We start from the raw sequence: 72,089 nt of genomic DNA on the forward strand, positions 1-72,089 counted from the left end.
TTCCCGTATGAACTCTACTGCTGGGTAACCAAAAAAATTGATCTGGTTAACTTTTTATTTATAACAGTACTCTAGTTAATAAAATAGAACAACAGAATTGAAGTTTATCATTTTAAAACTTCTAGTGCATTAATGGATCAAGTCAATACCAATCAATTTCTGCCTGTGTCACTAAAGCAGATAATATAATTTCTGTTGGAAGAACACCACAACCCCTATGAAGCAGTTTCACCAAGAAAACCACATATGATCCAACCATCACTTCACAGGAAATACCAAACAAAAGTAGCAATGACACTCATTAGCAAAATCCAGAATGGGAAATGATACAGGACAAATGACCAATTTTTTTTTTTTTCAATAAATAGGCTACTGAGGGAAAAGGTAGGGAGAAAGAAAGGGAACTTATCAACAAATCAGTTATATGGCTTATTTAAACATTGATTCAAACAAAGAAAACCTGATATTAATGAGTAACTTGGTCCTTTAGGCAATGACTGAATATTTGCTACATTAGATAATTATTTTCCCAGTTCTTTGCTAAATGATTGACATACCTCAGGTGTATCATTTTAAGGCATACAACATGATGATTTGATTTATATATATTGTAAATGATGACCACATTAGGTTCATCTAACAACCATCTACACATACAGATGCAATAAAAGGAAAAGACAGAAGAAAAAAAAAATTCTCCTTATGGAACTCTAACAATTTATTCTTACAATGACTTTTTATATATCATTCAACAGTATTAAATATGGCCATCACATTGTTCACTACATTGCTAGTATTTATAACTGGAAGTTTGAACTTTTGACCACCTTCTTCCAATTTACCCTCCCCCACACTCTGTGACCACAAATCGGATCTCTTTTTCTATGAGTGGTTTTCTCTCTTTCTCTTTTTAGATTCCACACATAAGTGAGATCACACAGTATTTGTCTTTCTCTATATGGCTTATTTCATCTAGCATAATGACTTCACATGCCATCCATGTTGTTGTAAAAGGTATGAGTTCCTCTTTTTTTATGACTGAATAAGTATTCCATTGTGTGTGTGTGTATGTGTATATCAAGACTTATTATCTTTTTCCAGTTATGATAATGGTATTATGGTTGCTTAACAAAAAAAAACTCCATATAAAATATTCATGGATGAAAAAATATGTCTGGAAACTACTTCAAAATAATACAGGAGGGGAAAGTTAGTGAGGAACAAGGTAAAACAAGCTTGCCCACGAATTAGGTAGCTTTTGAAACAGTTCAGTTTACTTTCCTATGTCTGGAATTAAAAAAAAATAAACATAAAAAAGAAGATAACATAAGGAATAGTGACTGTATGACAATGAGTGCTGTTTCATTTGGGGGGATTAAGAAAGGTTTCTTTTTTAAGAGAAAGCTTTTGATCAGGAGACTTTTGAGAAGAGGCTTGATGGAAATAAAGTTGCAAAAGGAGAATTAAAGTAAAGTGTCTGCCTACAATGCGGGAGACCTGGGTTCGATTCCTGGGTTGGGAAGATCCCCTGGAGAAGGAAATGGCAATCCACTCCAGCACTCTTGCCTGGAAAATCCCATGGACAGAGGAGCCTGATAGGCTACAGTCCACGGGGTCGCAGAGTCGGACACGACTGAGCGACTTCACTCTCACTTTCATAGGATTTTTCCATTAGAGAGCCACTGATGACATTTATGATGGGTGAAGTGTAGGGGATGAAGTTTGAGTGCAAAGAGTTGAAAATGAGCAAGAGGAGACGGCATTATTCTTTCCAGTAGCTCACTGAGAAGGGCAGAGGACAGAGAGAGACAGCGGAGGACGCATCTCTGCCTGGAATTACCTTCTATTAGATCCCTTCCTGGGGCCACTTTTTCTGATCCTGTTTTCTTTCGGCTTCAGGTACTTTTCTCCCACCTAGCTGTCAGTTCCAGCCCTGCATAATTCCTTTATGGAGCTGCCTTTAAGCCCCATATCACATACCAGTTACCATAAAGGGGTGATTGCTGGAACTCTTGTGCTGATGGAGGCTTTTATTTCTTCAGCTTTTGCACAAAGTGTTTTTTCAGTTGCTTCCTCCTTTTGTCTGCTCTCTCCTATCCTGACTTCTGCCTTCATTATTCGCTTTCTATTTTGAACCTTGTCTTGTCTTTTAGACTAGATTTTTAGCATTGTCTTCTTACCCATAATCTTTTTACCTGTTTATTAAGAATTAGGTCCTTTCTATACACTGTTTGGGGCTATGTATCTCAACCCAGCCCCTGGTGATATGGGGTTTCCTGATGATATACCAGAGGAAACCACAGATTCAGTTGTTAATCTACAGTTCTGGATCACCTCCATAGCCATTTCATGCCCAAATTAAAGTCCTCCATGGAGAGCCAAGCTGGCACTGAAGGTAGAACATTACTCAGAATCCCTGGGCTCATTAACCATTAACAGGGACGAGGGCAGAACCGCTGGCTCTGTGTTCAGAAGCCCAACCCCCTTCGCTCTGAGAGCCCTCTGGGCTCTGGGCTCTGTGCTGTGTTCTCCTCGAAGTTCAGTCCTGCTGCTCTCTAACTTCTATGTGATAACATGGAAAGTGTGCACAAAAAACTTTTGCTGAATAATGATGTATTATGATGGTTATCGTGATGAAAGAGCTTGGGCTCTGGTTTCCACTGCAATCTGAATTAGCTGCTGCTCGTGACTGGAAGACAAGCCCTGGTTATCCAGATGGAGGCACCTGATACATATTTTCTCAAAAATAAGACTATCACTTCAAGGAAATGAATTGACTGTATTTGCTGCCAACGATAACTTTCAAGTGTTCAAGCAAGGGAGAGCACCTCACACATGAGGCTTGTTTTAGTACTTTCCCTACTTAACTTTTCTCCACAATTATCCAAACTGAAGGCCAGAAAACTGCTTTCAATTAAGTGACTCATCCCATATGCTACTCAGTATTTGAGACAATTCACTTGTGTAATTTTGTGTGTGTGCATGTGATAAAGGAGCTATTTCCTATAAAATTGGATTTCAATGCCAACAATATACTTTAAAATTAAAAATAAATAAATAAATAAATTTTTTAAAAAAATAAAAATTAGAAAAAATAAAAAAAAAAATGTGATTTAGCAATTTTATTATCTTACCAGTAAGGGGCAGCAAACAACAATGTTTGTTTGAAATACTAAGCTAATTTGGAACTTATCCTCTTCTTTTTTGCTTTATGAATACATCTCTGATCCCTTTTCCACTCTTTCTAGTAATACGAAGCTGCGGAGATGGATGATTAAAAGGTCACCCAGAAAATAGTAAACTGTAACATTTAAAATATAATTCTAAGAAAAGATAAAATCTGCCAGCCCTTTGTGTTGACACATGGTGAAATCTCTTATAATTTCCAAATTACATCCTAGGAACTGCCACACACCAAGTATCCATAAAACTTACTCATAGTCTATTAATGAGAAGGAAAAGGTGAAAGTAGTATTTTGCCTTAATTTTGTCTCACAAAATACCGTTTCTCATCTGAGCTTTAGTCATCTAATTAAAAAATTATTTCATTTTAATGATTATTTATTATTTTGGTCACCAGATAAGAAGAAGTGACTCACTGGAAAAGACCCTGATGCTGGGAAAGATTGAAGGAGGGAGGAGAAGGGGACGACAGAGTATGAGATAGATGGATGGCATCACCAACTCAATGGACATGAGTTTGAGTAAGCTCCAGGAGTTGGTAATGGACAGGGAAGCCTGGTGTGCTGTGGTCCATGGAGTCACAAAGACTCAGATACAACTGAGCGACTGAACTAAACTGATTAAGCATGTACCATAAGCTAGGAACCATTCTAGGCAGTGGAGACAAATGATAAAGCAAAAGTGATATAATATCTGTCTTCCTGCTGCTATTTTTTTGAGTTGGGGAAAGTTATCCAAACTAAGATAGGGGTTAAAGGTAGACAACATAAAGAGAAACTTTGGACACCGAGTGTGAACAAAGACTAAGATGCTAGTGAAGGACGGACAAATGCCAAGTCCCACAGCTGGAGAGATTTATTCAGAACCTTAATTTGAATCTTTCACTCGCTTTCAGTGAATCTTTCACTTTCTTTTTTTAAAAATTTTTATTGGAATATAGTTGATTTACAATGTCGTGTCAATGTTGGTTTCAGGTGTACAGCGAAGAGAAGCAGTTACACATGTACATATATCCACTCTTTTAAGATTCTTTCCCCATATAGGTCATTGAGTCTTTCACCCTCTTTCAGAAACTTTACTTAAATCTTTCTAATCACAAATGCTGGTGTGAAAACCAATGTTAACTTTATTTTTCTTGTATTTCGATGAGCACTCTATCTTAAGAACCCATTCTTCTGAAGAGTAAAGCTTAATTTCCAGTAAACTCTATTGCTCCAGGGACTTCTGAGTATTTCGTGCTTTACTCAAATTCAGAATCTGCCCTCCACACCCCTCTTTCTTCCTCTGTTTGGGAAAGTACATCTACTTCTCTCGCTTGGTCTGTGTCAACGCCACGTTGTCATCTGTGAAACGTAACTCACGTTATAAGGTACTCTGACACCCTCTCTCCATCATGGCATCAATATTAAGATGTGATTGCAGCCAAGATCTGATCTTCTGCAGTGTCTTCCTGTACCCCTAGGGCCCCTGCAGGGCAGATGCTTCTCGCTCTCACTTCTACATCTAGGGTCTTTCGAAAGAGCTCTCATGCTACCAGTGGCTCTAGGATGCTCCCTGTGCCTGTGTCAGTCCCATTTCTGCCCCCATACCCCATGCACCTATATGTAAGAGACTGCTACTGTACTTTTCTAGAGTAGCTAATTCTGTGCGAACTCAGCTGCTCAGGGTCATAGCGGAAAGTAGATGCAAAAACCTTTCACTCTCAGAGTCCCCTCAATACATTTTGGATTTTCTACCCCATAATTTGCAGTTTAATCACTGGGGACTAAATCAGACAAATATTCTCTTCTAATGCTATATGTTGCATTGGCATCACCTGAAGGCCAATATTTAACATTTATTCCAGAGAAACTTCCTTGAATGAGGGAGGGTCAACTAGCAAAAGAAATTGCAGGGGAAAAAAATAACATCAAGAAATATTTCATATATGGACCTCTAGGTTGAACTACACTGTGATTTAAGAATCAAACCCAAATCAAGATTTAATTTATACCTTAAGCATATTTCTCTTTTTTTTTAATACTAAACTCAAAAGAGGTCTCCATTTTTCAGCTATCTAACAAGTAATAGTTCAAAGTCACATGGCATCTAGGCAGCAGAAATAGAAATGCTTTGTAAGATTTCATGAGCATTCTTGGTTCAAGTTCAGGAATACACATCTGTACTGGAATATGGGCGGGGGGTGCTTTTTCCAGAATTCCAATGTTACCTGTAAGTTTTAAGTCAGCCTGCAGAGGGCAGCAAATACGCTTGCAGGAGGAGTTGATTAGCAACAAAGCATGAGGGCTAGTTCACATTGTTTGAAGTCAACACCAAACGATTTCATTTATGTAAGGGAGTTTTTTGTGGCTTTTTTTGTTTAAGTAAAAATAAGTGCTTGGTTGCTTGTTAGTAAAAAAGAAGTAGTCAAATCTATGTTTAGCACTTGTTCCTCTGGTACTTCTAGATCTTTCTTGCAGACAACCAGGACTTACTCTACCTGGGCTCTCCCTGTAGAATATCACATATGCCAGGCACCCAGAATTATACCCCCTCCAACAAAAATAATTTTCTTGTATCTCTGCTTGTGTCTTCTTCTCTGGGTAGTGATAATTTATCTAGAATGCAAAACCTAAGTATCTAAAATAAAGCCATTAATAAAAAGAATAATTTGTATTGCAGGGCTCCAAAATCACTACGGACAGTGACTGCAGCCATAAAATTAAAAGATGTTTGCTCCTTGGAAGGAAAGCTACAACAAACCTAGACAGTGTATTAAAAAGCAGAGATATCACATTGCTGACAAAGGTCTGTATAGTCAAAGCTATGGTGTTTTTCAGTAGTCATGCAGAGATGTGAGAGTTGGACCATAAAGAAGTCTGAGAACTAAATAACTGATGCTTTTGAACTGTGGTGCTGGAGAAGACTACTGACAGTCCCTTGAACAGCAAGATCAAATTAGTCAGCTCTAAAAGAAATCAACACTGAATATTCATTGGAAGGACTGAGGCTGAAGCTGAAGCTCCAACGCTTTGGCCACCTGATGCGAAGACCCAGCTCATTGGAAAAGACCTTGATGCTGAGAGAGATAGAAGGCAAAAGGCGAAGCGGGTGGCAGAGGATGAGATGGCTAGATAGCATCACTGACTCAATGGACATAAATCTGAGAAAACTCTGGGAAATGGTGAGGGACAGGGGAGCTTGGCATGCTGCTGTCCATGAGGCTGCAAACAGTTGGACACAAACTTAGCGACTGAGCAACAATTTTTAAAGTATTGGCTAAAGACAGTAGAATGAAGCAAGATTCCCCAATATCTAAATCAATAATCAAATAAATAACAACAACAAAAAAACCTACAAAAGAGGGGAGGATAAAACTTAAAAGCAGCAACCAGACAAAGAATCATAATCTAATGCCATAAAGAAATGGGGTCAAAGAAAGACAAAGAAAATGCGGTCATGTTGTATTACATCTCTTAACCTTCCCTTCATCTCCCAGAAGAATTACCATGAAAAATGAGTTTAGAGTATTTTGCAAGTTCTCATTAATGTCATTTAATTTAGAAGTACATACACAGAGGAGTTAAGTAGGCATCCCTGAGAAAAATGGAGAGACGCATAAAAATAAAACCTAAGTCGAAAATTCATTAGTGATAAGAAGGGCTGATAAGCTGAATATCTTGAACTGTACAATGTTGGAATGACAGCCAACCCAAGAATTCTCTCACAACAGAATCTCTGAAAAGAACTCAGATGCCAGGTCTACAGCAAGGGTAACACTCATCCACAGCAGGGTTCCACCCCTGCCGTCCACACACACACGGCCTGCACCTCTGCCATCTCTGCATGCCTATAAGCTTGAAAGAAAGACCAACTGGGTACAGGAAAGACGGGAAGTGATTCAAGGAAAATCTACACTATGTTCAGCTGGGTAGTGGTATCTGATGATAAATGTGACCAAGATAAATCACATGGCAATTACAGAACTATGATAGAGAAAAAAGAAGAGAAAAAATGGAACAGAGGGCTGGAGGGGAAAATAGAAGAAAGGGAGGAAAAAAGGAAGAGAGACATAGTTCATAAAAAGCAAAAGTCTGGAAGTAAGCATATCGAAAACTACAGAGTGCCCAATGCTTTATGCTATGCAATAACATAATATCAATAAATAATCCAATAAAAGAACAGCCAAAATTAAGATGAAATTAAAAGGTTAAAAAGAGATTCAGAGATAAAACAATCTGAATACTGGTGTATAATTGTAGATGTTACCAATAAATCATAATACCAGAAACACAATGTACTAAGTATCAGACTGGCCCTAATTGCTGAGCAAAACTATCTTTAAAAATCTTAAATGTATGCAAGTATTAACCAAGAAAGTTAACACTAAGGCTAAAAATGAGTTAAAGGCAGGAACTCCAAAAGGTAAGTAAAGCACTGAGATTGCTTTTTGCCTTAATGGCATTGCTGAGCTCAGATGATCTGAGGCATTAATTTTTAAGGTTTCAGGGATAAGAGACAAAGCTCACACTCCACTCAAATTAGGGATCATATTAGGAGTCTCCCTTTTAAATGACACTAGACCCCTCAAGTGTTATACTCTTAGTTTAAAAATGAACTAGAACTATACACTGATACCAATCTGGAACTTGGGGAAAAAAAAGAAAACTGCCCATCTTGAAATATGAACATCTTAATTTTGACAGGAGGTGAAAAAAGGACTTCTCCTGAAAATTCATAACCACAATCTGACTTCCATTTAATATTGTATTTTGAACACAGATCACATGGTATTATGAAATACACACACACACACACACACACACACAAAACTGCTCCAGTCAACAGGTAGTTTAGTTTAAGTTGATATAGCACTGTAATGCCCACAGATGTCTCATGGAAACAAATGCTAATCCTCCCATGGAGGAATCCACCTGCGTCCCAAGCCTCAAAGAATTTTCACAGATCAAGTTCAAATAAAAGTGAGAGCCTGAGGTAAAAAGAAAAAATGTCAATGAACACATATGGAAACAAGGCACCATAAATATTAAGGCTCAAGAGTCTTCAGATATAGGAATTGTCAGAAAAAATAAAAATCAATTTGTTTAAAATGTCCAAAATATAAAAGGCATGAAAGTCATGTGTAAAGAATACATATTTAAAAACCCAAGACTTCTAGAAATGAAAAATTAATAGAAATTTAAAATTCATGGATGGTTTACACGAAATTGTCTGTAACTGAAGTCGAGAAATACAAAGAAGTAGAAAAATGTGAAAGACACAAGAAGGACAGAATAAGATGGCCTAACAGATGTCTAACTGGAATTCCACAAGGAAGACAATGAAAAGGAGGCGGGGAGGCGTGAGCATGAGGTAGGGACTCTATTTCAAGATACTGACTGAGAACTTTGCACAATTGGTGAAAGAAAACAAGTATTAGAAGCAGGAACTCCAATGAACTGCAAAGAGGTCACCTTAAATCCGAATTTAAGATCCACTACAGTTAAACTGTAGATTCCTTAAAGAAAAAAGGGCTTCCCTGGTAGCTCAGATGGTAAAGAATCCACCTGCAATGCGGAAGACCTGGGTTCGATCCCTGGGTTGGAAAGATCCCCTGGAGAAGGGAATGGCTACCCACTCCAGCACTCTTGCCTGGGGAATCCCATGGACAAAGGAGCCTGGCTGGCTACAGTCCTTGGGGTGGAGAAGAGTCGGACACGACTGAGCGACTTTTACGTTTAAAGAAAAAAGAAAAGATAATGGAAAAACATCTTTAAAGTTATATGGCAGTTTTTTTTTTTTTCAGAGGAGGAAATTTATCCAAATCACATTCTCTACCTTATCTCTAAGAAATAGTTTGTCTAATTCTTTCCATAAATATTTGGAAAAGTATATAGAGAAATCCAGGCTTTTGGTTGGTCAGTTGGAACGGTTCTACTTTATTTGAACGGTTCGATTTTATTTCAATTGACACCCGCAAGATCTTTTAAGACCAGTGTCAAGATGTCATATGAGCATCTGTATCTTTAAACAGGCAAACGTGGTATTCCGATTGCGCTGTCCCCACAAAGTTAAATTCAGCTGATTCAGGCTGACAAAGTACAAGACAGTCTGCTCTAAAGACTCATCAAGGAGATCCACTGCTGTGGCAAAAAATCATTACCAGCAAGCTGAGTAGTCTGAAGTAAACTCGCCAATCTTTTACAGTCAAGTTAGCTCTGCACGAACCCAGTAGCTGACGCGGAGGGCAGACGTCTCGGTACTCACGAACTCGCGGGCTCCTGTGACTGCGCATGCTCCAAACTCCAAGCCCTCGAACTTCCGGAACGAGAACGAGGCCTCCGGCGAACACAAGGGGGCAGGTGTGGCTGTGGGCTTGTCGCCAGTGGTGGCTGCAGGTTTCGATTAACACTGCAGCGAGCGAGGCTCCGAGACTCTCGAAAGTTCCACCGTATAAATCGCAGCTGAGTATACTAAATTGATGGTGTAATTTAAAGAAGGAGAAGGATGGAGAATGCGGCAGAGAGGAAGGAACGAAGAACCAAGTGTAATCAAACAACTCACATCTCTCCAGGAAGTACAGTTACCTAAGTACAAATATTTGAGAATAGGTGCAGATGTTTGTTTGTTTGTTCCTTATTATTTCCTTCTAATATAGTTTTAATAACTAGTGAATATATACCTTTCTCTATGGAATATGGGCAAACACGTTTTATTTAATCAGCATTGTAACCTTTTTTTCCTGTCCTCATAAGTGCCAACGTTTTTTTTCACTTCGTCTCTATTAAGATTTATTTTGAGAGGGAAAAAGTGAAACAAGCTGTATCTCAAAAATCTAACACATACATACAACGTGATTACAGTCACAACTCTTCTTAGGAACTCAAAAATTAGAACTCATTGCAGGAATGAAGAAAATTCCTGTCCTTTTTCATTTGCTCTTGAATGTTGTTTAGTAACAACATATCAGTAACTACTTTTTACTGATTTTTTTTAATTTAAGAAAATAAAAGGAATTGTCTTCACACTAAACAGAATTTTACAAATAATAATGTGAATTCTTTGAGCTAACCGAAGGACCAGAAGTGAAGTTATTGTAGGTTATATTGTCAAATAAAGGAGACTCATTTTATAGCTCAGTCTTCCATAAACACTGTGGAAAAACATTTGAACACTTAAAATCCACGTCTGCTTCATATTTTTACTCTTTCTTTGTAGTTCTTATTTTTATTTTTTTGTCATAAAACTTTATTCAAATATGTTAAACATAAGTGATCAGCTGTATTACATTGACAGTGTCTTTAGTAACACTTTCATAAAAGATATGGGACAATTTTTGATAGAGTTAATACTAAATCTTGTTCTAATCCAGCATTTCTTTGGGAATCTAAAGTGCTAGGGTGCAGGTATGAACATTTGTTTTCATTTGATTTAATTAGGGATAAAGTTTAAAGTCTTTAAAGCAATAGTTGTCAAATATCAATGTGCAAATAATTTAACTGATAATTGTTTTTTTTTTAAATAAAATACAGCTTAACTGTCCTTTTTAACTCCTCACTCCTAATTCTGTAAGTCTGCTGTTGCTGCTGCTAAGTCGCTTCAGTCGTTTTTAAATAGAATGCTATAGGATATTCTGAAATGATAAAGTGAAAGTCAACACATTATTTGAACGATATGGTTTATTTCACATTTTACTATGTTTGGGGGCTAAGCAACATCAAATTCCAGAATATATGTCTTTTTATTACCCTTTTAATAGCAACAAACTGAGCAGACTCATATTTCATAGACTTCAGAATTCATGTTTGAACATTTTCTATAGTTTGGGCAATTGCTATTAAAACTATTAAATGTAAGTGGTTTTCTTTTTTTTAACTAAATATAATAACCACTATATATTATTTTTCATCATGGGAAGATTTGAGAAAAACACATTTAAAGTTTTGGCTCAGATTTAACAGTATACATATACAATTCTAGTTCATTGATTATTACTCAGTGGAAAATACAAACATAAGAAGTCAATTATCCAACTTGAGCCACTAAATGTTTTGCTTATGACATACTATAAGAACAGGGAAAAGGACAGAAGATTCCTAAAGCGTGTGTACATTTATAATTGGAGTTATTTTTGTGTAAGTATGGCAAGTAGAATAGATTGTATTTAAACTTTAATAGGAAGATACAACAGAAAAGAAAATCAAGTTTAAAGTTATTGCTGGGTTGGGGTTCTATACTTTGAAAGATCACCATAAATGAAAATAGACAAAAATATGAACTCACAATTCAGCTTTTATTCCCTTCTTTAGGAGTATGTAACTAGAACCTGAGTTTGTGGATGAAGATGGACCCTTGGAGAACAAGGGAAGTTCAGTAGGGCATCCAGAGTTAACACACTGTGTTCCCCTCCATTGGAGTTGATTCTCAAGGACTTGTTGTAGAGCTGGGCAGTTTTAAAGAGTTGACGTTTCGGTGTCTAGTCAGCCTAAAAGTGCCTGTACCATAATAATATGGGATAGTGAGGTGCATTCAGTTCAGTTCAGTTGCTCAGTCATGTCCGACTCTTTGCGACCCCATGAATTGCAGCACACCAGGCCTCCCTGTCCATCACCAACTCCCGGAGTTCACCCAAACGCATGTCTGTTGAGTTGGTGATGCCATCCAGCCATCTCATCCTCTGTCATCCCCTTCTCCTTCTGCCCCCAATCCCTCTCAGCATCAGTCTTTTCCAATGAGTCAACTCTTCGCATGAGGTGGCCAAAGTGAGGTGCATACAGGCCCCAATTACTTATTATCTCTTTTAAGATGCTTGGGATAAGTGAAACTATTAAGAATGTTTCTCTGGCTTTTAAAAATATACAGTCATTTCCAGAATTCCCTAGGAAGTAAGAACTATTCCTTTGAACCGGAGAACATATTGTATCTTCTACTTCACTGCAGAGATATTTCCTACTCTAAAATGCCATCCTCTCTTCATTCACGTACACATTTTGGAGCAAAAGGGGACTGAGGCTGGGCAAGGAGTAGGAAGAGGAGATATTCATGTCAGGTGGGCAGGAAACCAATAGCTGAGTTTTAATATGACTAAGTGTATTTATTTATATCTGTTTTAGAATAGCAGTTAAAATACTGTCTTTAGAATAGACAGTTTAAAGCAGTTTTATATAGTGCATATATGGTTTACAATGTATAATTACCAAACAGCGAATTTTTCATAATGCATAGATATTGCCAAAATTTATGAATTTCTATGTCTTTCATGATCAGTAAGATACTCTCTAATCATTGAAAAACAAGAATTAGCTTTCTATTTCTAGCAAAACACACATTACTTCTCAGATTCTTTTTTGATAATAAGTGACTGGTATTCCTTTTTAGTAAATTTAGGAATAAAGATAAATCAACTGTGAAAATTTCTAGTTACTAGGACACAGTGGAATGTACCAGGCCCACTTAGAGAAGGAGATCAGTATTCAAAAATATTTGTGATAATATGGAAGGAATATAAAGAAATAAACATGTGTCCCTTAAGTGACTTGCATTACTCTTTTTAGTTAGTATAAATACCAAACACTAGTGAAGAAATTAATGATATGAAAAACAAATAAGGAATTATTGAAGACCATATTGTGTGCTTACAGTATTGAAAAGGAGTACAAATTTAGTTTCACAGAGGAAGTGGAATTTAATCTATGCTCTGAAATATAAATTGCATCAGCAGGGGAAGTGGAGGGCACTTCACATGGGAAGGAAAAAATACTGAGAGCAATTGAGAGGAGAATGAGCAAGACACACTGAGGGCACAGTGAAGAGAAGGACCAGGTGGAGAAGACAGCACATGTTGGGGTGAGAGAAGATAGTGAGGAATAAGGTCCTCTAGAGAGTGGTTATCTTTTGTTAGTAATATTAAGACCCTACTACTAGGACCAAGCCAGAGAGTCTAATGCAATGTAATAAACAATAGGGAGACATTATTGAATAGTTGCTTTAAATTTAATATTTTTATTTAAATTAGTAGTATTTTTTCTTACTCAGTCAAAAAAAATTAAGCCTCCAGTCTTATTTTCATCAACTTAAAAGTTCTCATTTCAGAAGTTCTCATGTCAAATGCTGTCTTCAAATACGAAAACCCTTTAGTAGTTAAAGGATTAAACTAAACCCCTAATCCTGAAACATATGGGAAATCACCTTGACTATATCGATATAAGAAATCCATGCTGGAATAATTGCAGTTCTGATTTTAATAGCATAGAAGGATTATATTGTATCCTTCAAGAAAGCTAACCAGGTTTCCATAGTGCCAGGCTTTCGTAATAGGGATGGCAGGATACAGCAAGGAAGAGACTGCTCAGTGCCCAGCAGGGTGGCTTTCCTGTAGCTGCAGATGTGGTTGTTGAGAGTTATTGCTCTACTGAGGACAGAGTGCCCAGGGAGAGCCAGAAGCAGGAGACCATAAGTTACTCACTTCTCTCCAGATACAGATGAAGCAGTGCATAATCCAGAACACCAGGTTCCTTGTGGTGTGCTCTGACTCATTCCACACCTACCATAAATTTACAATTTGTGGTCCATTAGTGTTTTTCAAGGGTGTTTGCTTTATCTCACTCTCCTTAGTCTTTCAACTCAAATTTGAGGCAAGCAGGATAGATAAAACTTGAAGAAGTGAAGTTGCTCAGTTGTGTCTGACTCTTTGCGACCCCGTGGACTGTAGCCTACCAGGCTCCTCCATCCATGGGATTCTCCAGGCAAGAGTACTGGAGTGGGGTGCCATTTCCTTCTCCAGGGGATCTTCCCAACCCAGGGACTGAACCCAGGTCTCCTGTATTGGAGGCAGGAGACCTCTGAGCCACCAAAACTTGCTCAACATCAAGTCAATGATTAGCAGAATCAGGACTCCCTTTTAGACTTTTCTGGTTTCAAATCTGGGTGGCTCAGCGGTAAAGAATCCACCTGCAATGCAGGAGACCCAGGAGACACAGGTTCGATCTCTGGGTCAGGAAGATACCCTGGAGGAGGAAATGGCTACCCACTCCAGTATTCTTGCTGGGAAATCTAGAGACTATTTGATGCCTTTAAATTGTTATTTCCTATGTGATGAAAAGCTTCCATTCTTTGTCGTAGAAAATTTAAATAATATATTAATAAATAATTTGTTTAATTGAGTGCTTTAGAATCCACTTAGCAATGCTGGTTTTTAATTCTGTTCACTTTTGCATTAGGCACTTTTCATATAGTAGCAATTCTGACTAGACCTAAAAAAATGGTGGCAAAATTTCATTTTCAGTTATAAATATGTGTGTGTGTGTGCGTGTGTGTGTGTGCACACACATGCGTGTGCGCTCAGTCATGCCTGACTCTTCATGACCCGATGGACTGCAGCCTGCCAGACTCCTCTGTCCGTGGAATTTTCTAGGCAAGAATACTAGAGTAGGATGCCATTTCCTCCTCCAGGGGAATCTTCCTGACCCAGGGATCAAGCCTGCCTCCCTTGTCTCCTCCACTGACAGATGGGTTCTTTACCACTGTGCCACCTGGGAAGCCCCCAGTCACTGTAACTGTATATGTGTGTGTGCTCAGTCATTTCCAACTCTTTGCGACGCTATGGACTGTAGCCTGCCAGGCTCCTCTGTCCATGGGATTCTTCAGGCAAGAATACTGTAGTGGGTTACCATGCCCTCCTCCAGGGGATCTTCCTGACCCAGAGATTGAACCCACATCTCTTATGTCTCCTGTATTGACAGGTGGGTTCTTTCCTACTAGTGCCACCAACTATATCCTATAAAATACTTAACTAGCTAACTGGGAGCTTTCAAGCAATGGTCTCTGAAAAAGCTCCTAGCTCCATCTTCATTAGAATAGCTAGAAAACCCTGCTGAAACTCAGATTCTGGGTCTCCACTCAGAACTCACCAACTGAGAGTCTTTGGAATCTGCCTTTGTAGCCAGCATCTCAGGTGATTCTTCTGCATACTGGTTTTTAAAATCTCAAATTTAAGGACTCCTATTTCTTTCTGCTGAAATTCGACCCTCCTTTCTCTTTCAAGTTCAGTAGTGTGCTGTGCTAAGAAAATTATTATTTTTTTCCAGTTCAGTCCTTCTTGAATAAGTGAAGTGAAGTGAAAGTCACTCAGTCGTGTCTGACTCTTTGTGACCCCATGGACTGTAGTCCATGGAATTCTCCAGGCCAGAATCCTGGAGTGGGGAGCCTTTCCCTTCTCCAGGTGGTCTTCCCAACCCAGGGATCAAACCCAGGTCTTCTGCATTGTGGATAGATTCCTTACCAACTGAGCCACAGGGGAAGACCTCAGTGCTTCTTAACATCTGCAAAATCACACACATGAACTACTAGGGTCCCAGATCCACTCAAATCCTAGCCAGGCCAACTAACACAAAGAAGAAATTTTCAAAGTGTGTGTGTATGGGGGGATGTGGATGAGTAAATTTTATTTTATTAATTAGAGTTGGGACAGGGTAAACTCAAAGGCAGCAAGACCTAGCAATATAATGCAATTATAATTATATAACAATGATGCAACATATGAAATAAAATATAATGATATAGTAATTATAATTTTAGGAATTAATGTTAATTACATATGATTTAGGATTATTAACAGGATATAATGAAAAGTTTATTGGACAGCATAAGAAAAAAGACATAACAAGTTTTGCTGTATCTTCATAAACCAGTAAGATCATTTTACTGTCCTTGCAGACCTAGAAACACTCCATGATAGAAATTGGAACTATGACTAAACTTGAATTTTACTGAAAAGCTAGTTTGACAAAATTGATTTTTAATCAAAATAATATGATACATTTTTTCCTCAGAATTTATCATTTCTGGACTAATCAGGGAGTGCAAATTCTTTGAAAAAATTTTATCTTTCTCAGGCATATTTTGAGTACTATCATGTTTTGTGCAGATTTATGATGAAGTTGGAAAATATTTCTCTCAACAAGTTTCTCATTTAAATGATAGAGGAAAGCATATTGATTCACAATACCATGAAATTATCACAGTGCCATAAGAAAATATTACTTTGTTCATGACAGAAATATTAACTTGCCTTTGGAACTACTTTCTGGCAAAATAAAGGTCTAAATATAGTCACTTTAGTTATTAGGAGGGTATTAGAAACACATTTTCTAAAACAGTATCATGTGGACACATTTTCAATTGAGCAGGATTATTTCTGAAGGACTTTAAAATATATTAAGGAAAAATCCTTCAAGTTTCCTTTCTACTGCAATACAGTAAACTTGATTTTCTGACCACAAGTCAAAAAAGGTCTTGTGTAAATTCATGAAGAAGTTGTTCACTCCATGAGGTAGAGGAAAGCATGTCAGTAGGAAGCAAATAACCACTCCCACATTCATGATATTTGCTGGAGCAAATGTCCTAGTAACTGGTTTCCAGTTTTTCTCTATTTCTTTTTGACATGAATCTCTTGATACAGAGTTAAAAGAGTTAAACTCTTAAGACTAAGACTGAGCCTGTACACGTGCACCAGCCCCAAGCATCCTGTATCCTGCATCAAACCTAGACTGGCGATTCATTTCTTATATGATATTATACATGTTTCAATGCCAGTCTCCCAAATCATCCCACCCTCTCCCTCTCCCACAGAGTCCAAAAGACTGTTCTATACATCTGTGTCTCTTTTGCTGTCTCACATACAGGGTTATCGTTACCATCTTTCTAAATTCCATATATATGCGTTAGTATCCATGGTGGATTCATGTTGATGTATGGCAAAACCAATACAATATTGTAAAGTAAAAAATAAATAAGTAAATAATAAAAAAAAAGATTGAGCCTGTGAATATGGGGATTATGCTTTACAAAGGAACTTTAAAATTTGGAAAGGCTAGAAGAATTTGGAAGTGAGTCCAAAAGAAGCTTTTCTTCACTTGGAAACAGGAAACTAGCATAACCTAGAGCACAGAGAGGGGTTTGAGGTAGGAGTGGAGGTGAATCCAGTTCACCAGGAAAATGAAAGGAAGATTGTTTTTAGAGATTCAGAATGGAAATGCATCCTATATAGGGGCTGACCCATCAACTACCAGTACCTGGATAAACTGTTTATGCTATGGATTTGACTCTGAGTGGTGGTGGGGGGGGGGTGGGGGGTGGGGGCATCTATTGTGAAACAAAAAAACAAGGAGGAGGGACACATATTCTCATACCAACACTCTAAAACAGACCATATTTCATAAACAGAAGTGAATTTTCAAACATGATTTGTACATGGCTATGCCAAATGTTTGGGTTGAATTTAGTACTCTGTAGCTTGGCTTCAGAGAAGGCATTGGCAACCCAGTCCAGTACTCTTGCCTGGAAAATCCCATGGACAGAGGAGCCTGGTAGGCTGCATTCCATGGGGTCGCTAAGAGTCAGACATGGCTGAGTGACTTCACTTTCATGCATTGGAGAAGGAAATGGCAACCCACTCCAGTATTCTTGCCTGGAGAATGCCAGGAACAGAGGAGCCTGGTGGGCTGCTGTCTATGGGGCCGCACAGAGTCAGACACAACTGAAGCGACTTAGCAGCAGCTTGGCTTCCTACCTTTCTTTGGTGTTTTGACCTTGCTATTTACACATCCTTCATTTGGAAATATTTAGAAGATATTAGATATCTGGAAATATTAAATATTTAGAAATATTAGAACAAAAACAAATCCTCCTCTTACTTTTCTGGTGCTGATACATTTAAAATTGTAGCACGAACTTAACCTTTATTAGCTCATATTTAACCATTTTCTGTGATATTTATTGTGCTTCCCAGGTGCACTAGTGGTAAAGAACCCACCTGTCAGGGCAGGAAACATAAAAGATGGGGGTTCAATCCCTGGGTTGATATTATTTTCTTCTACCTTATAGTTAAATATATAAGTTATTATATCATTACATTTGTTATGGGTGTGAAACTTAATTTTCTTCAGGAGAAATCATCACTTTTAGTACCTTGGAAAATTTTGATTGAGAGAATAAATCCTAGGTATTCAGAGAAGCATATTATGTTATATGCAATCTGTTCTTCATACAATTTTTTACAGTGCAAATTACAGGTCATTAGCTCCTCCGTACCTACTGTTTAAAGACATTAAAGAGAAATCACTCCTATTAGTTTATGAGGAATGGTATGATCTACATCATCATGTGGGGGAAACACGTAGATGGAATAATAATTACTGTTGTGTTGTGATCCCCTTGGAATAAAAAAAATGCTTCAAACACATAGAAATAAACTTCTAACTCCCTGTAATTTCGAATACTATTTTCCTAGATTTGAGCTTTAGTCCAACTCAGAGAAAGTAGTGCATGAATATGGGTGAACCTCACCCTGCTTGAAAATTCGTCCTTTGGGTTGATGGGCTATATCTCTTAGAATTCTCTAATTCAGTTCAGTTCAGTAGCTCAGTCATGTCTGACTCTTTGCGACCCCATGAATTGCAGCAACCAGGCTTCCCTGTCCATCACCAACTCCAGGAGTTCACCCAAACTCATGTCCATCGAGTTGGTGATGCCATCCAGCCATCTCATCCTCTGTCATCCCCTTCTCCTCCTGCCCCCAATCCCTCCCAGCGTCAGGGTCTTTTCCAATGAGTCAATTCTTCGCATGACGTGGCCAAAGTATTGGAGTTTCAGCTTTAGCATCAGTCCTTCCAAAGAAAACCCAGGACTGATCTTTAGAATGGACTGGTTGGATCTCCTTGAAGTTCAAGGGACTCTCAAGAGTCTTCTCCAACACCACAATTCAAAAGCATCAATTCTTTGGCACTCAGCTTTCTTCACAGTCCAACTCTCACATCCATACACAACCACTGGAAAAACCACAGCCTTGACTAGAAGGACCTTTGTTGGCAAAGTAATGTCTCTGCTTTTTAATATGCTATCTAGGTTGGTCATAACTTTCCTTCCAAGGTGTAAGCATCTTTTAATTTCATGTCTACAATCAACATCTGCATTGATTTTGGAGTCCAAAAAAATAAAGTCTGACGCTGTTTCCACTGTTTCCACATCTATTTTCCATGAAGTGATGGGACCAGATGCCATGATCTTAGTTTTCTGAATGTTGAGCTTTAAGCCAACTTTTTCACTCTCCTCTTTCACTTTCATCAAATTCAGACTTAAATTGAAGAAAGTAGGGAAAACCACTATACCAGTAGGTATGACCTAAAATAAATCCCTTATGATTATACAGTGGAAGTGAGAAATAGATTTAAGGGCCTAGATCTGATAGAGTGCCTGATGAACTATGGATGGAGGTTCGTGACACTGTACAGGAGACAGGGATCAAGACCATCCCCATGGAAAAGAAATGCAAAAAAGCAAAATGGCTCTCTGGGGAGGCCTTACAAATAGCTATGAAAAGAAGAGAAGCAAAAAGCAAAGGAGAAAAGGAAAGATATAAGCATCTGAATGCAGAGCTCCAAAGAATAGCAAGGAGAGATAAGAAAGCCTTCCTCAGCGATCAATGCAAAGAAATAGAGGAAAACAATACAATGGGAAAGACTAGAGATCTCTTCAAGAAAATCAGAGATACCAAGGGAACATTTCATGCAAAGATGGGCTCGATAAAGGACAGAAATGGTATGGACCTAACAGAAGCAGAAGATATTAAGAAGAGGGGGCAAGAATACACAGAAGAACTGTACAAAAAAAATCTTCATGACCCAGATAATATGATGGTGTGATCACTCACCTAGAGCCAGACATCCTGGAATGTGAAGTCAAGTGGGCCTTAGAAAGCATCACTATAAACAAAGCTAGTGGAGGTGACGGAATTCCAGTAGAGCTATTTCAAATCCTGAAAGATGATGCTGTGAAAAGTGCTGCACTGAATATGCCAGCAAATTTGGAACACTCAGCAGTGGCCACAGGACTGGAAAAGGTCAGTTTTCATTCCAATCCCAAAGAAAGGCAATGCCAAAGAATGCTCAAACTACCACACAATTGCACTCATCTCACACGCTAGTAAAGTAATGCTCAAAATTCTCCAAGCCAGGCTTCAGCAGTATGTGAACCGTGAACTTCCAGATGTTCAAGCTGGTTTTAGAAAAGGCAGAGGATCCAGAGATCAAATTGCTAACATATGCTGGATCATCGAAAAAGCAAGAGAGTTCCAGAAAACCATCTATTTCTGCTGTATTGACTATGCCAAAGCCTTTGACTGTGTGGATCACAATAAACTGGAAAATTCTGAAAGAGATGAGAATACCAGACCACCTGACCTGCCTCTTGAGAAACCTGTACACAGGTCAGGAAGCAACAGTTAGAACTGGACATGGAACAACAGACTGGTTTCAAATAGGAAAAGGAGTACGTCAAGGCTGTATATTGTCACCATGCTTATTTAACTTATATGCAGAGTACATCATGAGAAACGCTGGGCTGGAAGAAACACAAGCTGGAATCAAGATTACCGGGAGAAATCTCAATAACCTCAGATACGCAGATGACACCACCCTTATGGCAGAATTCTCTAATATTAATATATAAATTTCTGAGGTGGATGTAAAGAAATTAACAGATTACTTTAGCTTTAGCAAGGTCTTTGAATAAATAAATAACAGAATCAAAGTTTGGTGAGAAGGAGAAAAAGAAATAACCAGAGAATGACAGGGTCTCAAGTAGGCTTTGACTGTCAACACAACACACTGGGAAATAAAGAGAAGAGGCTATAAGAGGCATCAAGAGCTTTAGATAAATCTCATCTGCTTGTTAGTTTTGCCTGGGCCAGACTGCTCAGAAGGCACCTGTAGGCTTTCACATGTCTTTGTGTGCTTGCTGCTGCTGCTGCTAAGTCACTTCAATCGTGTCTGACTCTGTGCAACCCCATAGATGGCAGCCCACCAGGCTCCACTGTCCCTGGAATTCTCCAGGCAAGAACACTGGAGTGGGTTGCCATTTCCTTCTCCAATGCATGAAAGTGAAAAGTGAAAGTGGAGTCACTCAGTCGTGTCTGACTCTTCACAACCCCATGGACTGCAGCCTACCAGGCTCCTCTGTCCATGGGATTTTCCAGGCAAGAGTACTTGTGTGCTTGGTGGTACCCAAAAGAGAAGTCATCACTGCACTAATAGGCCCCTTCTCGTGAGTTCCTCATTTCTGTTGAGAACAAGTTATCTCAGTGACTCATGTCTGTCTGTCTGTCCATCTGCTTATTAATGTATTTGTTGTAGATTCTGCCTCCATCTCTCTCTTCTGTTTCTTGCTTTATGTTCCCCAATGTCAGAATCAAGTTCAGGACATTATCACCTCTTGTTCACATTAATGATTGCTTTCTAACAAAAAGTTATTATGTACTCTCTCTGCTTAAATCATTCAGATTTTTTTTAATTGCCTTAAACTTGTAATATTTCTGCTAAAAAGCATCCGTGACCACTCACTGACAGACAGCAACCAAACTGACTGTAGATTTCTTTTTCTAACATTCAAAATCAGTCACAATAATGACCAATTTCTCTTTTAATCTCTTCTTCTGCATTCTAAATAGCTGCCAAACTCATTGTTATTTTATGAGCATGTCCCACTAAATACTTCCAGGATGCAGTCTGAAATCGTTATCTCGCCACCACTTGAAGTATGCTCTTCCATATCTTGTGCTCAATGTTGTTTCTTTGATATTCATTTTGGATAAATTCTTTATAAAACTTTCTTGATTTTTCTCAACCAGATGTGGTTTTTCCTTTGAATTATCATAAGAATATAAACAACTTCCATGCGAATCTTTGTTTTTTCTTTTCTATTATAGTGTCATTTTTTTGTTTCACTTTTTAGATTGTAAACATTTTAAAAGAAATGGTGTATTATTTCCTGTATTTTCTATATAGTACATCTCAATGCCTTATACAGAATTAAAATTCTGTAAATACTTACATTGAGAGGAACATGTCATTGATACATAAAAAAATTATGTACTCTGAATCACATGACTGGGAAAGAATATTTACAATATACATAAAGATGTACCTTAGAACAAAAGGAAATGTATTATTGTTTTCAAATTATTTTGCCTGATGGTAGATTAAAAGATAGCATATAACCTTGCTGGTTCAAATGAAATGAAATCTTCTCAGAAGCATGGTTCTTTTGTTTTCAAATCCCTGTATATACAGTAGATAAACTTATGAAATCACTTTGGCTCATTGAACTTGTGAAGTGGACTAATTAGGAGACATATACATTTAATATATAATTAGTATAATGTGAATCTTTGCTTGTTCATTTCTATCAACTGGAAAACTTTAGAGATTTTTTTGAAGTCAGTGGAAAGTTCTAAGAATTTCTATCACATTCTCTCTAACAAAAAGGAAATATCTGCTAAAGTGCAAAGTACTATAGATGTTTTAGTTGGCAGCTGAGCTTATTAACATTGACAGAAATGAAATATGTCATATTTTTAAAAAGACAGGCATATAATATCTATGACAAGTAATGTAGGGCACTAAGTGCCTTCAATCTGATTCCTAAACATAACAAACTTAGAACATCTCCCCCTTGACCCTCCCTGAGTTATTTCTACTAAAGGTAAGGCTTTGATTTCAAATGTTGATAATGTATGATTAAGAAAATATTCTTCTAGGAGTTCATATTAAACAAAGAGAATATGTTAAATATTCACAGTTCAATATCCAGAATTATTCTGCAGTACCTAACTCATCTTATGATTACTCTTTACTATCTAAATACAATGACATTATCACCCTCTGACTTTCACATCTCCTCCTGTCACACTAAGTCTTTTTTAGCTCTCCCCTACCTCTTTTGCCCAGGGTAAGATGGAGAGGGGACAAGGGTTAGGTAGGAGAAATGTGTGCTTTGTGGTGAATTTAATCTTTCCTATAAAATAATATCATATAATAAAGCAATAGGATTATATAGAAATTATGGATGGAGGTATGTTGTTAATAGAAAATTCTTCTATAATTGTTATAAGACATAAACCTGAAAAATCGGTTATTAATAATATATATTTTTCCAGTTAGCTTGCTAGGGACTTTGCATAGGCAAAATATTGTTTATAAACAAAAATTATTTTCTAATTTTACATACTCTAGAATGATGGTCAAAAATGTCTTTAAATCAGTACATTTTATATGCATGTTGCTATTAAAATATATATTAATATCATCTTAGCAGCTTTAATTCCTTCTAAAATTTTAAATGTTTTATTTAACATTCATTTAGTTACTTCACCTCAATAGAATCCCAACCTTTTCATAATAAACTTCTTTGAACTAACATCGACATCGCACAAGTTTTTGGAATGCTTTCTTGAAGTCTTCATTAAAGATTGTATAAATCAGTGGGTTTATAAGGGAATTGAGATATCCAAGCCATGTCAAAAAATTTGACATTTCTTCAGAAATCTTACACTTTTCACAGACATTAACAACCAATTCTTTTACAAAGAAAGGAAGCCAACATATTACAAATGCACCCAAAATTAATCCCAGGGTAGTGGCTGCTTTGCGTTCTCTTGTGCCTGAGATCTTTTGCCTTCTCCAAGATCTCTCATGCTTCAATTCAGACCTGGGACTTTTCACTGTGCTATGAACTTTATCAAAGTCCGTTGATGGATCAGATAAAGACTTTTCTAGCATGTACGGTGTGGAGACCAGTCTAGTACTTTTTTCACCACTCTCCAAAAGGACTTGGCCATTCATTTCCTCCTTGGCAATCCTACTTGCTTGTCTCTTGTGGTATAACGTCTTTGCTGCCTTATATATTTTGTAATAGAGGATCAAAATCAATGTCAATGGGATGTAGAAAGCTCCAAATGTTGAGTAAATAGTGGAAACGATGTGGTCATGTTTGATGATGCACTCATCCTCTTGACTAGTTCCTTGGTGCCTCCAGAATAGAGGAGGCATAGAGATAAAAATAGATATAATCCAAACTATGGTAATCATAATGCCAGCATGCTTGGGAGTCCTTTTCCTGGCATACTCAACAGCATCAGTGATTGCCCGGTACCGATCCAAAGCTATAGCAGAGAGATGCAAGATGGAACATGTACAGCATGTAATGTCAACGCTCAGCCAGATGTCACAGACCACTTGTCCCATAATCCAGCTCTCTCTCACAATATACACAATGCTGAAAGGCATCACCAGAACAGCTACAAGGAAATCTGTGACTGCAAGGGAGCAAATTAAGTAGTTGGCTGGGTGGTGCAGCTTTCGGGTAACAATAATTGCAGCAATCACAAGTGAGTTAATGGTGGTTGTCATCAGTGCCAGTCCAGAGAGAATGAAGGACACCAGAATTTTGGATGGCATTCTGTTTAACAGTTCTTCTGAGGTCAAGTTTTGATCAGATGAATTCAAGAAATCCATTTTTTGTTGTTTTAGAAGATTAATAAAGCTGTTGATACCTGTAACAGAAGAGGGGTAAACAGTTCAGTTCAGAGAAGGTTTCAAAGATTTTTCTCTTCCTTGCAGAATACTGCTTGTTTGTTTTTAAGTATACATGTACACTTTCTCAGAATACTCTTATAGATTTAAAAAATGGAGTTGAGCTTGCAATTTTCTTTTTCTTTTCATTTAATTTAGGAAATCCAAAGGCAACAGTAAAAAACAATAACTTTAAAATGTTTCTTAGAATAGAGCTCAAATAAAACAATTTTTATGAGTCAATTAATCTATCAGTAAAATCTCTATTATAAAATTGTGTTTAAAATCTTTATTAATCTTAGGGGAGGAGAGGGTGAGATGTATGGAAAGAGTAACATGGAAACTTACATTACCATATGTAAAATAGATAGCCAATGAGAATTTGTTGTATGGCTCAGGAAACTCAATCAGGGGCTCTGTGTCAACCTAGAGGGGTGAGACTGGGAGGGAAAAGGGAGGGAGGTTCAAAACGGAGGGGATATGTGTATACTTATGGCTGATTCATGTTGAGGTTTGACAGAAAACAACAAAATTCTGTAAAGCAATTATCCTTCAATAAAAAAAATTTTTAAAAATCTTTATTAATATTAGCTATGTTTTTGTCTACAGAAAAACTTTAAAAGCACATTTCATTAGTATATATTTGTGTACTATATAGTGTAATATAAGAAAATATCATTTTAAAAGCAGTATTCAAAATCATAAGCAACTTTGTACTTAGCTCAAAGTTATGTTGAGAACATTATCATTGGGCTTCTGGAGACTAAAGCAAGTTTCAGTGTATTTTATGTCAGGATATAAAGGTTATAAAAAAGTAAAATAAGCAAGAATAAAATATTTTTAGTGTATTTCTGGCATTCCATGATCATTTTATGAAATTAGGAAAATGTCACAGTGTTTAGTAGCCTTTGTGGACATAAGCAGTTAATTTGATTTAAAGGGACAAAATGAAACTGGTTGGAACCAAATAACCATACAACACTGCCCATTATTACAAGGACATATATGACCTAAAGAAAACACTGAACAAGGTGAACTTGCCAATAAGAAAAACTCATAATGGCACACACTCTGAAATGGAAATTATTCTTTACAAGACCTTACTTATAACCTTATTTTTGAAAGGGAACTCTCCAAACTCAGCTTATAATTTTTATTTCAGTTCATGCTGTTATTTAATTGCAAGTCAAATAAGAGCAATTAGAGTGTAATGAGATAAAATTAATCTTTTTTTTTTTTTTTTTTTGCATCAGCCCTTCTCTCTTTCTTTAACAATTCTTTGGTAACAAACCACATCTTTGGAAAAGACAGAGAAAAGATGGAAACCTGAAACTTTATTCTTGTAGTTATAACTATTATTGTACCTCTATCTTCCTTCTTTTTACTTTAAAATGGTTATGTTTCACTTATTGGAACTGATAGAACAATAATTCAAAATACTTTATATTTTTACATCAAATGCTTCTTATGGAGTGTATGTGTGTATATATACGTACTATACAAACTTGGAGTGCATCATATTTTAATTTCCTACTTGTGTTTGAGTTACCAGTACTAAATTTAATTTCTCTTTTCTCATATTCATTGAAGGTAGGTGCTGATGGCTTGCTCCCAAGCAAATTGAATGGCAGAAGAAATCTGAATACCTACTACTCTTAAAATAAATATTAATAGTTGTCAGTAGGTAACTGAAAAGGAGTTGTATGTATATCTAAATTACTTATATCAACACTTAACCATTTCTAAAGGGCAACTAAGACAACTCCAGATAAAGAATGGAGGCTACAACCTCCTTAGAAATGCTAAACCAGTGGTTCTGGAATTTAGTTTGCCTCAGAGTCATCCTGAGGGCTTTCCAAACAGGAGTTATTGGGTCCTTCCCTCTGAGTTTGAGACTCAGTAAGTCTGGTGATGGCAGCCATGAAATTTAAAGACGCCTGCTCCTTGGAAGAAAAGCTATGACCAACATATTAAAAAGCAGCATATTAAAAAGCAGAGACATTACTTTGCCAACAAGTTCCATCTAGTCAAGGCTATGGTTTTCCAGTAGTCATGTATGGATGTGAGAGTTGGACTATAAAGAAAGCTGAGCACAGAAGAATTGATGGTTTTGAATTGTGGTGTTGGAGAAGGTTCTTGAGAGTCCCTTGGCCTGGAAGGAGATACAACCAGTACATCTTAAAGGAAATCAGTCCTGAATATGCATTGGAAGGACTGATGTTGAAGCTGAAATTCCAATACTTTGGCTACCTGATGCGACTAATTGGAAAAGACCCTGATGCTGGGAAAGATTGAAGGCAGGAGAAGGGGACGACAGAGGATAAAATTGTTTGATGGCATCACCGATTAAATAGACATGAGTTTGAGCAAGCTCCAGGAGTTGGTGACAGACAGGGAAGGCTGGTGTGCTGCAGTCCATGGGGTTGCAAAGAGTTGGACACGACTGAGTAACTGAACTGAAGTGAACTGAACTGAAGTCTGGGGCAGGCCCCTGAAATCTGCCTTTACAAGATGTCACAGGATGCCGATGCAATTGGTCCAAGGAGTCAGGGTTCTGGGGGATAATTCACATGGTTGTTCCTCAGTGCTTTGTCAGATCCTTTCACCTCTATGAGTTCCTTTCTGCTGAGAGCAGCTCTGACATTTCTGCTGTATAACTTTCTTAGCATCTTTCTTACATTCTTAATTTATTTCTTAGAGTTTCCCAAATAAATGATCTTTCTCTAGCTTTTCTTTTGACTATGTTGAATCCTGACTTCCTGCAGCTCTTGGACCCTCAGCCCTAGACCTGTTAACTCCCCTTCTCCGACATCATTCCTACTCTTTTCACCCTCTTATGAGAGTTACACCATATAATCATCTGTCCTAGATCAGTTTTGCACTACAGGACCTGATAAGTAATGATGTGCTAATCTACACCATCAGGATGTCCAAGAAAATCCTCGATGTGTGCTTTCAATTATCAGTGGACCTCACAGTCTTTAGTTTTTCCCTGGAAACATCTTTAAGGGGTCAGTGGTCACAAGTGAATTGCTTACTCCAAACCCAAGTAGACATTAAAAATATGGTAGATTAGGGGACTCCCCTGAAGGTCCAGTTGTTAAAACTATGTTTTTAATGCAAGAGGTGCCAGTTTCATCCTTGGTCAGGGAACTAAATTCCCACATGCTGTGTGGTGCAGCCAAAACTAATAATAATTAAAAAAAAAAAAAACATGGTAGGTTAATTAATTTCTACACTTTTTCCAATCTCCCCATTCTTTCATCAGAAAATCTGCACTGTATAGTCAATAAAAACCTAAATATTTTCTTAATTGGTTAATTCCTTTGCAAAAGTGTTATTTAGTGTTATGAGAATTGATTTAAAAGTGCTGACATTTTTCCACATTATAGGTAAAAATAACTTTTCACTTTAATTCTCCTGATAAACAGTTTTGGCAAAAGAGCCTCTTCAGGAGATAATCCTGAAATTACATTTTGAATAGAGTATTAAAAAGAAAAACTGTTTGGAAATAGTTATGTGTGTTTTCATAGTAAAAATTAATTCTGTAGGAAAATGGACAAGCTTCAAATTAGAAGGTGAATTATTTGATAATTCACCTGATTTCTCTAAGCATCACACAGTAGCATTTAAATAGGCTCAATAAAATGGTACTTAATTTAATGCTAAAATATGTCACCTAAATTCTACTGATTATATAAGCATATTTCCATTATTAAATTTAGAAAATTAATCTTATGATAATTGTTTTTGTAGAAAACAAAGAAAAGAGGAAAACAAATGCAGTCAATCACAATTGAGTTTCTTTTTGTCTTATTTTTTTGCCACTTACAATTAGAATTTCAGTAAACCACCTGGGATTTCTTTGGAGGGAATGATGCTGAAGCTGAAACTCCAGTACTTTGGCCAAGTCATGTGAAGAGTTGACTCATTGGAAAAGACTCTGATGATGGGAGGGATTGGGGGCAGGAGAAGAAGGGGACGACAGAGGATGAGATGGCTGGATGGCATCACCGACTCGATGGATGTGAGTTTGAGTGAACTCCGGGAGTTGGTGATGGACAGGGAGGCCTGGCGTGCTGCGATTCAAGGGATCGCAAAGAGTCGGACATGACTGAGCGACTGAAATGAACTGAACTGAACTGAACTGAAGAGTGAAATATCAATAACCTCAGATATGCAGGCAGAAAGTGAAGAGGAACTAAAAAGCCTCTTGATGAAAGTGAAAGAGGAGAGTGAAAAGTTGGCTTAAAGCTCAACATTCAGAAAACAAAGATCATGGCATCCGGTCCCATCACTTCATGGGAAATAGATGGGGAAACAGTGGTAAAAGTGGCTGATTTTATTTTAGGGGGCTCCAAAATCACTGCAGATGGTGACTGCAGCCATGAAATTAAAAGACGCTTACTCCTTAGAAGGAAAGTTATGACCAACCTAGATAGCATATTCAAAAGCAGAGACATTACTTTGCCAACAAAGGTCCGTCTAGTCAAGACTATGGTTTTTCCAGTGGTTGTATATGGATGTGAGAGTTGGACTGTGAAGAAAGCTGAGTGCCGAACAATTGATGGCTTTGAACTGTGGTGTTGGAGAAGACTCTTGAGAGTCCCTTGGACTGCAAGGAGATCCAACCAGTCCATTCTAAAGGAGATCAGCCCTGGGTGTTCTCTGGAAGGAATGATGCTAAAGCTGAAACTCCAGTATTTTGGCTAGCTCATGCGAAGAGTTGACTCATTGGAAAAGACTCTGATGCTGGGAAGGATTGGGGGCGGGAGGAGAAGGGGACGACAGAGGATGAGATGGCTGGATGGCATCACTGACTTGATGGACATTAGTTTCAGTGAACTTTGGGAGTTGATAATGGCGTGCTGCAATTCATGGGGTTGCAAAGAGTCAGACAGGACTGAACAACTGAACTGAACTGAATTGAAACCATCTACCTTCATTAATTAAGTTACAATGTCTGATCAGATTATTTCTTATTCCTCCCTTAACATTTTAGGGAGTGTGAATCCTTGTGCTACTAGGAACAACCTCTGGGTTACTGCACAGAGACTATATCACACATTTATTCTCAGAGTATATTCTGTATTTTGAATGTGTTCATTGGGAAATAGGATTATAAGTAGAGCCTGTAGTCTCACCATTTATGTGTAGCCTTCTTCATAATAACAAAGGAAAACTTCCCCAGGCTTTACTCGAATGAATATCTGCTGATGTATTGATTCAGCCATATGATACATTTTACTTTTTTTTTTCAGTTCAGTTCAGTTCAGTCGCTGTTGTATCCGACTCTTTGCGACCCCATGAACCACAGCATGCCAGGCATCCCTGTCCATCACCAACTCCTGGAGTTCACCCAAACCCATATCCATCGAGTCGGTGATGCCATCCAGCTATCTCATCCTCTGTCATCCTCTTCTCCTCCTCCCCCCAATCCCTCCCAGCATCAGGGTCTTTTCAAATGAGTCAGCTCTTCACATCAGGTGGCCAAAGTACTGGAGTTTCAGCTTCAACATCAGTCCTTCCAATGAACACCCAGGACTGATCTCCTTTAGGATGGACTGCTTGGATCTCCTTCTTGCAGTCCAAGGGACTCTCAAGAGTCTTCTTCAACACCACAGTTCAAAAGCATCAATTCTTCTGCGCTCAGCTTTCTTTATAGCCCAATGCTTACATCCATACATGACTACTTGAAAAACCATAGCCTTGACTAGACGGACTTTTGTTGGCAAAGTAATGTCTCTGCTTTTTAATATGCTGTCTAGGTTGGTCATAACTTTCCTTCCAAGGAGCAAGCATGTTTTAATTTCATGGCTGCTTCTCTGTTTACACATAGATTTTTAAATCTAACATTGATTTATATTCAGGTGTCTGCTTGATCCTGATGTCCAACTGTACCATTCTCATTCAGGTTAAACTATAAGCTCGTTAGGGTGTTGCTTAATTTACTTTATATTGTAAACAAATGGCAGAACTATACACAAATAATTTTAATAATAAGATTGTAGAGAGGCAAGAAAGCAAAATTTAATTCTATCAAACACCTCAAAAGAACCTACAAATTAGCTGCTCCAATTAGAATAATAATAACAGTAATATTTATTTTTTCTGAGTATTTACTTTTGTAGAGACTATGCTAAGTGGCTCCCAGTCCTGTGGCCACTGCTGAGTTTTCCAAATTTGCTGGCATATTGAGTGCAGCACTTCCACAGCATCATTTTTTAAGATTTGAAATAGCTCAGCTGGAATTCCAACACCTCCACTAACTTTGTTTGTGGTGATGCTTCCTAAGGCCCATTTAACTTTGCATTCCAGGATGTCTGGCGCTAGGTGAGGGATCACACCATCATGGTTATCTGGGTCATGAAGATCTTTTTTGTATAGTTCCTCTGTGTATTCTTGCCACCTCTTCCTAATATCTTCTGCTTCTGTTAAGTCCATACCATTTCTGTCCTTTATTGTGCCCATCTTTGCATGAAATGCTCCCTTGTTATCTCTGATTTTCTTGAAGAGGTCTCCAGCTTTTCCCATTCTATTGTTTTCCTCTATTTCTTTGCATTGGTCACTGAGGAAGGCTTTCTTATCTCTCCTTGTTATTATCTGGAACTCTGCATTTAGATGGGTATATCTTTCCTTTCCTCCCTTGTCTTTCACTTACTTTTCTTCTTTTCTCAGCTATCTGGAAGGCCTCCTCAGACAACCATTTGGCCTCTTTGAATTTTTTTTTCTTGGGGATGGTTTTGGTCAATGCCTCCTATACAAACGAACCTTTGTCCATAGTTCCTCAGGCCCTTTGTCTATTAGATCTAATCCCTTGAGTCTATCTGTTACTTCCACTGTATAATCATAAGGGATTTTATTTAGGTCATACCTGAATGGTCTAGTGGTTTTCCCTACTTTCTTCAATTTCAGTCTGAATTTTTTAATGAGCAGTTCATGATCTGAGCCACAGTCAGCTCCCAGTCTTGTTTTTGCTGACTATATAGAGCTTCTCCATCTTTGGCTGCAAAGAATGTAATCAATCTGATTTCAGTATTGACCATCTGGTGATGTCAATGTGTAGAGCCATTTCTTGTGTTGTTGGAAGAGAGTGTTTCCTATGACCAGTGTGTTCTCTTGGCAAAACTCTGCTAGCCTTTGCCCTGCATCATTTTGTACTCCAAGGCCAAACTTGCTTGTTACTCCAGGTATCTCTTGACTTCTGACTTTTGCATTCCAATCCCCTATGATGAAAAGGACATTTTTTTTTTTTTTTTGGTGTTTAGTTCTAGAAGGTCTTGTAGGTCTTCATAGAACTCTTCAACTTCAGCTTCTTAGCCATTAGTGGTTGGGGCATAGACTTGGATTACTGTGATGAGAGCATTATAGAGGTATGTATAAAGTGTCCTAAAAATACTGGTGAGGAGGAACTAGTCATACCATGGTGAAACAGTGGAAATCTCCCCAGGCTGAGGGAAAAGTATGAGCAAAATAAATGCAGGATGTATTCAGACATGTGAATTAGTTGAATGTGGATACTGCAAGGGTATGTTAGAACCAAGGCTGGATGTTAGAGATGATAGTTAACTGAGGAAGACAATAAAAGGGCTGGCAAGATATGATAAGGACACTGGATTTTATTTTATATGCAATCAGAATATTTCAAAATGTTTAAGAAGTAAGTGACAGGAGAAGATCTGCTTTGGCAGAGTGAGGTGCACAGGTAGGGTGATAGGGCTTGCTGAGAGTGGAGCACCTGCTCTAGGGAGGAGGCATAATCAAGATTACAGAGCACTCTTCTAACTTTCTTGAGTGCTAACTTTCTTTCAATTTCTAAGTCAAAGATTTCTCAGTAAATGTCACATTCGACTTGAAAATATGTGGGTAATCTTCAAATATCTTTTGATATTAATTTCTAACATAAATCCACAGATGTAAGAACACAGACTCTATGATTTCAATAATTTTAGACCATCAAATTTTTACACCTGGTCTTATGTCCCTGGATATGTTCCATTGTCTCCTAGTTTATAGTCTAATTGGTTCATAGTGCTTTTCAGCTCTACTATATACTTCTACTTCTCTGTATATTCCTTCTATTAATTTTGAGAGTTTGATATTGAAACTCCAAGTAAAAAATCTTAATTTATCTACTTAAAAAATAATGTACAATGAAACTATATGTAACTTTGTTCTATAATTTTCCAAGTCTCCTGTAAATGTGTCATCATATTTTCATAATTAAAAAAAAATTTTAAGGCAAAAAAATAAAAAAAGAGTTGAGAGCCTAAAAAAAAAGATTATAGAACACTCTTAAGAATGTATGGTAGCTGAAATTAGGACCTTTATAAGGTCATTGGCATAAAATTGTCCTAGGTTTAGTTATCCTCCAACAGTGCTCTGCAATGATGGATTATATATTTCAGAGAAAAAATAAATTGACTTAGGATTTGGATCAGGAATTGGGATGCAAACTCTGGTCAAAGGCCAAGGGAAGATGTTAGTGACAACGCTAGATCAATTCTAGTTTCAGAAAAGACAAGACCACAGAGGGCAATTCTGCACAGAAACAGATCAGGGTCTTAATGAATTTAAAGAGTAGGTTTAATGCAAGCTCAGGTAATGTGCAAGGATGAAAGAGAAGGAGAGATTGCAGTTACTTTTAAAGCCTGAGACTGCACAGTTTCAAACCTAAGAAGTGATTCCAAGGCTAGGATATGGAAATAGTAAGAACTGCTCTAACTCCTTCAGACCAGTAAAGACTTGCTTACAGAGAGCCCTATGGATCTGATTTTTACAAAAGCTTTACAGCACTTCTAAAGTCAGTGAAACATTACTGACATTTATGTGTATAAATTTTCTCTTCTATATTTCTTTATCACTGCCTGCTGGCTTTGATCTCTAAGTCTCTTGAATTTTGGCTCCTGATATACTCTGCTCAGATTTATCAGCTCAGCTTCCTTCTTGGCATGAATACTCACTCCTTCCCCACCATATCTTGCTTCAACTCAAATCTGCCCATATTCAACTTGGGTGATGTACCTGCAAATTTCCAGATGTCTGGCCTAGTCTGACTCTTAGTCGGTACATGACCTTTTCTTTGTTTGTCTGCTGGATCCAATTACTCCTGTTTCTCTCATATTCAAAATACATTCACCTTCTTTCCTGGTCTCCCAAACTCACAGTCATGGCACCAGTCTCATGGTGTGCATGAGATCAAGAAGCAGATGAGGCTCCTTGAAGCCACCAGTGCCTCTTGATTCAGAGACCTGTGAAAAGACAAAGTTATCTGTTCCCCAATCCCCAATATAATGGTAAGTCAGGGACAGGATGACGGCAACAGACATTCCTTTTCAAAAAGATGAGGAAACTGGTGGCTCACAGTGGCCACTGATCTGAAATTCACCCAGAGAAGTCAGAGTACTCTACACTGAGGGTTAGAAATGCACCTTCATTAGGCCCACTTGGGCTCTCTAATTCAATTCCCTAATCCACTGTACTCTCTGGATTTTAAATCTCCTCTCTGAGCCCTTAACTCTGTTCTTGGAAAAGTCCTTTCCTTTCTATGAGAAATGGTCTGCATTTACAGTTAAATAGACTTCTCGGCTTGCTTTCTGCCTGCAGAAAATCTTTTCAATTCTATCTCTTTCCTCTTTGATCCAAGTTACTATTAAACTTTGTGTTTCCCTATGAATCTGCCCAGAAGTCACTACAAGCCCCAACATGCCACATAATAATTTTTCAAGACATTCTTCTCTGTACCTTGCACAGAGTGTGAGGGCTGTGGATGACACTTAAGATTCTTAAGGTCTTTCTGTCTAGTGCTACTATGGAAATCTCTTAAACCTTTCAGAGCCTTATTAAAGGACATTATAGTCAGATTCTTGCTCTGCTTTACCCTTAGGCCATTTTTACTTTGAGAATCATTTGCTACCCAGAGATGTCAGTGATAGGAAATAGCTTTGTTTTCTTATCTGCAAGCCTTGGCTCTTTTACATATTTCTTCTAATTTTGCTTGCAAACTTTAATTTCTCTCTTCTATACTATATTACACACAGATAAGAAACTGTCAATTGCCACTTTAAACATTCTGCCTGGAAATCCTCTTGGGCAGATGGACAAGTTCATGAATCACATTTTATCTTTCCTGGAGACTACACATCTACAAATTGTTTTGCTTGTTGCCCTCTTTCTAGTCTCTAAAACAGTTTCATCACCTCCTTTCTAGCCTTCACTAAAAGTTTGTTTGCTGACAGTCTCCTCACCCTTTTCTCAATCTCTGCCTGTCAGCTGATCCTAAAGCCAACGTCATGTGTATCAATGCAGAGTTCATAAGAATGAAATGCCCTGGATTGTTGTCAATCTTGTATCGCTATGAGCTTCCAATCCCTGAAATGTAAAGAAATAGGGAACTACATTTCCCAGAATCCCTTTCTCTAAGGAGTCTGATTTTGGAGTTGGTAACAAGAGGAATTCCTGCAAGGTTTGGGAGGCCGAAGAAGAGGGGAGTTCATGATTCTCTGAAGGTGGCTGCGTCCAGATGAACGTGCAGACACTGACAGAAGCTTCTGTGTTCTCTTGGAAATAGTCATTGGGAATTTTCTGATATTTTTGGGATCTAACAAGTTTCCAATGAACATTTTTAGAACTACCTACTTTGCAGCTTTAGGCTAAGGTTCTTCATTGCCTGCTTCTTTAATTGTATTGAATTAAGATTTGACTTCCCTGAACTTTTCCCTTTAGCTTTCCCAACATTAATGTAAACCCCAATATCTTCATTAAATGCCTTTGTTTCAGGAATATTTTGAGTGACTCTATTTCCCTGATCAGTTCTAGACGGATGCAAGCAGTTATTTTGCTAAGTGGTTATTGAAAACTAATAACTAAAGCAGCTTTAACCAAATCTTTAAAAATATTAAGAATATTTTCATTAAAACCATTAATGAAAGCAAATTTAATCAAATCTTAAAAATATTTAGAAAGAAGAGAGGAATTCTAATATTAAATTAAATTTACACATTTCATGGTTAGAATGATTCAGGTTATTGTTTTCATAAGACACCTGCTTGTCAGTCTGCTACAATTGGGGAAATAGTTAAATTAAAATTCCAACAATGAAAATCCTGCAGTATATTCAATGGACACTGAAACTAGTTTAGAGGCACCTGCTGTAGAAGAGGAAGCAAAGATGTGCACAAACTCAGTACGCTGTACTGCTTCCTTTGTCGCTGAAACCTAAAGAGGAAGGAAGGTGAGTATGTGTGGGAGTAAAGGAGAGATGGGGGCATACAGGAAGATTTGGGTTGTGAAAGCAGTAAGAACTCATGTTTATTCTTGAGACTGACACTTCAGTTTATTGAAGTCGGTATTGTGAATAAAACCCACAAGTTCTAGAGTTAAACAGAATATCACTTAAAGACTGTCTTTCCTACTAATTTATTAGTGTGAGCTTAGGAGAACTGTTTCAACTTTCAGAAACTCAGTTTTAATACCTGCAAAATGAAGATAATAAAAGTGAAAGCTTACAAAGTGTTTTTGAAGATTAAGTAGAAATCTTTTAAATGCCTGGCACCTAATAAACTCAGTGTTTATATTTGTCAACTGTAGTGGGGGTCTAGAAACTTCTACATTTAGGATGGTTAGAGAAATCATGAAATGATCTAACAGGGTAAAAAGTATTATTTTTATTTTTACCTCAGTCTACGTCTTACAGCATCTAATACGAAGTTTTCTAATTTCACTAAAGAAAGGTGGTGTAGGAAGGAAACAATGTACAATCACCATGAATGAGGAGTGATGTACTTTCTCAATATTTGAGTTAAAATTTAAAAAAAAAAGAGTAGTATGTTAACAGGTTGGAGAAGAAGTTTTGAAAGAACATGTTCACAATCTTTCTCTCCTCTGACCTAGCAGTTCCTCTCCTTGAGTACTCAGGATAAGGTGAAAAGTTCACTCTGCAGTGACAATGGGTATAATAATATCTTATGTAAGTGGTTGTCACCAGGAACTAAATAGAGAATATGAAAATTCTGTACCCTTACTGGATAGTTACTGAAAAATTGAGTTTTAGCTATAAGCTAGATGTGAAGGTTATTTTTTAAAAATTATTTCTCAAGTTAGTTATGTTCAGTCAGTTCATTTCAGTTCAGTCGCTCAGTCATGTCCGACTCTTTGTGACCCCATGAATCGCAGCACGCCAGGCCTCCCTGTCCATCACCAACTCCCAAAGTTCACTCAAACTCATGTCCATCGAGTCGGTGATGCCATCCAGCCATCTCATTCTCTGTCGTCCCCTTCTCCTCCTGCCCCCAATCCCTCCCAGCATCAGGGTCTTTTCCAATGAGTCAACTCTTAGTTATGTTAGGTAGTTAGAATGGGAAAAAGGAGTCCAGGATGGCGGTGGCTAAAAGACAAGGAAGGGGAAAGCCCGTGAAAATAGAACAAAGGAAGGTCTGAGGACCAGAGTGAGGACCTCAGGCAGAACAAACAGCACTCCTGGCTAGCCCAAATTACATAGGGCAGGCCCAGGGGGAGGAGAAAAACATATAAAAAGAGGAACCAAAGGGCCGAAGGTCTCTCTCTCTCTCTTCTCTTCACGTCTTTTGGGTCGGCATGCCCTCATGCGTCAAGGATGTATTTTCCTTTATTTTCTAAATAAAACAGCTGTAACACACAGCTGTAACACTGGTCCATCCGAAAGCTGTGACAATGGTCTGAGAGCTGTAACACTGGCCTGTCTGAGGGCTGTAACGCCGGTCTGTTGCTTCAAATTTTTGTTGTGACAAGACAGAACCAAGGAAATTACACACGCCCCGGCCAGTTAATTATTAACAACTTGGTAAATATTTTAATCTAGATTTTTAATTCTTGGTCTAGAATAAAATATTGGATTGGACAAATTCTATTGCAAAATTTGGGACAACAATATCTAAGTGTATCTAAACAAATAAAAATGTAATGATAAATTATATGGAAAAAAAGCACATGCTTAGGATGTATTAAAACTCAATGGAAGCTATTATTATAAGGTTAAAAGAGATCTAATTTTAGTAATGATATTTGATTTAGCAATGTCCATTTTTATTGATGAATAATAACTAGTTGATCAAGCTAAGTTGGCAAGATTTAAGCAATTTCAAGCACAACAATCTCTCTCATGCTTTTTTTTTTTTTTACTTTTTGTTGTTGTCTTAACCAGCTTTTAAAAAGCATCAGACTGTTACTTATACTTTATACAAATATAACTAATGGAACTAAAAGAACTTTTTTTCACTTGATCACAATATATGAGCTTGCCATTTTATTTGCCTTTTGTAAATATGTTAAACTGGAAGTATTTCTCTTCCTCTTCTTTCATCTTTAATCCATGTTTTCTCTTTGGGCTCCTTCACTTAAGCTTTATAAAGTACTTCTTTGTATCTGCTAAGTTTAATAAGTACCAGCTAATTAACTGAATCTCATAAATAAAACAAATAATTATTATTGACATTTATTGGGCACCATTGGCTTGGTAGGATAGGCACATGAAGCAGGAATCTTGTAACATAGTGTGAGTGATTAACTGCTGTCAGCTGATATTAGATAGTTAATTTGTCATATTTAATTAATGATATAATGTTCAGCATTGAAACACAAGGCAGATGTTATATACCCATGATCTGGAGTTCTGCTCAAAGGCAATCTGGTCTTCCAGTCTACTGGTTAGACAAGGCTATCAATACCAATTAAAATATGAAAAAAACCCTTAACTTTAAAACTTGGATAAGACAGGTGGTGATTAATACATATTTAGCCTAAATATTCACTGGTTTTATTTAAATACAAAGGACAAAGTAGTTGCAGTTTTAAATAAGAAGGGTAACTTTTTATATTTTTAAATTTAGTTGGATTTACTTAATGCTGTAGAATATAATATCTTTTCTTTCCACTCTTTTGCATAGTAAATCATCTTAGACTGCCAAGGTACAAACTGAAGCACAGTAAGGTTTGGACAGTAATTCATATCCAGGATAATTATGGGAAATCTGTCTACATTGAATGATAAGAAAGAACTACTCATGTACTTTGGCTTAACATGTTTTTCCTTCTGAGATACTGGAATTCTACTATCAAATAACTTTTCCATTTTTCAAGATTTAAAATAGACTTTTTTTTTTTTCTTACTGTACCTTGGGGCATTTGGAATCTCAGTCCCCTGATTAGAGATCCAAACTGCATCCCCTATACTGGGAAGCACATAGTCACTGCCAAGGAAATCCCTCTTCAAGAATTTTAAGCTAGATTTTTATAACTTAAAAAAACCAGTTCTCATTCAGTAGTTTCAATTAATTCTACCTTAAAATTTTAGTGACTACTATATTAGTAGCTATTATAATCTCTAGATTAAAAGTATTTTAATATATGTATCTGTTTGAAATACCAGATGACCTCACCTACTTCCTGAAAAATCTGTATGCAAGTCAAGAAGCAACAGTTAAAACTGGACATGGGACAACAGACTGGTTCCAAATCAGGAAAGGAGTACATCAAGGCTGTATATTGTCACCCTGCTTATTTAACTTCTATGCAGAATACATCATGAGAAATGCTGGACTGGTGAAGCACAAGATGGAATCAAGATTGCTGGGAGAAATATCAATAAACTCTGATATGCAGATGACATCACCCTTATGGCAGAAAGTGAAGGAGAACTAAAGAGACTCTTAATGAAAGTGAAAGAGGAGAGGGAAAAAGTTGTCTTAAAGCTCAGCATTCAGAAAACTAAGATCATGGCATCTGGTCCCATCACTTTAAGGCAAATAGATGGGGAAACAGTGGAAACAGTGTCAGACTTTATTTTGGGGGGCTACAAAATCTCTGCAGATGGTGACAGCAGCCATGAAATTAAAAGAAGCTTGCTCCTCGGAAGAAAAGTTATGACTAACCAGGACAGAATATTAAAAAGCATAGACGTTACTTTGCCAACAAAGTTCCATCTAGTCAAAGCTATGGTTTTCTCAGCAGTCATGTATGGATATGAGAGTTGGACTATAAAAAAAGCTGAGAGCCAAAGAATTGATGCTTTTGAACTGTGGTGTTGGAGAAGACTCTTGAGAGTCTATGGACTGCAAGAGGAGATTCAACCAGTCCATCCTAAAGGAAATCAGTTCTGAATATTCATTGGAAGAACTGATGCTGAAGCTGAAACTCCAGTACTCTGGCCACCTGATGCGAAGGACTGACTCATTTGAAAAGACCCTGATGCTGGGAAAGATTGAAGGTGGGAGGAAAAGGGGGCGATAGAGGATGAGATGGTTGGATGGGATCACCGATGTGATGGACATGAGTTTAAGTCAACTCTGGGAGTTGGTGATGGAGAGGGAAGCCTGGCGTGCTGCAGTTCATGGGGTTGCAAAGATTTGGACACAACTGAGCTACTGAACTGAGCTGAATATATATATATCTGGGACTAAAACTAATAAAGTCATGTTTTTTAGAGAAAACTATTAAAAATTATAAACAATGTTTTGATATTTTTTAAATGACATGGTTAAATGATGATGATTTATGTTACCTATTGTGATCTGGGACTTCCGTACAGCTCAGATGGTAAAGAATCTGCCTGCAATGCAGGAGACCCTGCATTGAGTTGTGGGTCCAATCCCTGGATCAGGAAGATCCCCTGGCAGAGGGCATGGTAACCCACTCCAATAATCTTGCCTGGAGAATTCCATAGACAGAGGAGCCTGGCAGGCTACAGTCCATAGGACTGCAAAGAGCTGAACACAACTAAGGGACTAGTACCCACATTGTGAGTTAGCATAGAACAAATCTAAAGTGTCAACCAAATGGAATAACAAAATATCAGAAGACTCAATGGTTGAACTTCCTGATTTGTTTCCTAAGTTCTGAACATGAATCAATAAATATTTATCAAGCAACACAGCATGTGTTAAGTTCTAAAGGTGATACATATTCATAAAAGATGTAATTCATGCCATCGAGAAGTATATTGAGAATCACATGGACACAAGAGCCTGGTGGGTTATAGTCCATGCAGTCACAAAGAGTTGGACACGACTGAAGCGACCTAGCAAGCCTGCCCAGAGAAAAGAGACATACACCTATTCAGCAAATGTTTATTTAGTTTCAGCACTATAGTTGGCACTCTAGATATAAAAATGAATATGTCATAAAACATTTTCTCAAAACGTTCACTCTTAGGTTATATGAATCAGTGTACTATGACAGTACATTACAGCAGTCACTAAAAAAAAATTTCCAAACCTTTACTTTCTACAACAGTAAGGCTGTTAACAGCCATAATTATTGGCTAATATATAATAAAAAATATTGAAATGTTTCTCTACCAGTCAGTAAATAAAATATTAAAACTATACTAAGCAGTAAATCTAATATACATTCTAAAATAATCTCATTGGTTCGAGTCACTCAAGAAAACTATTGAAAATTGTCTTCTTATTTTACATAGAATTGACATTAGAGATCTTGAATATGGAAAAATATTGGGCAGAATTTTGAATATAATTGCTATACATTCAGCAGAGGTTGAAGGAGGATTTGGCATGATGAACAATATTGCTACTGTTAAGAAATCTTCTCCAGACTATGAGTTCTGCAAAGATGTTGCCCATTGGTGTCACTGAGGTGGGTAACAAGGCGTGGGTATGGTTTCTGCATGGCAGCTGGTTTTCTTGGTTAGGTGCTGAGGAGAGAGAGGTGATAGCAGGGGCAGTTACTGCCCTGCTGCTCTACAGCTGTCCAGCATGCTGAGGTGGCATTGTTGTCACTGAGACCAGTCTCTGAGTCCAGGTCATGTGGGAACCTGACATCCAGGTTCGTCCCTGACCATGATGCCCAGGCAGGATGCCTAGGAGTGTTGATTATGGTTCCCCTACTGACACCACGTCTTTTTAATTAGTCTATTTGTTAATAAATCCTTTTCAAATTATCCTAATTTGAAAATGCCATCTATTTCCTGTTGGGAACCTAACTGATAATAAAAGTCATAACTCCCTGATAATGATTGTAAGTAACAACGATTAGTGCAGTAGTGGGCATGTCTCCAACAACAAGTGAATCCAGACAAGGAAGTTTCCAGTTCAGTTCAGTCACTCAGTCATGTCTGACTCTTTGCGACCCCATGAATTGCAGCACGCCAGGCCTCCCTGTTCATCACCATCTCCTGGAGTTCACCTAGACTCACATCCATCGAGTCCGTGATGCCATCCAGCCATCTCATCCTCTGTTGTCCCCTTCTCCTCCTGCCCCCAATCCCTCCCAGCATCAGAGTCTTTTCCAATGATTCAACTCTTCACATGAGGTGGCCAAAATATTGGAGTTTCAGCTTTAGCATCATTCCTTCCAAAGAAATCCCAGGGTTGATCTCCTTCAGAATGGACTGGTTGGATCTCCTTGCAGTCCAAGGGACTCTCAAGAGTCTTCTCCAACACCACAGTTCAAAAGCATCAATTCTTCGGCACTCAGCCTTCTTCACAGTCCAACTCTCACATCCACACATGACCACTGGAAAAACCATAGCCTTGACTAGATGGATCTTAGTCGGCAAAGTAATGTCTCTGCTTTTGAATATACTATCTAGGTTGGTCATAACTTTTCTTCCAAGGAGTAAACGTCTTTTAAGTTTCCAGTAGGGAGATTTTTTTTTTTAATTTTATTTTTCCACTGGACATATGTATTTAAACTTGGATCTCTTGAAATCCCTTTGCCACCGTATGAAGCTTGAGAATGAAGCCAATCCTTATAACCTGAAATGTACTACGTGACACATGCATTTAGTAAGTGTACAATAAAGAAGCAATTATTATTCCTACAAGTTTACCATAGTTCTGTCTGTGACTCAGGGACAGAGAAGGCCTTACACTGGAATTTAAATTTAAACTAAGACTTGAAGGTCAAGTTCATTGGGTCAACAGATGGTTGGAGAGTATGCTGCAGAGAAGGGTTTTTGGGAGAAGAAATATCAGGCAGAATATGGTAGGAAAATAACTTGCATGGGTATTATAGTTGAGGCTGAAAAGTCAGACAGGATGTAAAGCCTTCATATACCATAATCCTGCAGATCATGGAGAGCCACTGGAGAATATGAAGCGGGACATGCAAAGAATAGAGGCCACGACAGGAGATCACTAGGTATTCTAGGTGACAGATAGTGAGTCTCTAGCCAAGGAATGAAATTGAAGGCTGGAAAGAGATAAATCCCTTTTTAATGTATGACAAAATGTGGCAGTTTATTTGGCTTGGGAGGAGGTGAAGCTTGAAGAAGAAGAAGGGTTAGCGTTAGAGTGACTGCTGTGTTCTGTGATGGGCAACCAGCTGAATGATGATGCTATAATATACATGACAAGTAACTCAGGAAAAGGAGGCTTGAGGGACATAGAAGGATAGGATCCTGGTGAAAGTAATAGTTAAAACGCACTGAGGTTAACATATGAGACAGCCTATATGAAGTCGTCTAGAGGCGGACCTGGATTGGAAATTTAACTTAAAATTCACACATTATTAGTTGAAATCCTGTGTGTCTATAAAATCACCAGGGATTGGTGAAGACAACACATTAAAGAATGAATGGAAGACGAAGGAAGGGAAAAAGTTAGTGTGATGTAAGGAAAACATAAAATTTAGAAATTTATGAAAGGCAAAAAATATTTGGAAACTTCAAGTTAAGAAATGGTATCTTTTAACATAAAAATATTCTGATATATCTATGCAGCAAGGAAGGAAGCTAAAGCTCTCAGGCAAAGTAAAAAAGTTTAACTGGCATTTGTTTGTTATGTCTTTCTTTATTAGAATATAAGCTATATTAAGAAGAGAGAGACTTTAATCCCTGGGCCTGGGACAAAATTTGTCTCATAGTGTTGCTCTAAAAATATGTGATGAATGAAAAATGATTGAATGAACGAAAATTACTCTGTGTTAATTGAGAGCGAGGAAAAGCATGCATTCTTGCACAATGCTGATATAAACTGGTCCAACCCCATGTAGGCAATATGGAAATAATCTTTGATATAATCATTCTAAAAATTTATCCTGAGATAAATAATAAATATCTAAGAATTTTCCATCTGTGAGAAGTAAATATGTACATCAATACAGATAAATTATGTACATCCTTCAGTGAACACAGAAGCTCTTTAAATTCTGATATGCAAAGATTTCCAAAACATATTTTATTTTATTTTTTTTTTTGTATGTTTTATTTTTATTTTATTTTTTTTTTAATTTATTTATTTATTTTTAATTTTTACTTTACAATTCTGTATTGGTTTTGGCATAGATTGACATGAATCCACCACAGGTGTACATGCGTTCCCAAACATGAACCCCCCACGCGCGGGGATGATCCAAAACATATTTTAAAGTCACAAACCAGAGTGTAGAAAAGTAAGTATAGTATGTTACTATTTCTGTGACATAAAGAACATTTATGAATACACTTGCTTATTTGTACCTAGAATAACTCTGGAAGGATACACAAGCAACTGGTAACTTCTATAATGAAAACAGAAGTATTTTCTCCCTTAACTATTGCTGCAGATTGAAATGGAAACTACAGTTGTTGATAGCCACAAACAGTGGTCATCCACAAATTCCTTTGTGATAGTGACACTCCCACAGCTTAGAAGAAAGTAACAGAGAGAATTTATCCTTTAGTCTGTTACTTTGTTTGTTACCAAGTACTTGGGTATTGGCACTATGTAGAGACATCCTTCAGAACATATGTGCTATCTTTCTTATTCAAATACTTACATAATCTGTACACTATTGAAAATGTCTTTGCTCCAATATTTTTGAAGGAAATACAAAAACCGATAGTGACAACTGTGGTTGTCTTCAGGGAATACAAATGTGTGTCTAGTGAAACAGGGTTTGGAAAGAGATTCTAAAATTTTTATTTATTCTTAAATATTTATTACCTGTTTTATAAAAGAATATGATAAAAAACTAAACAATCTAAAACTAAAAACAAATTTATTGAGCACATTAGCTTGTGTCAAACACTTTCCTAAGTACTTTGTCTGTGTGGTGTTATTTGAGACCAGGAGGAAGGCGATAAACAAAAGGGAAAGTCTGTAGCTAGTGAACATGTGAGCTTGTATGTATTGGGGGAGGGGGCGGAAATGGCAGAGACTTGGAGGTTTTCATGTGTTACAGACTCTGTTTTTTCTTTGAATAAGAGACTGTCATCTGTTGAGTGGGAGGAGGCAGGGATCATGAAGACTAAGATGAACATTTGGCATAGTAGCTATAGAAAATAGGAATGGAGGTGATAAAAGGCAGATAAAAGAATTTTGTGTACTGTTTAAAGGTGCATAGGCATCAATCTTTATTGCAGTGCTATTTTTCTTCAGAAATGCTCAGTGGCTCTGGTATAAGAGTGGGAAATGAACACTGTTAGATTATATATCTTGTTGTGAGAGAATGATAAAGTAGCAAGGGAGCAGGGATTTGGGAATACTAGGTAGAAAAGTTCTTGTTTAGTTGCTTCAGTTGTGTCCCACTCTTGCTCCAAGGACTAAAGCCAGCAGGCTCCTTTGTCCATGGGATTCCCCAGGCAAGAATACTACAGTGGTTGCCATTTCCTTCCCCAGAGGATGTTCCTGAACCAGGAATCAAACCCAGGTCTCCTGCATTGCAAATGGATTCTTTACCACTGAACTACCGAGGAAGCCCTTAGGAGAAAAATAGCTAAAATCAAATGCTAAATGAAGACACCAAAACGGAACTTTAATTCTTCCATAGCCTATGGCTTCTGTTGCTCAGCACACAGTCCCAGAAGGTAGGCTTGCATAGTGAAATTCTTTCAGAAAGGCTCCAGCTACCTCTGAGGGGCCTTCATCCACTCAGAGAAACAGCTGCAAACACCCTGCACATCTCTAGCTTTTCCTCCAGCTCACGGATTCTCTAGTGCCACCCCAGTCCAGCAGCAGCAGCAGTAGCAGCTGGGAACCTTTTGAAATGCAAATTTTTGTTCCTTCCCTGACACTGAATCAGAAACTTTGTGAGTAGAGCCCAAGGATTTGTGCATTAATAAACCCTGGAGAGAATTCTGGTGATATCGAACCTCCGGAGGATTCTGGTACAGGTTCAAGTAAGCCCAGCTGCTTTAGCCTGAGACAAGCACTTGGTTAAATATAATAATTCTATCTCTTCCTTCAAGTCTGCGCAAAATTCCTACTACTCTACTTAATGTTTCAACCCACTTTACCTCTCTTCCTCTTTATGGTACACCCCTCCCCCCCCACCATCTTCCTAACCTGATTTAATTTTTCTTTTGTTCCTTATCTATTATAATCTTCAATATTATATACTTGTTATGAAAGTTTTGTCTATCTCTACCCACAAGGATGTAATTGAGTGTGGGCATCTTTGTTTTGTTTATTGATATATTCCAAGTTCCCAGAACAAATGCCTGATGTCTAATAGCTCAGTTTAGTTCAGGCGTTCAGGCATGTCCTCATCTTTGCAACCCCAGGGACTGCAGCATGCCAGGTTTCCCTTTCCCTGTCCATCACCAACTCCTGGATGTTGCTCAAACTCATGTCCATCGAGTTGGTGATGCCATCCAACCATCTCATCCTGTCATCCCCTTCCTCTCCTGCCTTCAATCTTTCCCAACATCAGGGTCTTTTTCCAATGAGTCAGCTCTTTGCACCAGGTGGCCAAAGTATTGGAGCTTCAGCTTCAGCATCAGTCCTTCCAATGAATATTCAGGACTGATTTCCTTTAGGATGGACTGGTTTGAACTCCTTGCAGTCCAAGGACTCTCAAGAGTCTTCTCCAACACCACAGATCAAAAGCATCAAATCTTAGGAACTCTACTTTCTTTATGGTCCAGCTCTCCATACATGACTACTGGAAAAACCATAGCTTTGATTAGACAGACCTTTATCAACAAACTAATATCTCTGCTTTTTAATATGCTGTCTAGGTTTGTCATAGCTTTTCTTCCAAAGAGCAAGCATCTAATTTCATGGCTGCAGTCACCATCTGCAATGATTTTGGAGCCGAAAAAAATAGTCTGTCACTGTTTCCATTATTTCCCCATCTATCTGTCATGAAGTGATGGGACCAGATGCCATGATCTTAGCTTTCTGAATGTTGAGTATTAAGCCAACTTTTTCACTCTCCTCTTTCACATCAAGAGGCTCTTTAGTTCCTCTTTGCTTTCTACCATAAGGGTGTGGTCATCTGTATATCTGAGGTTAGTGATATTTCTCCCAGTAAACTTGATTCCAGCCTGTGCTTCAACCATCCTGGCATTTCACATGATGTAGTCCGGATATAAGTTAAATGAGCAGGGAGACAATATACAGCCTTGATATACTCCTTCCCAATTTGGAAACAGTCTGTTGTTCCATGTCCGGTTCTAACTGTTGCTTCTTGACCTGCATACAGGTTTCTCAGGAGGCAAGCAAGGTGGTCTGATATTCCCATCTCTTTAAGAATGTTTGTTGTGATCCACACAGTCAAAGACTTTGGCATAGTCAATAAAACAAGAGTAGATGATTTTCTGGAATTCTCCTGCTTTTTCTATGATCCCATGGATGTTGGCAATTTGATCTCTGGTTCCCTTGCCTTTTCTAAATCCAGCTGGAACATCTGGAAGTTGTTGGTGTATGTACAGTTGAAGCCTAGCTTGGAGAATTTTGAGCACTGCTTTGCTACCGTGTGAGATGAGTGCAACTGTGTGATACTTTGAACATTCTTTGGCATTGCCTTTCTTTGGGATTGGAATGAAAACTGATCTTTTCCAGTCCTGTGGCCACTGTGGAGTTTCCAAATTTGCTGGCATATTGAGTGCAACACTTTCACACCATCATCTTTTAGGATTTGAAATAGCTCAGCTGGAATTCCATTACCTCCACTAGCTTTGTTCATAGTGATGCTTTCTAAGGCCCATTTGACTTTATATTACAGGATGTCTGGCTCCAGGTGAGTGATCACACCATTGTGGCCATCTGGGTCATGAAGATCTTTTTTGAATAGTCTTCTGTGTGTTTTTGCCACCTCTTCTTAATATCTTCTGCTTCTGTTAGGTTCATACCATTTTTGTCCTTTATTGAGCCCATCTTTGCCTGAAATGGTCCTTTGGTATCTCTAATTTTCTTGAAGAGGTCTCTAATATTTCCTACTCTATTGTTTTCCTCTATTTCTTTGCACTGATCACTGAGGAAGGCTTTCTTATCTCTCCTTGCTAGTCTTTGGAACTCTGCATTCAGATGGATATATCTTTCCTTTTCTCCTTTGCCTTTCACTTCCTTTCTCAGCTATTGTAAAGCCCCCTCAGACAACCATTTAGGCTTTTTAAATTTCTTTTTCTTGGGATGGCTTTGATCACTGCCTTCTGTACAATGTTGTGAACCTCCATCCATAGTTCTTCAGTTCTGTCTGTCAGATCTAATCCCTTGAATGTATTTGTCACTTCAACTGTATAATCGTAAGGGATTTGATTTAGGTCATACCTGAATGCCCTGTGGTTTTCCCTACTTTCTTCAATTTAACTCTGAATTTTGCAATAAGCAGTTCATGATATGAGCCACAGTCAGCTCCCGGTCTTGTTTTTCCTGACTGTATAGAGCTTCTCTATCTTTGGTGGCAAAGAATATAATTACTCTTATTTCAGTATTGACCTTCCGGTGATGTCCATGTGTAGAGTTGTCTCTCGTGTTGCTGGAAGAGGGTTGTTTGCTATGATCAGTGTGTTCTATTGGCAAAACTCTGTTGGCCTGCACACCAGGCTTCCCTGTCCTTCATCATCTTCCAGAGCTTGCTCAAACTCATGTCCATTGAGTTTGTGATGCTATCCAACCATCTCATCCTCTTTCATCCCCTTCTCCTGCCCTCAAGCTTTCCAAGCATCAGGGTATTTTCCAGCGTGTCAGCTCTTCACATCAGGTGGCCAAAGTATTGTAGCTTGAACTTCAGCATGCATCCTTTCAATGAATATTCAGGGTTGATTTCCTTTAGGATTGACTGGTTTGATCTTGCTATACAAGAGACTCTTAAGAGTTTTCTCCAGCACCACAATTGGAAAGCATCATTTCTTCAGCACTTAGTCTTCTTATGGTCCAACTCTCACATTCATACATGACTACTGGAAAAACCATAGCTTTCACTACATGGATCTTTGTTGCCAAAGTGATGTCTCTGCTTTTTAATATACTGGCTAGATTTGTCATAGAAATCAGAATGTTTACTTTTTATTACATGCTACATGGTCTTCTTGCTTGGCTTTCACAGTTCTTTATGTTGAGACACAGTGAGCATTTAAAAGCATGACTAGATAATTTTATTCTGCTCTTCAGAATTCAATGACTTCTCATCATACTTACAATAAATTCTCAGGGAAGGCAAAGGCACCCCACTCCAGTACTCTTGCCTGGAAAAAACCATGGATGGAGGATCCTGGAAGGCTGCAGTCTATGGGGTCACTAAGAGTCAGACACGACGGAGGGACTTCACTTTCACTTTCATGAACTGGAGAAGGAAATGGCAACCCACTCCAGTGTTCTTGCCTGGAGAATCCCAGGGACGGGGGAGCCTGGTGGGCTGCCATCTATGGGGTCGCACAGAGTCACACACGACTGAAGCGACTTAGCAGCAGCAGCAGAATAAATTCTATATCTTTAACCATGCCCTTCAAGACCTTTCAAGAACTGGTCCTTGTCCATCTTTTCAGTCTTCTATGGCATTGCTGTCCTATACTCACTATTCTTGCAGCAACACAGGCCTTCTTAGTTTTGCTACTTCTTAAATTCAAACTCCCTTCTAAATTAGGGCCTTTACACTGGCTGATCACTCTGCTTGGAAGATTCTCTCCTAGAGAACTTGCTCTTGTTTTCATTAAAGTTTCAGACTGTATCATACTATTTTTCTTCATAGTATTTATCATTACTGGAAATTCTTATATTTCCTGCTTGTATGTGATCTGCTTCCCCCACTAGAATTTAAGGTTCCTAAAGTAAGGATCTAGACTTTTTGACTCAATGTGGTAACTTTAGTGCCAGGAACAATATCTAATATGTAAGTTTTCAATAAATACTTTGACATTTTATTGCATGCTTCCCAGGTGCCAGGCTGTATATCGGTAGCAGAATTTTAATAAAAAATTTAGTCTGCCCTTAAGAAACTTTCAGAGTATGAAAAACAAGAAAAAGAGCCAAATTTTCATAGCTGTAAGCATTATATAAGAGCAAAGTGTAAGAGCTTCTTTGGACTATACAGTAGGTCCTTGTTTACCTATTTTTTATATAGTAGTTTGTATATATCAATCCCAAACTTCATTACCTGTACTGTTTATAGGAGTTTTCAACATCAATAAATTATGTAGATAATTCTGAAAGCAAACTTCACAAAATAATAAAATGTATAGGAGTTATTGTATTTGAAAGATTTCCTAAGCCCTGTCAAATCAGAGTAATCATTTTATGAGTTTTAATTAATTAATCAATAACTATTTATTTTATTCTTAGTAACTAATGAAATTGGTTTTTGGCCATTTGGGTTGAGTCAGTTGAGTCATCAACTTAAAATTAAGGCATTTACCACTTTTTGTCAGATGTCACTTGTCAATACAATGATAAAATTACATTGCAAAAGATGTCCATGTGACAGACCATTATTTTTCTATCAAAGCTTAAGTTTAACATGCAGTAGAAATCAAACACCATATTTAGCAATCAATTTTCTCCTTTGGAAGCAAAGAGCTCACAAAAGTGGAAGAAAGATTGATTTAGGAGTTAATTATGCAACAGTTCTGATACTTATCTTGATGTTCTACTCTGTTTAGGAAAAGGAAAGACATAATATGAATTCCCTAAAAGGTGTTTTAGTAAAGAAGGTATAAGGTCATCTGAGATGCAGAGGAACTAACATGGCTTTAACCTGGGTAGGGAAAGACTTAAGTCATTAACCTTTTGACGCTAACTTAACAACTAAATATGCTAAATAACAACTCATGGACACATGGATATTCACAACTCATAGACACGTGGATATTCATTGCTTTGATCTCTCCTGGCTAATTTTCTATTGCACGTCATCTAAAATAAGTGTTTTGTCAGTATAGTCCTTGACATTTGTGTTAATTCTTTGCTTGTCATATCCTCAAAATGCTTGCTTTTCTTATATTACTAATAGGGAATGTTGCCACTTATTCTCCTAAAGATAGCATTTTTATCTGGTATCCTTAGAATATGTCTATTGACTTTACTTTTAAGAAGGCAGCACATGATCAAAATGTGTTTTTATCTTATACAGAAGGTCCAGAATGAAATGGCAGCCTCTCCTAAGTCTTCCCTTGGTTTTATAAGATCCAGTTCAATCTTACTATTTTCACTCTCCTATGTAATGATTTGACATTACCCCTTTGGGCTGAAGTTCATTTTATATATATATATATACATTTAATATATATATATGAAGTTCATTTTATATATATATATGAACAAATAAGTGAACAGTTCCAAAAATAATAGGAAATATCTATTAAACAGCTTTTGGAACATGTTTTTAAAGATCATATAATGTAGCATATTATTTGCATAGAAACGATGCCATTAATTCAAAGAGTTCATGCAAATTCATGTTAACTGGAGTAATCTCAATTTATGAAGGACATGTCCATTTATTAAAAAAAAAAGAAAGAAAGAAATTGAAATAAGCCAGCTTAATGAAAGGGGACCATTAGTACAAGTGACTTTATACCACACGAGGGCTACTCAGGGGAATGGAAAGCGATATGGAAAGGAGATTCTCTTACTTTTTTTCCAGATTTAAATAGTCCGTCTCATTGGCATTTTTCTTTGCTCTTTCCTGTCTCTGCTTGCATGTCAACCATGTCAACCAACATGAGATCCTGGCTAGAGTGTTGGATAACCTTTTCATTCAAGTCCCGCTTCACCCAGCAGTTAATGGGCTCAGTATCTCCCTGCCCTACTGATAAATACTGAGGAGTTTGAATCAATTTCAGAGCAAAGTGTTTGGGTGACTAAGTTGTCAGAACTGGCACCAGATCCTTGATGAAAATCCACTAATCCCCACCTCTGTTGAAAGTGAAAATGAACGTCACTCAGTTGTGTCCGACTCTGCGACTCCATGGACTATAAGTTCAGTTCAGTTCACTCGCTCAGTCATGTCCGACTCTTCGAGACCCCATGGACCACAGCACGCCAGGCCTCATTGTCCATCACCAACTCCCAGCCTCTACTCAATCTCATCTCCATTGACTCATTGAGGCCATCTAACCATCTCATCCTCTGTCATCCCCTTCTCCTCCCGCCTTCAATCTTTCCCAGGATCAGGGTCTTTTCAACTGAGTCAGGTCTTCCATCAGGTGGCCAAAGTATTGGAGTTTCAGCTTCAACATCAATCCTTCCAATGAACACTCAGGACTGATCTCCTTTAGGATGGACTGGTTGGATCTTCTTCCAGTCCAAGGCACTCTCAAGAGTCTTCTCCAACACCACTGTTCAAAAGCATCAATTCTTTGGTGCTCAGCTTTCTTTATACTCCAACTTTATAGTCCATATGTGACTACTGAAAAAACCATAGCCTTGACTAGACAGACCTTTTTTGGCAAAGTAATATCTCTGCTTTTTAATATGCTGTTTAGGTGGGTTATAACTTTCCTTCCAAGGAGTAAGCGTCTTTTAATTTCATGGCTGCAATCACCATCTGCAGTGATTTTGGAACCCCCAAAATAAAGTCAGCCACTGTTTTCACTGTTTCCCCATCTATTTGCCTTGAAGTGATGGGACTGGATGCTATGATCTTTGTTTTCTGAATGTCGAGCTTTAAGCCAACTTTTTCACTCTCCTCTTTCACTTTCATCAAGAGGCTCTTTAGTTCTTCTTCACTTTCTGCTATAAGGGTGCTGTCATCTGCATATCTGAGTTCTTTGATATTTCTCCTGGTAATTTTGATTCCAGCTTATGCTTCAGCATTTCTCATGATGTATTTTGCATATAAGTTAAATGAGTGGGCTGACAATATACACCCTTGCTGTACTCCTTTTCCTATTTGGAACCAATCTGTTGTTCCATGTCCAGTTGTAACAGTTGCTTCTTGATCTGCATACAGATTTCTCAAGAATTATGTCAGACGGTTTGGTATTCCCATCTCTTGAAGAATTTTCCACAGTTTATTGTGGAAGTCGAAGGCTTTGGAATAGTCAATAAAGCAGAAATAGATGTTTTTCTGGAACTCTCTTGCTTTTTCCATGATCCAGTGGATGTTGGCAATTTGATCTCTGGTTCCTCTGCCTTTTCTAAAACCACCTTGAACATCTGGAAGTTCACGGTTCACGTATTGTTGAAGCCTGGCTTGGAGAATTTTGAGCATTACTTTACTAGCGTGTGAGATGAGTGCAATTGTGCAGTAGTTTGAGCATTCTTTGGCATTGTCTTTCTTCGGGATTGGAATGAAAACTGACCTTTTCCAATTCTGTGGCCACTGCTGAGTTTTCCAAATTTGCTGGCATATTGAATGCAGCACTTTCACAGCATCATCTTTCAGGATTTGAAATAGCTCAACTGGAATTCCATCACCTCCACTAGCTTTGTTCGTAGTGATGCTTCCTAAGGCCCACTTGACTTTGTAGTCCAGGATGTCTGGCTCTAGATGAGTGATCACACCATCATGATTATCTGGGTCATGAAGATCTTTTTTGTACAGTGCTCTGTGTATTCTTGCCACCTCTTCTTAATATCTTCTGCTTCTGTTAGGTCCGCACCATTTCTGTCCTTTATCGAGCCCATCTTTGCATGAAATATTCCCTTGGTATCTCTAATTTTCTTGAAGAGATCTCTAGTCTATCCCACGCTATTGTTTTCCTCTATTTCTTTGCATTGATTGCTAAGAAAGGCTTTCTTATCTCTCCTCCTTGCTATTCTTTGGAACTCTGCATTCTAATGGGAATATCTTTCCTTTTCTCCTTTGCTTTTCACTTCTCTTCTTTTCACAGCTATTTGTAAAGTGTCCTCAGACAGCCATTTTGCTTTTTGGCATTTCTTTTTCTTGGGGATGGTCTTGACCCCTGTCTCTTGTACAAAGTCATGAAACTCCATCCATAGTTCTTCAGGCACTCTGTCTATCAGATCTACTCCCTTAAATCTATTTCTCACTTCCACTGTATAATCGTAAGGGATTTGATTTAGGGCATACCTGACTGGTTTAGTGGTTTTCCTTCCTTTCTTCAATAAGTCTGAATTAGCCATGGAGTACAGCGTATGGAATGCTCCTGGCCAGAATACTGGAGCGGGTAGCCATTCCCTTCCCCAGGGGACGTTCCCAACTCAGGGATCGAACCCATGTCTCCCACATTGCAGGTGGATTCTATACCAGCTGAGCCGCCAGGGAAGCCCTCTATTAGGAATTAACATAAATCTTTATCTAGTCCCAAAGTCCAGAGATAAGAAGGGAAGATAGGGGAAGAGAAAAACAAAAGCCAGAGAGAACTAGATGGAACTAAATTGGTGAGAAATATAAGCTTACTCCTTGGAAGAAAACTTATGACCAACCTAGATAACATATTCAAAAGCAGAGACATTTGCCAACAAAGGTCCATCTAGTCAAGACTATGGTTTTTCCAGTGGTCATGTATGGATGTGAGAGTTGGACTGTGAAGAAAGCTGAGCACCAAAGAATTGATGCTTTGGAACTGTGGTGTTGGAGAAGACTCTTGAGAGTCCCTTGGACTGCAAGGAGATCCAACCAGTCCATTCTGAAGGAAATCAGCCCTGGGATTTCTTTGGAAGGAATGATGGTAAAGCTGAAAGTCCAATACTTTGGCCACCTCATGTGAAGAGTTGACTCATTGGAAAAAACTCTGATGCTGGGGGTCTGGGGGCAGGAGAAGAAGGGGACAACAGAGGATGAGATGGCTGGATGGCATCACGGACTCGATGGATGTGAGTCTGAGTGAACTCCGGGAGTTTGTGATGGACAGGGAGGCCCGGTGTGCTGAGATTCATGTAGTCGAAAAGAGTCAGACACGACTAAGCGACTGAACTGAACTGATAAGCTCCAAGAGACACTGCGTCTCATTATGCACTGATTTTAACACATTAGTGCTTTAGTGACACACCCACAGAAGTTATGACTGGAAGTCAAGGACCAAAAATGGGTAAGAAGAGAGTGCCACCCCAGTCCCTTGGAAAGCCTTGGCCCTTCCCCAGTCTACTAAAGCCTATGTCTCCTATCTCCCCTTTATTTAGCCCTATTCCTCCTACCTTTGTCTCCACTCTTTAAAATCAAATTCCTCTTGCTACGTGGGCCAGAAGTTGATGTGTGAACTCAGCTACGACTTCTGCACTCTTTGACCATTAAGTAAAGCTTGTGCTGCACTGATCTTAGCTTTGATTCAGTTATTTGGCTACAGAAACTCTAAAGGAAAAATGTCATTTTCTTCTGAGGTGGTGGACCTTGGCTAAGGCTAGGGGCTGAGCCGGGTTCAATATAACATAGTCAATAATCCTAAAGAATTATATATTACTCCATGTTAATGATATTTGCTGGTATGTTTATGTCAGGATAAATAAATGACATCAGAACTTTAGGAGTAACTTTGATCTGATGTATACTCAGTTGAAGATGAGTGATTGTGTATGGGTAAGAGTTATCAATATACTGCATTTTTATACTCTCATGACAGTGAAAATTGTTAGTCACTCAGTCATGTCCAACTCTTTGTGACCCCATGAACTGTAGCCCCTCAGGCTCCTCTCTCCACGGAATTTTCTAGGCAAGAATACTGGAGTGGGTTGCCATTTGCTTCTCCAGGGGTCTTCCTGACCCAGGGATCTAACCCAGTTCTCCCACATTGCAGGCAGATTCTTTACCATCTGAGCCATCAGGGAAGCCGTTTATACTCTAATAGTTGTGGACAATTTTATGGCATATTAATTCCTGCTTGTTATTAGAAGACCCTTGAAAGAGACTGAATACCTGGGCATTCTTCTTAGGCAGGGTGAAAACTAGATTAGATGAATGTACCTGATGGCTGTATTTTTGGCAAGTGGTACAGATGCTGCTCCAATCTTTTTGAAATGTAGTTAATTCTTCCTTTCTAGGTCACCTTGTATTTGTAGGACTGTATCAAGGCAGTTCCAGAGGAAATAACTTTAATTAAATGGCTTTTTTATAGTGCCTGGCTTTTTGCCTGCCCTTCTTCTTGCTTCTTTGAAAAAAAATTAGTCTACTGATAAATCTTCAAGTAGAAGTGGTAAGTTAGTAGAAGTTCTACTGTACAGTCCGTTTTAGGGGAAAAGAACCTCAAAGGGCTTGTGTGGGTTTTGGGGGGAAACAAATTGGTTTGAGTTTTGGATCCTGCTGCAAAGAGGAAAAGGAAGGCCTAGAAACTGGCCTGGACTGGAGAAAGGTCATGTCACTAGACAGAAGTAAAATGCATTTAATTCCTTAGTATTAATCTCTGGATGTTTAAGGAGCTCCTGAAAGTGAAAGTGTTAGTTGGTCAATCGTGTCCCTATCTTTGGGACCTCATGGACTGTAGCCTGCCAGGCTCCTCTGTCCATGGAATTCTCCAGGCAAGAATACTGCAGTGGGTTGCCATTCCATTCTGCAGGGGATCTTCCCAACCCAGGGATTAAAGCCAGGTCTCCTGCATTGCAGGCAGATTCTTTACCATCTGAACCACTAAGGAAGCCCATACCAAGCCCATACATGACCTATCAAGTATCAAGTCCAGTGCTCTGGTCTATGAAAAAGAACTAATTGCTTTCAAAGAGTTTACAACTCACCTGGAATAAAACAGCACACATATTGCTAGATAGGTTTGGATAAGATAGACCATGAGTTTAAATGGAGTTAAGATCACAACAAACTGTGGAAAATGCTTAAAGAGATGGGAATACCAGATCACCTTACCTGCCTCCTGAGAAATCTGTATGCAGATCAAGAAGCAACCAGACATGGAACAATGGATTGGTTCCAAATTGGGAAAGGAGTATGACAAGACCATATATTGTCACCCTGCTTATTTAACTTATATACAGAGCACATCATGAGAAACCCTGGGCTGGATGAAGCACAAGCTGGAATGAAGATTGCCGGGAGAAATATCAATAGCCTCATATATGCAGATGACACCACCCTTATTGCAGAAAGCAAAGAGAAACGAAAGAGCCTCTTGATGAAAGTGAAAGAGGAGAGTGAAAAAGCTGACTTAACACTCAACATTCAAAAAACTAATATCATGACATCCAGTTCCATCACTTCATGGCAAATAGATGAGGAGACGATGGAAACAGTGACAGACTTTATTTCCTTGGGCTCCAAAATCACTGGAGATGGTGGTTGCAGCCATGAAATTAAAAGACACTTCCTTCTTGGAAGAAAAACTATGACCAACCTAGACAGAATATTAAAAAGCAGACATTACTTTGCCGACAAAAGTCCATCTAGTCAAAGCTATGGTCTTTCCAGTAGTCATGTGTGGATGTGAGAGTTGGACCATAAAGCAGAGTGCTAAAGAATGGATGCTTTTGAACTGTGAGCTCTTGAGAGTCCCTTGGACAGCAAGCAGATCAAACCAGTCAATCCTAAAGGAAATCAGTCCTGAATATTCATTGGAAGGACTGATTCTGAAGCTGAAGCTCCAATACTCTGGCTACCTGATGAGAAGAACTAACTCATTCAGAAAAGACACTGATGTTGGGAAAGATTGAAGGCAGGAGAGGAAGGGGACGACAGAGGGTGAGATGATTGGATGGCATCATAGACTCGATGGGCGAGTCTGAGCAAACTCTGGGAGCTGGTGAAGGACAGGGAAGCCTGGCGCACTGTAGTTCATGGGGTCACAATGAGTTGGACAGGACTGAGTGACTGAACAGAACTGAAGATCTGAGATGCAACCATAGATACTTTCTCCTGAAACCTTTCAACATAATGGATTTTGAGGAGTCATAAGCCAGAAATTGTTACAAAACTGAACTACAAAATTACGGATTTTCTGTACAGGAACCAATGTTGCAGGTTAACACTTTAGGGCCGACAGACATATCAAGAGAGGGAGCTGCAAGGTTTGCACCTTACAAGTGAAAGGTGAGAGTGTTGTAGTGTCACAGTGGAGTATGATACACACCCAGTGGCTCACTGTTTTCTTCTCTGTAGGCTTCATTTTAAGGACAAATAAGATCTAGTGAGCGCATCTCTGGGTTTCTTAAGTTCGTCACATTTAGGTAATTTGAAAGATCAGGACAACCCAGAACCTCCTTCCTACCTAATATTCTTGTATATTATAAGAAGCTTTCCTAGAGACAGTTGTAGCAGAAACTTTTTTATAATGTGATACTTTTCCATAAATGTAGTATAACTTTCTGACTATTGTCCGAGTGCAAAATTTATTGAGGAATCACTGCATGTTAGTTCTATACACATCCCAAATGTTTGAAGCAAATTAAAATTTTCTTAACTGTGGTGGATTCTTCTTCTTCTTTTTTAATGTCTGAGCCACCAGGGAAGCCTGCAAATTTGCCTTATCTATTAAATAATCAGGTATGAAAAATAAATCCAGAAAACAAGGATGTTTCAAAGAATATGAAGACCAATAATTCACACTTGGTAGATTTATTTGGTTTAAAAGTTTAAATGTGTTACAATCTTTGCCAGTAGTAGTCTTACTACTATTTATTCCTATTTGTTAAAAAGTTCAGTAAAATATCATTGTTTCAATCAGAGTATAAAATCACTGTTTTAATTAACTTTGAGGAAATTACTGAAAAGTACGAAATAACATAATATTTTGATCTATCAGGAATTTGTGAAGGAAGTAAAAACACAAAATAGTTTTTGATGTTATTAAAGTGACTATTTATTGCATGCAACGTTAAACTGAAGTATTAAAGAGAGAATATTTGGTTTGATGGTGGAGTGAGGACTTACCTGCATTTGTTTAAGAACTATCTGGAAGAATCTAATTTTAACTATTTTTAAATGCTTGTTCCAAGTAAAAGCAAAGCAAAGTGTCACTTGTATTCTCTTTTTCTGTTTTTTTCCTCATTAGTTACATACTACAGAGATATGAATCTGAGAAGTATTGAATATAATGAAATAAGATGCCAATCAATGCAATTAATGTAATTGTTTTCAAAAGAATCTGATTATTTCATATATTTAAATATGAAAGAAAAAATCTAGTATGTTTGTAATGAATTAATTCACAATACAGATATTCATTTAGCTTACTTTATTTTTAGAAACAGCTCTCTGACAGTACAATTCTCCTACGTTGACTTAAGTATAATTAAGTTCATGCTTCCTCTTTGCATAAGAATTTCTCATTTGTCTTATCTTTAATTTTATGATGAAGGAATGTTATATTTATCAAATAAAAGCTGTTTTGGAGTGTATGAGTTTAAAAAATCTGCATTTTAAAATAGTCTTTGTGCCTGTTTCTCACACTATCAATCTCTTTTTTCCAAAGCAGTTTCTGCAAAATTTAATTAAGATTTCCTTTTTTTCCATTTTATTCTCCTTAAATATTGCTGTCCTAAATATTTGCCAAACTAGCAATTCTGAATTCCTAGACAGATCTAGTCTGTATTATCTGTTTGAAAAAAATTACAATTTCTCTTTTTCATTGTGGCATGTCAGTATTTGAAAGCTAAAAAATGCTTTTCATCATTTGTAGTCTCTGTGTGCTGTGTTTGATGCTATTTAGATTTTTAGCACATTTAGGTTGCCAGACAGATTTAACAAACAAGAAAGTAGAGAATATTCAGTTAAATTTGAATATTAAATACACAATGAATATTTTTAGTACATCTGGAATGCTTCTATTGACAAAAATATTCATTGTTTACCTGAAATTCAAATTTAACTTGGTGTCTTTTACTTTATCTGGCAACCTTAACACACTTCATATTTCATAGGATTTGTGTAAACATTCAATTTCTTTTTCGATCCTATTTCTTCTCTCTTATACTATCTTCATTATTTCCCATTTTTCAGATTACAAAATGAGAAAGAGTGAATTTAGTTCTATAATTGTTGCATACAGAGAAGCTGTCTTGCTAGGTAAGATACTAAATACTATGTTTGTAGGCAATACATTAAAATTATTAGAAAAAATCAAAAGCAAAAGTAGTCATAACCCTGATGACATTTTCAACTGTAAATCTCTAGTCTAACTTTTCATTTCAGAATTTACTTTTAATCTCTCCCTCTCACCCCCACCTCCCATTTCCAAACACACACACAGCTTTTAGGCTTCGTCTCTTGGTCAGAGTTGGCTGGGATGGGCTCTCTTACAATGACAAGGAGGGATACATTATTGAAATTAGTTTTCTGGCTTTTGGCTAGTCATCAAAAAAACCATTCAACAGTATTCTCAGCTTTGCTCCTAAGAGCTGGCTCACTAAAACTATTAATGGGTGTCCTTATGGGATTCAGTTCAGTTCAGTCACTCAGCCATGTCCTGCTCTTTGCGACCCCATGAATGGCAGCACGCCAGGCTTCCCTGTCCGTCACCAACTCCAGGAGTTCACCCAAACTCATGTGCATCGAGTCAGTGATGCCATCCACCCATCTCATCCTCTATTGTCCCCTTCTCCTCCTGCCCCCAATCCCTTCCAGCATCAGGGTCTTTTCCAATGAGTCAATTCTTCCCATCAGGTGGCCAACATACTTGAGTTTCAGCCTCAGCATCAGTCCTTCCAATGAACACCCAGGACTGATTTCCTTTAAGATGGACTGGTTGGGTCTCCTTGCAGTCCAAGGGACTCTCAAGAGTCTTCTCCAACACCACAGTTCAAAAGCATCAATTCTTTGGCACTCAGCTTTCTTCACAGTCCAACTCTCACATCCATACATGACCACAGGAAAAACCATAGCCTTGACTAGATGGACCTTTGTTGGCAAAGTAACGTCTCTGCTTTTGAATATGCTATCTAGGTTGGTGGTCAAATAAAATTGGGACATTCTGGATTAAAGGCATGTATCTACTGTAGAACTTCTCTGAAGCTTAAGTATGCTTCTTTTTACTACAAATCTGTCAGAGGAGGCCACAGTGAGACAGGCTGGGAACCGGGACCATTTGCCAAGGTGCTTGCACCTGAACAAACATCTCCAGCAACAGAATACAAAGAAAAGATAAAGGACTAAAAATAACTGTGTACATGAGAAGTGGGGCAAATTAGGAGCAAGATGCAAAAAGAGCAAAAACCCAACTGCTGCTTCTGAGGTGTTGGGAGCAAAAGAAGGGTATCGCATATGCACCCTGCACATGGTACCGCCTAGAGGGTGGGTAGACCACTTATGCCACCCTTCCAGCCTGACACTTGAACTTCCCCTTAACCACTTAAGAAACCAGCTTGCCCCCACTCAGGGAGCAAACAAGGATTTGTTGTTGTTCCCTTGTGCTCTAGCATGAGTCCCAATAAAGCTTTGACTGAATTTCTCATCTGCTCTCTGATCAATTTCTATTGATTAGAGTCTAAGAAAACTGGTTGATAACAACAATATACTGCTTTTCAGTATTTTTTTCATATAGTCAAAGTTATGGTTTTTCCAGTAGTCACCTATGGATGTGAGAGTTGGATCATTAAGAAGGCTGAGCACCAAAGAACTGATGCTTTCCAACTGTGGTGCTGGAGAAGTTTGAGAGTCCCTTGGGCATAAAGAGATAAAACCAGTAAATCCTAAAGGAAATCAACCCCGAACACTCATTGAATTGACTGATGCTGAAACTGAAGCTCCAGCACCTTGGCCACCTTGATGCGAAGAGCTAACTCATTGGAAAAGACCCTGATGCTGGGAAAGACTGAAGGAAGGAGAAAGAGATGACAGAGGATGAACTAGTTGGATGACATTATCAAATTAATGGACATAAGTCTGAGCAAACTCTGGGAGATAGTGAAGGGCAGGGAGGCCTGGAGTGCTGCAGTCTATGGGGTCACAAAGAGTCCAATACGACTGAGCAACTGAATGACAACAGACCTTTTTGTGTCTATGGCATCCCAAGTACTTTTTTGTGAGACACTGAGTTTTGGGGAAAATAGTTTGGGAATTCTGAATAAGGTTACAGCTCATTTTCATCTGACGTCAATATCTCAGGGCTTCCCTTGTGGCTCAGTTGGTAAAGAATCCACCTGTAATTCAGGAGACCTGGGTTCAATCCCTGGTTTGGGAAGATCCCCTCAAGAAGGGAAAGGCTACCCACTCCAGTATTCTGGCCTGGAGAATTCCACAGAATGTATTGTCCATGGGCTTGAAAAGAGTCGAACATGACTGAGTGACTTTCACTCACTTCAATATCTCAGGTGCTTTGAGAACTAGAATAGTGTGACAATTCGGTCTGCCACAGTTTCAGTCAGGTTGCATCAACAGAGAAGATTTCAAAGGGCCCACTTAGAGCATTGCTGGATTAATTTAAAATAAATAAACTCATATCAAAAAATAACAGGGACTAGGGAGTCATTGATACAGTGCACATGTACTTGGCAAACTCCAGGAGATGGTGAGGTTAGGGATGCCTGATGTGCTGCAGGCCATGGGGTCGCAGAGAGTAGGACATGACCGGTCAACTGAACAACAGGGAATAGGGAAGGTACAGAGGTCAGAGTAAGGGAGACCTGGAAACAACCTCTGGTGAGCATCTACAGAATTCCAGAAACTCTGTAAATGTGCCACACTCAATATGCCAGCAAATTTGGAAAACAAAGGTCAGTTTTCATTCCAATCCCAAAGAAAGTGAAGTTGCTCAGTCATGTCCGACTCTTTGTGACCGTGTGGACTGTAGCCCACCAAGCTCCTCCATCCATGGGACTCTCCAGGAAAGAATACTGGAGTGGGTTGCCATTTCCTTCTCCAGGGGATCTTCCCGACCCAGGGATTGAACCCCAGTCTCTCGCATTGCAGGCAGAAGATTTAACCTCTGAGCCACCAGGAAAGCTCAAAGAAAGACAATGCCAAAGAATGCTCAAACTACTGCACAATTGAATTCATCTCACACGCTAGTAAAGTAATGCTCAAAATTCTCCAAGCCAGGCTTCAGCAATACATGAACTGTGGACTTCCAGATGTTCAAGCTGGTTTTAGAAAAGGCAGAGGAACCAGAGATCAAATTGCCAACATCTGCTGGATCATGGAAAAAGCAAGAGAGTTCCAGAAAAACATTTATTTATGCTTTACTGACTATGCCAAAGCTTTTGACTGTGTGGGTCACAGTAAACTGTGGAAAGTTCTGAAAGAGATGAGAATACCAGACCACCTGACCTGCCTCTTGAGAAATATATATGTAGGTCAGGAAGCAACAGTTAGAACTGGACATGGAACAACGGACTGGTTCCAAATAGGAAAAGGAGTACGTCAAGGCTGTATATTGTCACCCTGCTTGTTTAACTTATATGCAGAGTACATCATGAGAAACGTTGGGCTGGAAGAAGCACAAGCTGGAATCAAGATTGCTGGGAGAAATATCAGTAACCTCAGATAATGCAGATGACTCCACCCTTATGGCAGATAGTGAAGCTAAAAAGCCTCTTGATGAAAGTGAAAGAGGAGAGTGAAAAAGTTGGCTTAAAGCTCAACATTCAGAAAACTAAGATCATGGTATCTGGTCCCATCACTTCATGGGAAACAGATGGGGAAATAGTAGAAACAGTGTCACATTTTATTTGGGGGGGCTCCAAAATCACTGCAGATGGTGATTGCAGCCATGAAATTGAAAGGAAAGTTATGACCAACCTAGACAGCATATTCAAAACAGAGATATTACTTTGCCAACAAAGGTCCATCTAGTCAAGGCTATGGTTTTTCCAGTGGTCATGTATGGATGTGAGAGTTGGACTGTGAAGAAAGCTGAGTACCGAAGAATCGATGCTTTTGAACTGTGGTGTTGGAGAAGACTCTTGCAAGTCCCTTGGAGTGCAAGGAGATCCAACCAGTCCATCCTAAAGGAGATCAGTCCTGGGTGTTCATTGGAAGGACTGATGCTGAGACTGAAACTCCAATACTTTGGCCACCTCATGGGAAGAGTTGACTCATTGGAAAAGACCCTGATGCTGGGAGGGGTTGGGAGCAGGAGGAAAAGGGGACGACAGAGGATGAGATGGCTGGATGGCATCACCGACTAGATGGACATGAGTTTGGGTGAACTCCTGGAGTTGGTGATGGACAAGGAGGCCTGGCGTGCTGCAATTCATGGGGTCGCCGAGTCAGACACGACAGAGCGACTGTACTGAAAGTTCACTGAGCCAAAAGAAAACTATCAATAATTTTCTCTTAGACTTAAAATTGTAATAGTCGGAGAGGATGAATTTATTTTCATTAAAATTTTGTTAAAGAGAGAATTATTCTAATGTTCCCCATACAATCAATTTATCTTAGATACCCAAGCCACCTTGTTTTTGTACTTTAAGTAACTTAAAGACAATTTGAAAGTAAAATACATCCATTTTTAAGCACTATATTTTTTTCTTTCAATTTTTTTTTTTTGGCTGCACTGCACAGCATGTGGGAAATTAGTTCCAAAACAGAGATTGAACCCCTGCATTGGTAGCAGTGAGTTTTAGCCACTGAACTGCCAGGGAAGTCCCAAGATACCTATTTTTAGCACAGTCCTTCCAGTAATGAAAATTTCAAATTACTCTGAATAATAAGAAGACAATATTGTGATAGCATTAATATTAGTTTGGTAACAAAAGTAATTGTATTAAATAATACAACTGCTGATATTAAATACAAGTTTTAGCTCAATCTTAGCTGTACAACTCACTGAATTTTTACATACGTTTGGTGGGCTACAGTCCATGGAGATATAAAAGAGTCAGACACGACTTACTTGAGGCTTCTCTGGTGGCTCAGTGGTAAAGAATCCGCCTACCAATGCAGGAAACATGAATTCAATTCCTGGGTCAGGAAGACACAGGAAGAAAATGGCAACTCATTCCAGTATTCTTATCTGGGAAATCCCATGGACAGAGGAGGCTGGTGAGCTACAGTCCATGGGATCACAAAGAGTCAGACATGATTTAGCGACTAAACAAACAAAAAACCATATCTGTGTAACCACATCCCAGGCAAGATGTACACAGAAGACTCCAGCACTCTAGAAGTGTCCTTCTCAGTCCATAATTCCTTCAAGGATAACCATTGTTTTCTGAATTCTGTCACCATTATTTGACTTTATTTGTTCTTGAACATCATAAAAATGGAATTAAGCAGAATGTACTCTTGTGTATGGTATCTATCACTCAGCATAATGTCTGTGAGACTCATCCATTCATTATTATATCAGTAATTCTTTTTTTAAATTGCTCTGTGGATTCCATTGTATACTGTACAACTAATTTACCCTTTTAAATGTTGAAGAACATTTGGGATATTCTAGATTTGGTTGTTGTAAATAAAGCTGTTACGAACATTCTGTCAGCTTCAATTGGCACTCTCCATCTAGTAATACCTTCAAGGATTAAATCATGTGCTGCTGCACTGCTGATTTTCAACAGCCTTTGAAAGGAGTTCAGAGTGGAGAGCAGAAATGAAGCACTCGGTGGTTGGGCAAAAGCTGGCAGGACAGGTCTTGAGACAGTTACATATTTTCAGGAGTTGATTTTATAAGCCCAATTCTTGTATCTCCTCCTATCTAGACAAGCACTAAAATTGTTCATGGTGACAGCTGTTTCTTAGGACTAGCAGAGAGCTTCACCAGACTAGCAGAAGCCTTCTGGAAAAATATGTGCTTGACTGCATGTAAATGACATATATACCGACCTTCCCCACTGTCTCTTTGGAGCAGTTCCTCAGAGTTATCTGAGGTGCTGTCTCCCAGGCTGCAGTCCTCATTTTGCCTCAAATAAAACTTAGCTCGCAACTCTCATGCTGTGCATTTTTTAAGTTAACAATTTAAAAAATTAGAATAAAAATAAAATACATATTTCATTTTTAAAGATACTCATTGAAAGAAATACTTGAAAAAAAGTCCAAAGATATCCCCAGACATCTAAAATATCCATGACCATTTTAAATACTACCATTAAATTATAAAATTAACGAATCAGAATACTTTGGGACAGAATAATATTGTTTCTCTCTTTTTTACTCTTTCTCTAATTTTATCAGTATACATGTGAATTATCTCTATCCTTTTATCCATATTTATCAGAAACATTCAACTTTTAGTGTAAATAAATATTTAATTTTAGAAAAGTTAGAAAAATTTTATTCATTTTATTCTTTTCAGAAACAATCAACTACATATGTTCAACTACTATAGTGTACAGACTCTCTTATTTGATTATATTTTTTCAATAGTTTTCAAAAGTCTTAGGATTTAAACTAAGAACAAAATAAATCAATGGACTAGGAAAAATAAATTAATGTGGGCCCTACAGTTTTAGCTTCATCTCTCTCTTTTTTTTACTTTCTATATCTATGAAAGTGAAAATGTTAAAGTGAAAGTCTCTCAGTTGTGTCCAACTCTTTGCGACCCCATGGACTACACAGCCCATGGGATTCTCCAGGCTAGAATATGGGAGTGGGTAGCCTTTCCCTTCTCCAGGGGATCTTCCCAACCCAGGGATCAAACCCAGGTCTCCCTCATTGCAGGCGTATTCTTTACCAGCTGAGCCACAAGGAATACTGGAATAGGGAGCCTATTCCTTCTCCAGGGGATTTTCCTGACCCAGGAATCAAAACAGGGTCTCCTGCATTGCAGGCAGATTCTTTACCAACTGAGCTATGAGGGAAGCCCTGTATCTATAGAAAAATTCAATAATAATTGACTTTTACAATAACTTTGAGACATTTCAAAATTCTACATAGTCTGTTAGAACAGAGTATTTATTATGGAATTTCAAGTAAAATCCTTTTAAACCTACTGGTGCTAATGTTCAATATTTTCAAGTTGCATTTCTTTGCTTCTTACTCAAATACTATGAAGAGGCCAATATTTACATAGTTTAAATGAATGAAAAAGATACGCCAGTATTTCCTCAAATATGAATAAATTAAGATTTGTCAGATATGAATAAATTAAGATTCCATAAGTGTTTTTAACTTTGAGAATCACTTAATCATACTTCACATTTTTTAAAGTTTTTTTTCTGGTTATTAAAGACACATTACAAAAAGTATGAAAATTACGTATTAGGATAAAAGAAGTGGGGCTTCCCTGGTGGCTCAGACTGTAAAGAATCTGCCCACAATGTGGGAGACCTGGGTTTGATCCCTGGGTTGGGAAGATCCCCTGGAGGAGGACATGGCAACCCACTCCAGTATTCTGGCCTGGAGAATCTCCATGGACAGAGGAGCCTGGTGGGCCACAGTCTGTAGGGTGGAAAAGAGTCGGACATGACTGAGAGACAAAGCACAGCACAGGGGAAAGGAAAAATAAATGTCCCATAATCAATACTGATTTTCCACTATAGACTATATTAAGGATTTACTTTTTTAAGGTAATTAAGTGCATGACTTAAAAAGATTAGTAATTTTTCCTTCTTAAAACACTCTAGTTTGAGACTGACCATGGAATTGGGAGGCAAAATCTGATGATTTTAACCAAATATTGCAGCAGAACTTCTGAAAGGCAGTAAGTTATAAAATATAAAACAAAAGATAGCTGGAGTGAACTTTGAAGCACAAAAAATACATAATTTAAAACTGATTTCATACATGAAATCATGGAACAGAAACAACTAAAAAATTTTTGCTTGGGGTTCAGAGGCACCAATGATCTTAATAACAAACCTGCTTTACATGAGGATGTGTAAACATACAACTCTGTTTGATTAAGATGCTAATTTTATCTTGAAAATTCTCCATTGTGTAAAACTTGTCAGAGTATTAATACATTATTTAGAATGTGTGACAGACAGGGGAGATTGGCAGAAACTCACGAACCCTAAAGATGTGGGGAAAATGTTATTAAGCCTAAACTTCTCAAAGATATTAATTTCTTTGCCTAAATCATTTTATTTGTAGCCATTAAATGAATTTATAACATGGAGATATTTAATGAAAGTCTCACAATTTTATAATTTTAGGACATCTTTCAACAAAACAAAATTAATGAAATACCAAAATGTTTTATTTCCAGATTATTTCATAGTTTCTAAATTTTAATTGGAGTACTTTTGGGAGAATATCTGGAAGCAAGCAGAACCCTCCAGTCCACCTCCCCCCACTATAAAATGGATCAACTAATGATTAGGACAGTAGAGTCACAGACTCAGTGTCTGATACACATTCCCGAGTTGTTTCACAGATACTATAACTGCGACCAGAGTACATGACATAGGCTGTTCCATCCTGAATAGCGCTAAATCTATAGCTAACACAATTCTAGGGACTGCCCTCAAGAGAATGGGCTTAACATTACCACTCATAATAATCTATGTAACTTTCTGGGCATCAAAATAATTGCAGCTTGCTCTGTCCATATATGTAAGCGGGCAACTAAAATTGTCAGCAAAGATATGCTAGAGACCCATGTTGATATCTTCCACTCTGAGAACATACACAGTATGTCAGCGTGAAGACATTATAGAAGATGGACCTTCAACTCCTAATCCCATAGAAACAGAATGAGGTTTGACAGTGGGAAATTGAAAGCAGCTTTCTTGCCTCCTTCCTGTTTGCCCATTTCTGTTCCCCTCTAACCTCGACAGAACCTAAGTAACCTGTTTTCCTTTACAAAAACAAGTAAGAATGAAGTAGTTAAAAAATGACTAGCTCTCTACCTCCAACACCTCCCTTAGCAATTCTGCATGTAGATCATGCAGGCAAGATAACATATGAAAAGAGAGTCAGCCAGCTTGTATATAGTGGAGAATGATGCAGAACCCAAACTCCTGCCTCAGTGAATGATTCACTGAGATTCTTCCCCACTTTTCTCCTTTAAAAACTGTCATGGCAGAACAGAATCTTCAGGATTGGTCTCTGGGCATTAGTTTACCTTCCTCCCAGATCGCAAACTTTTCTGATTAGAGCACCTTTCCTTTCTACTGACACTCTCAAATAATTGGCTTTTGAGTGGTGAGTGGCAGAACCTGAGTTCGGTAACATATATAATCCAGTTTGAAATTTTCAACTTGTAAGTTTCCAATTTGGGAGTAGGCCTTATGACTGAATAAAGCAATTTGATTTAGTAAGAAAGCCTTAGTGAGTTCAGGGAAGTTGGAGGAGCCTCACACTGGTAGAATTATTTAGCTGAAAATGGACAAGTTGCCTGCCCTCTTATCTTCTGGGAGAGGAAAGGGCGTGAAAGTGAAAATGTGAAAGTGAAAGTCACTTAGTCATGTACAACTCTTTGCGACCCCAGGGACTATACAGTCCATGGAATTCTCCAGGCCAGAATACTGTAGTGCGTAGCTTTTCCCTTCTTCAGGGGATCTTCCAAGCCAGGGGTCGAACCCAGGTCTCCTGCATTGCGGGCAGATTCTTTACCAGCTGAGCCACAAGAGAAGCCCAAGAATACTGGAGTGGGTAGCCTATCCCTTCTCCAGGGGATCTTCCCGACCCAGGAATCAAACCAGGGTCTCCTGCATTGCAGGTGGCTTCTTTACCAGCTGAGATATCAGGGAAGTCCTAAGAAGAAAGGGAAGCCCTAAGGAAAACATCTCACTGACTTAAGAACAGTCAGTGAGATGCCAGGCTACCAAGAGATGGAGCCTGGTGGCAAGGAGCTGTGACATGAGTATGGAGGAGATCAGGTGCTACCCACACTCCAGGTCTTTTTTCTTGATAGCTTTTGGCTCCTAGTCAGTATTCTTCACATTGCTTTGTTTTTTGTTTTTGTTTTGTATTTTAATTTGTGCTAGCCCTTCTAGTGTCATTCAACACAAGTGTTGATTTTTGTGGATACCAGAGATAATCACTCAAGACCCATAAAATTAAACTCAAAATCTACCAGTTGGTTTCCAGACAAGCAGTCAATTTTAAGGTAGAATTATAAAGTGAAAGAACTTTTAATAAGTGTTATTAATATAGTGCTTTTCAGTTTATAATGGTCTTTCATGTTATCCCATTTGAATGTCAGCATAGTTCTAAAAATGCTTCTCAAATAAATAAATAAATAAAAAATAATAAAAATGCTTCTCATATACAGAGGGATAAACTGAAACTCAACAGAGGTAAATAAATTGCCGAAGGTATTATTACAGTTAGTAGGAGCAACTTCCTCAGCTTGTAATGAGCATATAGTAAATAGTTGTTGAAATCTTAATAAAAGTGGGGAAATATTTCTGATATTTCTGACAAGATTTCTGATTCCAAATCTTTACTATTATATTTTGTTTCATTTTGAGAAAAATATTTCTCACTTGTTTTATTTCTAAGACTGAACTTTACTGTTGGTGCACCAATAAAACTTTGTAATTCTTGTGATAAGATAGTCTCTAAAACTTTTATGCTCAGATGTAAACTTAATATTATCATCTGAAGATTATGGCTTATTTTGGACTTCAGATCAGAGTCTTTAAGGTCTGTAGAGGGGACACCTACCCAGTGTCCATTAAAGATGAGCTCTCAGCAATTCAGATTAGCTGAACTGTCCAGAGACAGAACTATGCCCAGAGCTGGACCTATCAGACACTCTTCTCTGGGACACTTGAATATTTGAAATGAGAGATACAGACACCAAAAGTTTGGTGGCTGAGGCCTGTTGATGGCAGTGGTCTAGGGAGCAGATTCATGAGGATCTCAGAGCTACCTTAGTTTCTGACGTGGTCTTTTTTTCTTGGTTTTTGTGAGATATCCTAGTATCCAAATATGCTTTCTGGCCAAATTGCTATAATTAATTTCTATTGATTGAAACCCAAAGAATCTGAATCAATAGAAAAGTGCATTGAGTGTGTAGGGTATCTGGGTTGAAGTACAGAATATCATTTCATATATGAAAGATGTTAAGAGTCGGGAAAGACTAACAAAATGGCAACCAGGTTGACTCTTCCCTGCCCTCTCTGACACCACGTTGTCATTGACACGTCAAAGTCAGAAACAGGAAATCGCTCTGCCCTGATGCAGGACCACTACATTTTCTCTACCAGTAAAGTGCCAGGCGCCACATGCTTTCTGTTCACGGCCATTGTTTACTGTCGCACTCACTACAGCCACCAACACTGTATGAATGGGAACCACCTTCACGACTGAACCTGCTTCTAGACCATAGCTGATTCCTGTTAGACTTGAGTTCTCACTCATCAAATCTAAATTCAGCATGCCTCACATCCCTGTTCATCTCCAGTTGACAAGGCAATATAAAAAGTTAAGATGTTTAATTTCTCTGAACTCACACACCGCAATCTTGCCAATAAAAATGGATGTGTTATCGCATTATCACCAATAGAGCTGCTCCGAAAAGCTGTTGGATTCAGGTTCTTTTTCACTCATAGCTTTCTTAGCAACAGGATTACATGGAAACTGATACGTTGCTTCACACACAGAATATATATTTCCTCTCGCTCTTTACAAAGTGAAAGTGGAGTCGCTCAGTCGTGTCCGACTCTTTGCGACACCCATGGACTGTATCCCACCAGACTCCTCCATCCATGGAATTTTCTAGGCAAGAGTACTGGAGTGGCTTGCCATTTCCTTCTCCAGGGGATCTTCCTAACCCAGGGATTGAACCTCGGTCTCCGGCATTGCAGGTAGATGCTTTACCGTCTGAGCTACCAGGGAATCCCTCTCTCTTTACAATTTAGTGTTATCTTTTTCTTCTCCTGTTGAGTAGTGGTCTTGCCTGGTTTCTGTGTTTATTATCTTTCAGGAGAGACGGTAACCTGATAAAAGACAAAGGGCATAAACAGAAGAATAAATGGACTGAAATGGAAACAGTGAGGAGAATCAAAACCTATGGAAGACAGTTCATTTTAGCAACGCTTCTAGTCAGTAGTAAGATTACATATGCACCCTGGCAAACAGCAGGATTTGTTTCTGGTATGTGGATTGACTCCGTACAAGTGAGTGGTATTCCTGCAAGTGAAAATATTTACTTTAGGGATACAAAATTGTAAAAAATTATACGGACAAGTGATCTTAAATCACCTAAAGTATTACTTAGAAAGCTAGAGCCATTCAAATAAAGCATATTCAATTCATAAATTTCATTATATAGCCACCTACCCACATATGTATAATTAATTAGAAGTAAATGAGGATTATATGAACTACTTATATGTGTTCATGCTCAGTCAATCTGTCATGTCCAACTCTTTGTGACCCTTATGGACTGTAACCTGGAAGCACCTCTGTCTGTGGGGTTATCCAGGCAAGAATACTGGAGTGGGTAGCCATTTCCTCCTCCAGGGAACTACTGATATAAACAAAATTGTGGCATAAAAAGTGATTTTACAAAATAATTTATTAAGAAACTAGTAGAGATTATATATTTCATGATTACTTTTGATACAAAGTTTTTAAAACATGCTTTAAAATTAATGCAGTATAGAATCACCATCTGTAAAATTCTTTAACATATAATAATGTGTTGTCAGTTCACTGAAGACCTATTTGCTATTCACTGTTCCCTGTCTTAAATACTTGTGTATGCAGTATCTAGCT

At 38.2% G+C, this 72,089-nt stretch overlaps 1 protein-coding gene across 1 annotated transcript; it reads right to left on the reverse strand.

The window, feature by feature from the left end:
• Nucleotides 1–23,287: 23,287 nt before the first annotated feature.
• On the reverse strand, nucleotides 23,288–24,509 carry HTR1F (5-hydroxytryptamine receptor 1F). The gene has a single exon (XM_040226895.1). The coding sequence runs from the start codon at nucleotides 24,507–24,509 to the stop codon at nucleotides 23,409–23,411; it is 1,101 nt and encodes a 366-aa protein (XP_040082829.1). The 3' UTR covers nucleotides 23,288–23,408.
• Between the last annotated feature and the right edge of the window lie 47,580 nt (nucleotides 24,510–72,089).

The sequence above is a fragment of the Oryx dammah genome, unplaced genomic scaffold (genome assembly GCF_014754425.2).
Source record: "Oryx dammah isolate SB20612 unplaced genomic scaffold, SCBI_Odam_1.1 HiC_scaffold_2, whole genome shotgun sequence".
NCBI lineage: Eukaryota > Metazoa > Chordata > Mammalia > Artiodactyla > Bovidae > Oryx > Oryx dammah.

What these genes read in the sequence shown, in the direction of transcription:
- HTR1F (XM_040226895.1), bottom strand. Translation starts at nt 24,509, where the DNA reads ATGGATTTCTTGAATTCATCTGATCAAAACTTGACCTCAGAAGAACTG.